Here is a 72,089-nt window from a genome sequence, read left to right on the forward strand (position 1 = left end):
AGGAAAAGAATAATAAAAAATATAGGCCTATGTCAACAGTCATGGGGCCCTATGGGCCAGCCTACATGATTGGAGGTAGATTTTGGTATCCCCCTCGTAGACCCGGACCAGAGTCAACTCCCACCTTGCCCCCTTGGTCCTGGACAGGAAAATATGATCCCAATATAGGGTTGATAGTAAATGTTAATAATAAATGGGTACGCTATAGAGATTTAAGTAACTGGGAACAAATCAGACATAGGGGGACCCCTTGATGCTTAAAAATTAGAGAGGAAAAGTTAATCATTAGATAACAAATAAGTAGATGGTATTGGATTCAGGTACCAGCTAGCAGGACTGAATGGTATGATTCTTTGCCATTAGAGTGATTAAAAATAGTAGCCAAACCTTTCAAGTTAACCACTTGCTATAACTGTGGCACCAGTCCAGGTTTGAAATACGATAAATCAGCTTGAGGGTAGAGTAAATGTCTGGGTCATGGTTAAATACTATTAAGCTAAGTGGAACAGCTTAAGACAAAACACGAAATGAAAGTTAAAAGTGCTTATTGCTGCTTAGGATTAATGATTATTTTTGTCTGATTAGGCTTACTCAAAAATGAAACTGTACTTCCTTGAATAACAATTTCTGTGCTTCCTGCCTTGTAACCACAAAGTATTGTAATCATTCCAAAAAGAATAGTATATATGATTCAAGACATAAGATTCAGATTCAGCACCTTCACTTTTGTGTCTGTGTTTTTCCGCTGTTCCTCGCCAACTCCTTGTTATCCAATCAAGGAAGTCCTCCGAGACACCATGCTGAGGCTGGCCCCCGGCAATGTATGACTATAGAGTTCTAATTTTAAAAAAGAAATATATGTAAGAAAATCATTGTAAAATCAAAAAAATGCAAAAAAAAATTCTATGGAAGTTTGGCTGTAAGTGGGAGACACATACTATCCTGGAGCCAGTTTTCCCCCCAATTTTATTTATAGTAGGACAGGTTTTATGATATTTTTATATTTCACATGCTCCAATTGGCAAATGGGGCATTGAGACATGAATAGACAAGCTGGGGTTTATAGGGACTAAAGACCAAATCAGGTGCTTTCTTCTTAGGTAGTCTTCCTTCTACCTCACTAGGCTGTCTCAGTATCACAAACCTTGCCACACTCTCTAGAGTGGCTTCCCTTTCCTTCACCTAGGGGGACCTCAGTGTGTGACAAAAGGAAACCAGGGCTGTGGGACAGTGCTAGGTGGCAGGCACATTCATTCCACATGGTAGACATCCACTTCTGCCCCAGTCTCTTGCCTGCCTCTTCAGATAAGCATGTTTACCAGACTTCTCTGGCTCTCTTCAGTATCCAGTCTCTATCTTGCTTTACTAGTTTTGATTTGAATGTTAACAGAGGCCCACTCCCCAACCTCTTGACACATCATTCCACTTCTATGTCTTCTTCTGTTTTGCTTTTGGCTGCACCAATCCAGTTACCCTCTCCATTCGCCTTTATGGACATATCCTTTATCACTTCTGCTCATGTTTCTTCTCTAAGTCTGAGCCTTCAAGGCTCAGAATTTCAAATTCTCATGCCATAAATTCTTGGGTCATGTTAATCCTTATTTTCTCTAGTTGTGCTAAATACTCATTTTTTTTTTTCAGATAATGACTTCAATTTTCAAATGAAATTGGACAATTTCAGGGACTTTTTATTGTGGCCTTTAAGTAAGAAGCATCTGTGAATTGCTAAGCACAGTACCCATCTGGCAGGAACTGCTAAGCATATATTAGATTGTTGCCTTCCCCTTTTGGAGCTGCCTTGGTGGGTGTGGTGTTGAGTCACATCTTTACTTCCCTCTAAAAAGGCTTCCCTGTCACTGTTTTCCCATGCACCAGCTAAGATGCAGCCCCATGGCTCAGTCTCTACTCTTTCTCTTGTCCCCAGCCCCCAGAGGCCTGAACTGGAACCTGGCTGTGACCCACTCTTCTCTTAGCAGGAACTCCTTTTTTGGGATGCTTTATATTTTGTAAACTTTTGTTTTACAAAATTGAATTGAACCCAAGCCTTCCTGCATGCTAAGCAAGCATTCTGCCACTGAACTGCACCCCAGCCCTTGATCAATATTTTAACATTTATATATATATATATATATATATATATATATATATATATATATAATATGCATGTGATTTTGTGCATATTTAGGTTTCACTACAGCATTGTACTAGACAGCACATAGGGAAAAAAAAGTTGGTTTTTAAAATTGTACCTAACAGGTTTTTAAACTAGAAGTTACATTCATTTGGAATACCTGTCCATCAAACTTTTTTCATTCTAAATAACATAAACATATCAATCTGTTGACTTTTGCTTTTCCATGGGGCATATGTATGCTGATGACATGACAGGGAAGTCCTGGTGCCTTAGATCTTGTGTGGTGAAGGCTAGACTGTGTGTGATTTGGGGTGCAGGGTGTTTGAGGTGTCCTGAACACTGGCTGTCTTTCCTCCCTAGATTCAGTTATTTCCTCTGCAGTTTGGGGTGTTGGTAAGAATTTTCTGCCTCTGGTCCTTCACAGCTCTGCTTTCTTTTCTCCTGGCTCAAATACTGTCATTGTCACTAGGACAAATGGCATAAACATGACATCTAAGAGGCTTGGACACAATGAAGGAAAATTATTAATGCAAATAACTGTCAGTCCTCTATAAGTGTTATGTGAATTTAGAAAATTTTCTGTGTGCAACAAAGCCTTCAGTCCTGTTCATTGACTCTTCTGTGGCTGCCTTTCTTCTCATTTTTCTTCTTGCCACAGTTGTCCTATTGCTCTTTTTGCATCATTGCCCTGTACACATTCTTTTTTTTTTCCTGTACACATTCTTAAATGTGCTGTCTGTGTCCAGCTGATTTGCTTGTCTGTGCCTTTTGTATCCAGAAAACTTTTCACGTTTATGCTATTCTTCCTGAATAGCCCACTTGTCAATGAAGACAAAATTTGTCTTCTGGCAAGTTTGTCATTATGCAATGATGTAAGAAAGTTTATAAAAATAAAGAAACCAAAAGGTCTCTATGGACTTGACCCACTCAGAATTTTTGAAGGCTGCCTTTCTTGATCCTGGGCTCTTTCACTGTCTCTTTGCATTGGTGGGAACTGAGGATATTATCATAAATAACAGGAGATCCTATATTATTGTGGTTTTCTTTTTCAGAGCTGGACTCAGATGATCCTCCAGGAATGAAGAGCTCTGCCAAGCTGGAGGGTGATACTACAGGTGGCTTCTTCACCAACAAGCATGGCTGCCATATCATAGACCACATCAATGACTATACTGCTCTCAGAGAGCAGATTGGGGAGAGCAAACAGCTGGTCCAAAAGATCCTGTCTCTCTTGAGGCCCACATGCAACTTCCTGGGCCTTGAAGCTCAGAGCTCAGAAGTAGTCACACCTGCAGCTCTTAGGTTCACCCTTTCTTTGTGCCCTTTGTTCTTAATTCTACTTCCTTCTCCATTATTTATTTTTGTGGCCTGTATCTTCACTTATTCTAGCCAGGACCTTGCTTTCCTGTCTCCTGATTCATTCTAAGTTCTACTCTGTTGTAGAGGAGGCCAACTAGATATTCTCCCTCAGAGTCACAGAGAAGCCTGTGCAGCATTGCCACCATCAATAAAGCATTTTTTAAGTGTTGATGTCCACATGATGTTGAAATCAGCACCCTAAGACTTTCAGGATTTACAAAGTTCAACATATCCCAGATCTCCTCATGCTGAAGTGAGAGGGAGTAGCACTAGTGATGATTTTCCATTGCTGTGGTAACAACTTTCCACAAACATCATGGCTGAGAACACATCCAATTATGTTAGAATTGTAGGTTAGGAGTCCCCCAGGGGTCCCACTGGTCTAAAATCACTGGGGGATACAATCATTGTATCACCCAGTGGAGGACCTCAGGCACATCCTGCTTCCTTGCTTTTTCTGGCTCTAGAAACCCCTCACTTCTTGGCTGGAGGCTGCTTCCTCCACCTTCAAAACCAGCAACAGCTGGCAGAGTGCCTGATCCATCACCAGACTTCTTTGTCTCTTCTTTCATTTTAAAGACCCATGGGATTACTTGGATTGTGTAGATGATCCTGTGCCATCCAGGATGGTCTCCCCTTCTCAGAATCTTTAACATAATACCATCTGCAAAGTCACTTGCAAGATAATGAGGCATGTTTATTATCATGGGAAAAGGATCTCCTGGGAATGACATTATTCTGCCTGCCACATACTCTTAATTCATGTGCAAAATGACATTGGAATTAAAAACAAAAATAAAAATAATCTTTAACTTAAGCCAAGTTAGTAAAATTAAGACACTACCTTAAAGCATAGTCTTCAAAAGCAACTCAATATTAACTTCAAATTTAGGCCCTAGAAATTCTCCAGTGATGACTTCAGGATTCCCAAGTATCAGATTTATTTTATATGTGGCCCTTATTTTCTGAAAGGCTGGCTTTGAATGCAGAAATCTCATCTGAGGCAAAGAGCACACAGTGAAAGGGGGAGGTAGAGGAAGATTTGGTGTACCTGGAAGCCTGCAGACTTTTGCTCAGTACACAGAGAAGTCTAATTGGAGTGCTTGGATAGCTTTCTTTGAGTCTGCCTTGGTCTGTCTTCTCTGCAGTCTATATCATTCTCATAACTGTCTTAATATCTCCACAAATACAAACAGAAAAATTATAACAATTTGATTTATGCAAATTATATTTCCCAAATAAGTTTGATTAATGTGTACAATAATTAAGAGATGTTACAGTACTATTTACCCAATAGTATGTCTTACTGTTACATAAATCCCTTAGTCAAGTGGAAAACTGTGATACCTTTGAGATAATGACATGATTCAATACATGACAGTGTTAACATATTAACATTCACTTATATTTATTAATATGTTGCATGCATAATATGAATATAGGTAAAAAGACACTGTAAACTGGGCAAGGTGGCCCATGCCTGTAATCCATGCAAATTGGCAAGCTGAGGAAAAACTTTCACAAGTTCAAAGTCAGCCTTAGCAACTTAGTGAGATTTTAGGCAACTTAGCAGACCTTGCCTCAAAATTTAAAAGAGTCGGGGAAGGGAGGGGTGTGTGTGTGTGTGTGACTGAGAATGTGGCTCAGTGGTTAAGCATCCTTAAATTTAACCCACAGTACAAGAAATGAAGTTTAAAAATTAAAATTTTTAAAAATATATTTCTTATAATTTTCTCCAACATTCAAAAGTGCAAATATTCAGTAATCGTTGATTTATAAGAAATGCATATCCTTTCAAAGATGAGCTATCTGCACTCTGGATGTATAATATCTACAATGATTTTGTTATCTCTCCATATCTCCTAATAATATTTAATAAATTTTAATAAAAAATTAAAGCCAGTTGCTCATTTTCTATATTTAAATTATTTTCTCTTTTACTGACCCTCAAGTACATCAAGTTATGAGGTATGGATAAGGACTTTAGTATACTTCCTTTATATTTGTCAAGGTTTTTATTGTAAATATTTCACTATTAAATATGACACATATTTTGGAAAATGCTGTTTAACCTTCACTACAGGAATAAGGTTTCAGATGTTTAATAAATTTGAAATTGAAATAAGGGATTGGAAACATTATTTAACTTTTTAAGGTTGCTGAGGATTATGAATTCTCCAAAGTTCAATAATGTTTGAGCAATGTCTATGAGTTTTGAAACAAATTTTTCCACTTGACCCTCTCCTACTAGTATGTTTTCTAGGTGTTGAGTAAGGGGTGACCTATTGTGGGAGACATTTTCACATTGTAACAGTTTTTTCATTTGAATAATTTTTCTTTGCTATAATAATTTGTAGAAGTTGTCTCCAATATGAATTCTCTGATGTCTAGTAAGGTTTGATGGATGATTAAAAGCTTAGCCATATTCTTTGCATTTCTAAGTCTTCTCTCCAGTATGAACTCTGCTGTGCTTAATAAGGCTTGATTTTTGACTATAAACTTTGTCACATCCTTCACATTTGTAGGGCTTCTCTCCAGTATGAATATTTCTGTGGCAACTAAGGGCTGATTTTTGAATATAACCTTTGCCACATTCTTCACATTCATAGGGCTTCTCTCCAGTATGAAGTCTGCTGTGGTAAATAAGGCTAGTTTTTCGATTAAAAGCTTTGCCACATACTTTGCATTGGTAGGGTTTCTCTCCAGTATGGATTCTCTGATGGCGAACAAGGCCTGATTTTTTGCTAAAACCTTTGTCACATTCTGTACATTTGTAGAGCTGCTCTCCAGTATGAAGTCTGCTGTGGCAAACAAGGCTTGATTTTTCATTAAAAGCTTTGTCACATTCTGTACATTTGTAGGGCTTCTCTCCAGTATGAATCCTCTGGTGGGGAATAAGGTATGCTTTTTTGATAAAAGCTTTGCCACATTCTTTACATTTGTAGGGATTCTCACCAGTATGAATTCTGCTATGGTAAGAAAGGTATGATTTTTCATTAAAAGCTTTGTCACATTCTTTACATTTGTAGGGCTTCTCTCCAGTATGAAGTCTGCTGTGGCGAATAAGGCTACTTTTTTGATTAAAAGCTTTGCCACATATTTTGCATTGGTAGGGCTTCTCTCTAGTATGGGTTCTCTGGTGGTTAATAAGTCTTGATTTTTTACGAAAAGCTTTGCCACATTCTTTACATTTGTAGGGCTTCTCTCCAGTATGAATTTTTCTGTGGTAATTAAGGGCTGATATTTTAGTATAAACTTTGCCACATTCTTCACATTTGTAGGGCTTCTCTCCAGTATGAACTCTGCTGTGGCAAATAAGGCTACTCTTATAATTAAAAGCTTTGCCACATACTTTGCATTGATGGGGCTTCTCTCTAGTATGGGTTCTCTCGTGGCTAAAACGTCTTGATTTTTTACTAAAAGCTTTGTCACATCCTGTACATTTGTAGGGCTTCTCACCAGTATGATTTCTGCTGTGATAAATAATGTGCTTTTTTTTAATGAAAGATTTGCCACATTCTGTACATTTGTACGGCTTCTCTCCTGTATGAATTCTCTGGTGGTGAATAAGCTGTGTTTTTTTAATGAAATCTTTGCCACATTCTTTACTTTGGTTGGGCTTCTCTCCAGTATAAATTCTCTGATGGCAAATAAGGTGAGATTTTTCATTAAAAGCTTTGTCACATTCTCTAAATTTGCAGGGATTCTCTCTAATACGAATTCTATGGTGGTGAATAAGGACTGACTTTTGATAATATAATTTATGATGTTCATTCTCACTTACAATTTTCCATATTTTTCTTTGTTGTGAATAGTCAAGTTCATAATTTCCATATTTTCCATTTATCACTTTTTGAAGTATATGTTTTATGCCCTGGTCTTGTGAAAATTCTTGGATATGATGAGAAGCCATGCCTGAAATAAACCAACATAAAAATTATTTTACTTACTAGGCTGAAATGAATATATTTTCATAGTAAGATATGAAATTATCACCATGTCAAGAAATCAGTGAGGTAGCAGATTAGTAAATCCAAGGTCATCATTATCCCAGAAATATATAAGTTAAAAATGTACAGACAAAATTACCTTGTGAAAATTACTGAAACTATTGTAGAGATCACAGTATCCAAGAGAAGTATATTACTAAGGATAATAATAGAGAGAAGAAAATATGTAACTTTTCCCCAATACAGCCATTGCTCCTCCACAATATAGCATTGTGGATTTAGAAAAAAACTTCACCAGCTACTTTCATTCTCAGTAGAATAGGGGAAATATAAAAGATACACACAAGCATTTAGGGCTTTCTTGAAGTATTTGAAAACTGCTTTCTGTCTACCATGACACAGAGACCTGGAATTAACAGACAGATTTTGGATGATAATACCACAGTTATTTAACAAGAGTAAAGAGACTCTGGACTCTTTTAATAAGAAAAATACACACATATGTCTAGAAAAATTCTTCATGAAAATGAGTTTGGAAGGGAATAAAAACCTTACAGAGCCTACATCCATATTATCTGGATAAAGCCAACATGACCTTCAAGACTAATAAATTGTTTTTTACATTTTTAAATTTGTATTATTTGATGATTTGTTTCATTGAAAAATTCAACTTTGTGTATTTACTAAGTATATCATGGTATTTTAAAGTATATATACAAAGTGAAATGACTAAATGAAGTGAACCAATACATGCATTATTTCATATATTTATCAGTTTTGTGCTTACAAAGTATTGCATTCATTCTATTAGTATTTACCAAGAACATAATATACTACACTCACCATGTGATACAAAAATACTCTTGACCTTCTTATGCCCATTCAAATAAAAATTTGTAAACTTTGACTAACAATATTGCTGAGAGCCACAGCCTAGTTGGAATGAGTTGGAAAGAAGCATGACATTTTTGCCAGAAGGGAGTGGTTGAGAGGTGATACCAGTGAGCCATTGAGATGATGATGGTTATGTTAAGCTGTGTATTCAATTGTATATTAGACCCTTGCTGTCCTCTTCAGGTGGAGTTCTCAAGGGGATTCCTGGGGATTCCTGGGGAGTTCGCATTGGTTGGGGAAGTTCCAGAGGAGGGATTTCCGGTTGGTGGTGTTCCTGGAAGGGCTGAGTGGGTGGCATTCGTGGGAGTTCAGGCAATAAAGGAGTTCCTGTTTGAACCTACAAGTGCCTCGAGGCGGCTCAGTTATTTTGTGCCCAGCCAGACTGCGGCATATGGTGGCCCATGCAGGGAACACCTGAGGGTAAGTGATAAGGTAAACTGCTCGATTCTGGGGGCAGTGCGAGAGGATGGATAACCATTTAAAGATTCTTCTTTTGTTTTGTTTCACTTTTGTTTTAAGTTGCCAGTCCCTGGAGATGGGAGGGATGGAAGAAAAACAGCTCATATCTGAGGAAAAACTATTTGCATCTGAAGAACAGATGGGGAGAAAGGACGGATGGACATTTCAGGAGGATAGAAAGGCTGATATAATGAATTTTTGTTCCATTTTTGTTTCATTTTGTCTCAGTTTTGTTTTAGATTATCTTAATGAGGGGTATCTTCGTCATGGAAATATGAAAGTAAAAATTAATAAGAACCAAACCGAAAGGGCGTTATAAAGTGCTAGAGGAAGGAGGCATCTCAGTAAAATCAAGAACAGTTAGGGCATATGTTAACATGATACAAAGGTGTAGCCCATGGTTCATTAAAGAGGGGTTGTTAAATATATCACAATGGAACCATCATGGTGAAGATTTTAAGATACAAAAGGAAAGCCCAGGAACTCTGCCAGTTGGCATATTACCATATGGACGTTGTTATAATCTTCTTTGCTTAGTCTAGGAGAAGACATTTTAAATCAAGTAAAAGAGGAAGACTCTCGAGTTAGTCAGAGGAAAAAAGTTTAGAGAAGAAGGGGCTATCAGGAGAGAAATTACAATGGGAGGTTGTTACTAACACCTTTCTATCACCAGAGGGTGTAAGTGTCTAACCAACAGCTCCGCCTATAGAGACAATGTATGCTGAGTGGCCATCAACCCGCGTAGTTGATAGATGGGATCCTGAGACACAACCTCAAAGATTAGCATGCCCTGTATTTGAGGTGGCAGGAGGGCAGTGAAATCACCATGTTTTAGATTCCAAAACAGTGAAGCAGCTAAAAGAGGCTGTAACAACCTATGGTCCTCAAGCACCCTTCACTGTAAGCATGGTCGAATCCATTAACAACTTGAACATGACGCCAGCAGATTGGACTAGTATGTGTAAAGCTGTGCTAAATGGAGGACAATACCTGTTATGGAAGGTTGCCAATGAGGAATTTTGCAAGGAGACGGCTAGGCGAAATGCAGCAGCTGGTTATCCTCAGAGAAATCTAGATATGTTGTTAGGAAAAGGACCTTATGAGGGTCAGCAGCAACAAACTGCATATGATCCTGCTATATACTCGCAAATTGCTACAGATGCGGTTAGAGCATGGAAGACTTTACAAGGACATGGAGATTTACAAGGTCAGTTATCTAAGGTAATACAAGGAGCTAATGAACCTTGTGCTGAATTTGTAGATAGGCTTATTCAAACAGCTACCAGAGTTTTTGGGGACACAGAACAAGCAATGCCATTAATTAAACAGCTAGCCTTTGAGCAAGCAAATTGATGGTGCAAGGAGGCCATTAGACCATGGAAAAATGAAGATTTAAACACATATATTAAATTATATAGAGACATTAATGAACAAGGGCAAGCCTTGGCAGCTGCAGTAAAACAGGCTTTAGATGCCAGGCCAAAAACATGCTACAATTGTGAACAAACAGGACATTTTAAAAGGAATTGTCACATAGGAGGAGAGTTTAACAAAACTAGGTATCAAAGGGATAGAATACCGGGTATTTGCCCACGATGTTGTAGAGGGAGATATTGGGCTAATGAATGCTGTTCCCAAACCACCATAGAGGGTACTCAATTATCAAAAAACAGGGGTTTACCCACAATACCATGGAGAAAAGCATCGGGCTCCATTACCAAAAAACGGACAGGGGGGCCCAATGCTCCGGGGCCCACAACCACAAATATACGGGGCAATGGAGGAACTCAGCAACACCATCAGCGTAGTGCCCAGGACACATTATCCATTAGATCCCTCATCAGACAAACCAGAGGGAGCGCAGGGTTGGACACCTGCACCTCTGCCAGAGCAGTACTAACTCCAGAGATGGGAGTTCAAATCATTCCCACAGAGGTAAAAGGACCTCTTCCCCAAGGAACAGTAGGCTTATTATTGGGACACAGTTCTTCTACTCTAAAAGGACTTATGATAAAAATTATAGCCAGTTCTCCAAGGGGTATATCAGTAATTTCACCAGGAGATAGAATACCACAGTTACTAATAATACCCAGACTACATGATAAATTTTCCAGCCATACTATAGGAAAGAGGTTCCAGGTGATTAGGCTCCACAGGTGTAGATTGGGCTATGCTTTCTTTAAATTTAGATTCTCACCCCATGCTAAAACTAAATATTCAAGGATATGAATTTAATGGGCTGCTGGATACAGGTGTAGACCTTAGCATCATCTCTCGTCAAGAATGGCCAAAATTTGGCCACAACCGGCCACTTAAATGCTTCGAGGCCTCAGAGTGGCAAATAATCCCCATAGAAGTACAATGGTATTAGATTGGAAGGATCCTGAAGGATGTGAAGGAACTATACAGCCATATGTACTGGATCATCTTCCTATAAATTTATGGGGACGAGATGTCCTAGATCAATTAGGTTTGACATTAACAAATAACATCAATCCAAATGCGCCCACTATTATGGCTAGACAAGGTTTTAGGAAAGGAAAAAGATTAGGAGAACAAGAACAAGGTATAGCAGCACCAATACAAATAAATCAAGGAACAGACAGACATGGATTGGGTTTTCAGGAGCGGTCATTGAGACAATAAAAATTACTTGGAAATCAGAAAGGCCAGTATGGGTTCCTCAATGGCCCCTGTCTAAAGAAAAGACACAAGCAGCCCATGACCTGGTCAAACAACAATTAGCGGAGGGACATATACAACCTTCTGTATCTCCCCATAATACTCCCATTTTTGTCATCAAAAAGAAATCTGGTAAATGGAGATTATTGCAAGATTTAAGAGCCACTAATAATGAGATGTTTATGGGACCTGCTCAATCAGGGATTCCCCAATTGTCTGCTTTGCCAAAAACCTGGTATGTTTTAGTTATAGATATTAAAGATTGTTTTTTTTTTTCAATTCCAATTCATCCTGAGGATAGTCCACATTTTGCATTTACTATCCCTGCACTGAATCATGAAGGTCCTGATCAGAGATATGAATGGAAAGTACTCCCTCAAGGGATGGCTAACAGCCCAACTATGTGTCAAATTTATGTTAACAAAGCAATCCAGCCACTTAGAAATCAAAATCCTGAACTACAAATATTTCACTATATGGATGATGTATTATTAGCACACAAAGATAAGAACACATTGCTATAATGTTATGCCACACTTACAAACTTATTAAAAAATTATAATCTAGAGATAGCAATAGATAAAGTACAATTAAATTTTCCAATTAATTATTTAGGAGTTCTATTATCCTCAACCATGGTCCGTCCACCAAAAATTCAAATACGAGTAGATCAACTCAAATCACTTAACGACTTTCAAAAGTTATTAGGAGACATAAATTGGATAAGGCCTTATCTAGGTATACCAACAGGAGAGTTGGGACCTTTATTTGATATCCTAAAAGGTCTATCAGATCCAAATTCACCCTGAATGTTAACGCCTGAAGCAAGAAAGGCATTAAAAATCATTGAAACATATATGGAAAATATGCATTTGGATAGAATTGATATAACTTTGCCTTTATTATTTATTGCTACCAACAAAAAATATTCTTACAGGAGTATTTTGGCAAGAGGGTCCATTATTATGGATACATTTATCTTATTCTCCTAACACTATTCTTACTCGGTATCCTGAGTCTGTAGGACAATTGATACTCAAAGGAATAAAAACAGTAAAGGGAGTGTTTGGAATTTCTCCTAATAAAATTATTACTCCATATACTATGGATCAAATTGATGAGTTAGCTAATGAGTTAAATACTTGGGCAATAATCATGTGCAAATCTAATGTTTCATTTGATAACCACTTACCATCTAATCCTTTGTTCTCTTTTTGGTCTTCGCATCCTGTAGTTTTTCCAAAAATGACGAGAAAAACACCTATCATGAATGCTCCAAATATATTCACTAATGGGTCAAATAATGGTACAGCAGCAGTAGTTAACCCTGATCAAACTTTTACGTTTTTATTACCCAAACATTCAGCTCAAAAGGTAGAGCTTAATGCAGTATTACAAGCTTTTGTGATGTTTAAAGATTCTGTATTTAATTTATTTTCTGATAGTCAGTATATAGTTAATGCTATAGTATCCCTTGAAGATGCTGGTAGGATTTCTCCTTCCTCTACTGTTTTCTCTTTGTTTTCCACTATACAAAGTCTAATCTGGGACAGAAAAGATCCATTCTTTATAGGACATATAAGGGCACATACAGGATTGCCTGGAGCCCTTAGTTTGGGCAATGATTTAGCAGATATAACTACACATGACATACATATTTTCTCTACACTAGAAGAAGCTACAAATTTTCATAAAAGGTTCCATGTCAATGCTAATACTTTAAAAAAAAAGTGTTTTAAAATAACTATTGGAACAAGCTAGACAAATAATAAAACAATGTCAAAATTGTGTGACCTTTTTACCACAAGTTACTCTTGGAGTCAATCCTAGAGGACTGATACCTAACCATATTTGGCAGATGGATGTCACACACTTGCCAGAATTTGGAAAATTAAAATATTTGCATGTTACAGTTGATACTTCTTCCAGATTTTTGATGGGCTCCCTTCATGCTGGAGAAAAAAACTAAAGATATTATAGCTCATTGCTTACAAAATTTTGCCACTGTGGGCGTTCCAAAACAGTTAAAAACAGATAATGCCCCTGGTTATACTTCTACCTCTTTTAAACAATTTTGCTCATCATTTGGCATTATTCATATAACAGGAATCCTATACAATCCACAGGGACAAGGCATAGTTGAAAGAGCTCATTAAACTATTAAAATGTACTTATTAAAGCAAAAAGAGGGAATTGGGAAGGGGTATATATCCCCCAAAGATAAACTTAAAATAACCCTTTTTACTCTAAACTTTTAAAATTTGGATTCATCATTCTGCTTAGTGCTGCGGAAAGGCATATGTGTCCAAAAAAATGTACATAAGCCCAAGGTACTTTGGAAGGATATTCTAACAGGACAATGGAAAGGTCCTGACCCAGTGATTGTCTGGAGTTGGGGGTCTGTTTGTGTGTTTCCACAGGGAGAACAGCAGCCAATTTGGATTCCAGAGAGATTAACTAAAGCGATTTCTACAGACCAAAAAGATGATTTGGCTCAAATCCATAACAGCTGATATCCAGAACTCCAGTTTGTCTATCCTTACATCTGTGACAGTGGTTCTCCCACACCTGGAGGCTAATGAAACCAGGATGCTTTTTTCTTTTTTTCTAATATTTATTTTTTAGTTATTGGCGGACACAACATCTTTGTTTTGTATGTGGTGCTGAGGATTGAACCAGGGCCGCACGCATGCCAGATGAGCGCGCTACCGCTTGAGCCACATCCCCAGCCCCCAGGATGCTTTTTTCAATATCTATTTTATTATTGCCCTTTCCCACATCATGAAGTTCTATTTTATTTTTTGAGTCATACAGACCTAGGTTAATGTTTTTCTTTTTCCTTTTTTTTTTTTGGTTAAATTTTTTCTCATCAGTTCTATTTTTTGACTGTGGAGTTTTTAAACATTGCAATGGAGATTTCACCTGTGAAAAGCTACAAGGCCTTTACTATTATGTTATGTGTTGTATGTATTGTATTATGTGTGCACACTTCTGTTTTGTGTTGTATGTCTGTATGTGCGTATGTCCATATATCATGTATGAGGAGCGCTCATGAAAAAAGGGATCCAATTTTTTTTTATTCACGTGATTTAAATGGTTTATTAATTGGGTAAACACCTGTTGAGGATTGTTTTAAAATGTGAACAAAAAAGGAGGTTAACAGATATGTTTGTTTACTTTCACCTTTCCTTTTCGTTACATCTAATTCTATTCAGGATATTAATTTGTTTAGAAAATTGCTTTCTTTTAGTGCCTGCTGGAATGTTACATAATTTTTTTTAGCCATCATTGCCAGAATTCCTATCTTCATCCCAGTGCCGGTGAAGACAAAGATAAAATCAAACTACAGCTTCTGCAATAGCTATCACAACAAACTGTATAAACTGATGCATCAATGAATAATGTAACTCAACAAGTGGTGCTCAATCAAGGAGTCGATTTACTTTAGGAGGAAATGAACATATTAACAGATTCCTTTGCTTTGAACTGCTTGCAGAACTTGCCTGGACTATGTATCACTTGTATGCATTGTGAACTATCTGTTGGTGCAGCGAATTGTGGTAGTGCTGGGGTATCTTTGCTGATGGTGTCATCGGTGGTCAATTCTTCCAAAAGGAACCGTCATTTGGCTTGGTGTTGTGGCATTTTGCATCCTCCTCCCTTCTGCTTGTGATGGTCTAAAATTTGGGGGCCAACAGAGGTGAGGCAAAGAACCTCACCCCCCACTGGTGCAAAGGCCTATCCACAAGTAGGCTGGACCGGTAGTCAATGACGGGCAAGATCCAATTGCAATGGTACCAACCTAAGACAGGAGGCTGACGCCTTGAGATCAGCTCATCCGATGAGGGGTAAGCACCATATGTAGTATTGGATAACCTAAGACACGCACGTTCCCTAAGCCACATGCTTGTTGTTTAATTAAACAGAAGTGGGGAGATTCTGAGAGTCACAGCTGAGTCGGAATGATGCATGGCATTTTTGCCAGAAGGGAGTGGTTGAGAGGTGAAGCCATGGAGCCATAGAGATGATGATGGTTATGTTAAGGTGTGTATTCAATTGTATATTAGATCCCTGCTGTCTGCTTTGGGCAGCCAGCCACTACTTTGGAGTTCTCACAGGGATTCCTGGGGAGTTCGCATTGGTTGGGGGAGTTCCGGAGGAGGGATTTCTGGTTGGTGGTGTTCCTGGAAGGGCCGAGTGGGTGGTGTTTGCGGGAGTTCAGGCAATAAAGGAGTTCCTGTTTGAACCTATAAGTGCCTTGTGGCGGCTCAGTTATTTTGTGCACAGCCAGACTGCGGCACAATATGCCAACACGCCACAAAACACAGTACCTGGTCACCACAATTTTACTCTCTGAATTTCTGACTTCCACATGTGAAAAAAATTCTCCTGCAGCTGACTTTCTGTATCTGCCTTATTTCACTTAATGCAAAGTCCTGCATATTCATCCTATGTTACTTTAAATGACAAGATATTTTTATGTCTAAACAGCAATGGCATATAAATACCACACTTTTACTAATTTGATCATTGATGGGCACATAGGTTGAGTCCATATCTTGAATATTGAGATCAATGTTTTCACTGAATAAAATAGTGGAGCTATCTCTTCAACATGCTGATTTCATCTCTTATGGATACATATTTACTATTGGCATTTCTGTATCATGAGGTCATTCTACTATTTTTTTTAAAGAGAGAGAGAGGAGGGCGGGAGAGAGAGAGAGAGAGAGAGGGGGGGGGGAGAGGGGGAGAGAGGGAGAATTTCTTTTTAATATTTATTTTTCAGTTTTCGGTGGACACAACATCATTATTTTTTATTTTATGTGGTGCTCAGGATCGAACGCAGTGCCCAGCGCATGCCAGGTGAGCGCGTTACCACTTGAGCCATATCCCCAGCCATCATTCTACTTTTAATTATTCTTGTGTGGTGCTTGGGATTAAGCCCAGGGATGCTATACCACTAAACTACAACACAGCTATTTTAAAATTGTTTGAGACATGATGTTCCTAAATTTCTGTGACTTGCCTCAAAATTAAATTCTTTTGTTGGCTTCCCAGTTAGCTAGGATTACAAGCTTGTAGCACTATACTTGCCTTTTATAATTTATTTTAAAATTTCCATACTGTTTCTACAAGAACTATATAATCTACTGTTTTCTGTTTTTTTAATGGACAAATCAATTAACAATAGTACAGCACATAAAGATAAAGAAAACCATGGTTTAATCAAAGTAACAACGACAAAAACAAAAAATATTAGGAATTGAGCATTAGGATAGTGAGAGTTATGAATTACCCAGAACACTAAGTAAGCATTTGAAGACATTTGGTTAACTAAACTCAGACAAAGATTGTTAATATAAATAAGCATAAATTGTGAATGTGAATAATTCCTCAAGAAAAAATGTCTGAAAGAGGCATTCATGGTGTGTAAAACTATAATCTTAGCCATCTGGGAGAGGCTGAGCAGGAAGACTATAAGCTGAAGTCTAGTCTTAGCAACATAGTGAGACCCTGTGAAAACTTAAAAACCTATAGAATATATAAAGGGAAGTGGAATATATATATATATATATATATATATATATATATATATATATATATATAAATAATATAAGGGAAGTGGGAGAGAAATTCAAGCATGCCACTATGAAAAGTGATAAACCACAAGTTAAACCATTAAGCAAAGTAGAAAAAACAATTATAAGAATTATAGAATACAACTTTCAAAGTAACAGTAGCAATTTCTTTACTTTTAAAAAATTTATTTTATTATTAATGCATTATGACAAACCACAAATCAAAAGGAAAAGCTTTACTAACAAAATTAATCTAAAAAGGAAAAAGAAATTGCTGAATCAATTCCACAGAGTGTGGTGAAAAATGGAGCATGGCCTGCTCCCCAAGGTGCTCTGGGGTGCTCCAGCTCTAGGCTAGTGAGGAGCTGGGGAGCTCGTGAAAGCCTATAGTTTCTGCCCTGCAGACCCCTGGAGCTCCTAATGCTGCTGCCCACTGGTTGGCCAAGGCTGTGAAGAACCTGAGAGCTCTTCCCCTGCCTGGATGACCTGATGGTGGCATTGATCTGTAGGACCTCAGACCTAGGATCTCTGGGTTGCCAAATCTCCTGGCCCAATCCTGTCCATCCTAGCCAAAGCCAGCACTGAGGAAATGGCAACTTTGTGTGGTGGGGGCATAGCATGTCAAGAGGAATGGTGGCCAATCCAATGCCTGGAGGCCAGCAGGGGCTTTGAGGGCCCAAGAAGGTGAGTGGATGATGGATTCCACAGCCCATCAGCACAGACTAGGGCTCTCTGTGACCATTCCAGGAGGGCTCCACGAGAATACAACTTGTCCTGGCAGGGTAAACAAAGGCCTTATCCATCCTGGAAGGTGAATGAAGCCCTGGAGCATGATGGGTGGAAGGGTGAACACCCTTGGGTATTTGGTGTTTATTCTACCAAAGACAGAAACTGTAGGGTAACATATCATATTTGATCAGTTGAAAATGTCTACCACATTTCAGGTAGATTTACTGGCCTGTTGTACAAGGCCTGTGTATATAATATGAAAAAGCTGCTCTGAAATTTTCAAAACTTTTGCCACATCTGGACATTCTAAATGTAAACGTTTGATAACATATAATAGAGTTACAAAATAATGTCTTGTAAATGGCCATTTGTTTTAAAAAATCAGAAATACCTTCTGTAAGTGACCTTGAAATGGAGTTGTTAGACCATTTCTAGGAGTGGCACTTGTCCACATCTTTTGAGTGGATTAGAAGACATGAAGAAGCCTTGGACCACAAGAAGAAATTGTCCTGTGCCAGACTGGCTATATGTAAAAGAAATTCTTCATATTGTAACCATTGTTTTGTATGCGTATTTTACTCCTCATCACTATATATACAGTTGACAATGCTAAATACCTTTTTAGAAATATCTAAGCTTTCTAGATGTTCTAAAGTTCTTAATATATGTCAAAAGTAGAAGTGGTAATATATAACACATGTGTAATTTTTTAAAAATTTCATATAAAATTTTTTTGTGGGGGAGTGGGGAAATAGCCAAAACCTCTGTTGAGTAATACATATTGTGTGCTGATTCTCTGGAGCACCATGCCAGTGTGCTTACAATGAGGCAAGAGTAACCACTGTTCCTATGTCTGTGGGTTTTGTTTTACTGTGCTGTGTACTTAGTGTATATAAAGGATCAACAAGTCCTAATCTACATCTAGCTTTTCTAGATGTCAAAGAGGTTGCCAGTGTATGACAAAAGTATAATTAGTAAACCACTTTTGTATATTTTATGTTAAAATTATTGGGAAGGATTGTCTTCTGAAAATGTTAGCATTATAGTGCACAAGGTTGGTGAGGGCCAAAATGCTTATATTTTGAAGACATTTTCAAATTAGGACTATTGGTACATGGGTGTAGTTTATTCAAGACTGTTATGTATGTAGTAGACAAATTGAGTCCGTAATTGAAAAATTTAGTCTGCATAGAAGTGACTATTTAGAAGTGACTATTGTATGCTAAATGTAGAGGTAGTAAAATATTACTTCATAAGGCTGATGTTCTCTCTGATATGCAGGTGCTTACACACAATAAGGTAGGCAAAAATAGAAGTTCATTTTGGATTAGATAAAAGGGAATGAAGGGAAGAGAGTGGGATGGGAATAAGAAAGTAGAGTGAATCAGAAATAACTTTTCTATATTCATATATTAATATACAACCAGTGTAACTCCACATTTTATACAACCACAAGAATGGAAAGTTATATTCCATGTATGTAAAATATGTCAAAATACATATATCTACTATGGTATATCTAAAAAGAACAAATAAAAATTTTAAAAAATAAAAATAATAAATCTGAAAGAAATTCAACTGAATGTAATCTATAGGGAACTCTAAATCTAAGGAAAGAAGTAGATGAAAGCAAAAGAATATGACTGTTACATACAAAAGTGACCAAAAAAAAAAAAAAAAAAAAGCTGGGGTTGCCAAATTATGATACAGAAACCATTTAAAACAAGAAGTTATATGGCATAGAATATACTTTAAATTAAAAAAAATTAAAAAGAGGCACAGTAGATTATACAAAGATAAAAAAGACTTTTCCCTAGAATACTGTCATGAGAATAGACATGTTTTCAACTCATATCATACTTTCCAGACATAAAAAGGTAAGATTGGAAAAAGTAAATACAGAAATAGAAAGTAACACTATAATACTAGGAGATACCAATCTCCATTTACTGTAAAAAAAAAAAAAAAAAAAAAAAAAAAAAAAGTCAAACAAAATGGTAATCACAAAACAAAAACTTTGAAAAATACTTTAAATGAATTTGACTTATATACTAAATGTTCTCAATAGCAAATGGAATATTAAACTGGATTGACCCTGATAAGGAATAAAACAAAGGTTAATAGGTATAAAAATAGTAAAATTATTTTGTAAATATCATAGCATAAAGTTAGAAATCAAAAGTGGAAGGGATGTTCAAAAATCCAGAAATAAGGGCTGGGATTATGGCTCAGTGGTAGAACGCTCGCCTAGCATGGGCGTGACCCGGGTCAATCCTCAGCACCACATAAAAATAAAGGCATTGTGTTGTGTCCATCTACACCAAAAAAATAAATATTAAAAAAATCCAGAAATACGTGGCAATTGGTTGAACAATCTTGAACATGGTCTTGTTCCAGAATTGAAAGATAAAATTAAGAACCCTTTGTACGCCTCAGTTAGCTGGAGACTCCATCTAAATTTCTATCAAACTCCCACTTCTTTTTTTGCAAACAGAAAAACATATTCCAGAAATTTTATGGAATCTCAAAATTGTATGAAAGCCCCCAGAATTTCAAAATATAAACAAAATTGGGAGAATGTTGTGTCATGATTTAAAAACATTAAAAGCTACAATATTCAATGGGTAGTACTGACATCAAGTTAAACAGATAGGCATATTAAATTGGGAGTGTAATAATCTCTTGCATATGTAGCAAATTAAGACATTTGCATGCCATTGTTTGTTACAGTATTATCTAAAAGAGCTACCATGAGAAAGCAAACCAAATATTCCTTGAAATAAGTGGATGAGGCAATTTGTAATATAGAAACTACAGAATATTTTTCATGTTAAAAAAAATCCATAAATTTCTGTAAAATCTATAATCAGGATAAATCTTCAGTATATTAGGTTAACTGAAATAGGTCCCTACCAAAAAGAAAAATATGGCAGAATTCTACTTATATAAGATGCCTAAAACAAAACACAAACAAACAGACAAACAAAAACTTTCTGAACAGAAATGAGAATGGCATTACTGAGGGGAGAAGACAGAAATGAGCCTTTGTTTACATAAGAATTTATTTATTGATTTTTGAGATGTAAACTTTTTATAGATATATTACATAACAATTTGAATTAACATTACTGAACAATATATTTGATATGGTGAACAGTAAGTTTTGTTTTGTGGATTTAATTACAATTAAAATTTCAAATAACACATAAAATATAAAAATAATTGCAAAATATTTTAAAGCTACCGTTGAAATCTCTTTACCCAATACATAAGAAAAAACTCATAAATATATAAATAAAGTGCATGCATGTAATCCGGGTACTAGGAATTCTGAGGCAGAAAGATTGCAATTTCAAAGCCATCCTCAGTAACTTAATGAGAACCTTCCTCCAAACATAAATAGAAAGCGGCTGGGGCATATAGCTCATTATTAGAGCGTGCCTGGTTTTATCCCCAGTACATTAACATAAAGAAAATTTACACTACTCTGTTCATAGGCAGGATAAAAAACTAATCCAGATAAAATATAAATGTCATTAAAAGGGTATAATATTTGTGCAAGCAAGTAAAAGCACATGTAATTTTATTGGCAACAGAAACAAGGATCATGCATATCTTAATTTAAACTTACATTGTCCTAATTTGTGAAATAACGGAAATTGCCATCTAATCATAAAATATGGATAAAAATAAAACAGTACTAAATTATGTGAGAAAACCTACTCCACAACATAAGACCTATTCAATAAAATGGAAGAAAAAGAAAATTTAACAAACAAAATTGTATATATCCACAGATTTACTATTTTACAAACCTTTTTATGTAACTACAATTTGCAACTGTGACTATAGATCCCAAAAGAGCATTCATTATAAACCTTGATCTTCACTTTACAGAAAATCCATTACAAGTATTTATAAAGAGCTCTGATAAGGAAATTTTAATGAATAAATATATAAATAATATTGGAGAGATTGCTTTATAATATTAATTTGCCGTAGTCTGTCTGGGCACAAATCACGAGCCACTGAAGCAGGAACAAACTTTATTTCTGAACTCCACCAGCACACTCCACACAGGTTCCCTGGGAACTCTCCCGAATGCCACATGGCTCCTCCAGGAACCACCAACCGGAAATCCCTCCTCTCAAAATCCCTCCTCCCGCACTTCCCCAACCAATGGGAACTCTCCGGGAATCCCCACGAGAAGTCCAAAGTAGCTCAAGTCCAAAGTAGCTCGAGAACTCCAAAGTAGCAGGCCGAGGCGGACAGTAAAGGTCTAATATACAACCGAATCAATCCAGCATCGTCTTAGTGGCTTGCCTCTCAACCAATACTATTGGCAAAATGCCAGGGGCCATTCCGACTGAGCTGTGGCTCTCAGCATTAATTTATTACAATGGTTTGACCTACAGTTCTCCAAAAATATGCATCAATTTCCTAAAGGCCCACAAATAATATCATGCTGACCCTCATAAGCTAAGGCGGGTTTTGGTGGTTAATTTGAATATACTGGTACATCACTGGAGAAAAAAGGAGACTTTAAAGAATTTGAAAGCATGATAAACATAGGGCATATGTGTTCAATGACAACAAGAGAAATAAACCTAAGCTTCTAAAAAATATTTTCTGGTGGATAACTTCTCCATCAACACTTTGAAGTTTGACGTCCTCCTTGACATTTGGGGCTCTCAATGTGTCCAATGCTATATGTAGGCCACAATATTTTACATCACTGAATTCCTCTAAGTACCACTTATGTAAAGTGAAGAATATATAACTAACCAAGAAAGGAAGAGATTAAAGACTCAAAGGAATATCATTAACATTTATCTGTACCAAACAATGCCTTTTTCTTGAAAGCACAAATCTAAAACTCATTCTTGCAGAGAACTTCCCAGAAATATCTTCAAGGGAAGAAAATTAAATAACAATAATTAAAAATTAGTTATACTTACCCAAGAACACCATGTTTCTGTAGTTCTCTAACATTACATCACTATATAATTTTTGCTGAGCAGGCTGCAGGCATTCCCACTCCTCTTCAGTGAAATCAATGGCCACATCCCTGAATGTCAACAGTTCCTGAAGTAAGAATAGGTAAATAAATAGCAACTTGACCATATGATAATTCAGAGTTTGTAATCTAACTAAAGTTGAGCTGAGGGCTGGGGATGTGGCTCAAGCGTAGTGCGCTCGCCTGACATGCGTGCGGCCAGGGTTCAATCCTCACCACCACATAAAAAAGAACCAAAGATGTTGTGTCTGCAGAAAACTAAAAAATAAATATTAAAATTCTCTCCCTCTCTCATCTCACTCTCTCTTAAAAAACAAAATAAAGTTGAGCTGAGAGTTTGTAAAAGGATTCTCATGTAAGTGATGACTTTACTTATTTATAAAGATAGTTTTAAACACAGTGTTACCATTATCTACCTCTGAAGAAAAAGTGACATAAGTCCAAAAAGAGTGTATATACTCCACATTTATGAAATAAAATATAAAATTCAGGCATCAACACAAGACTATACATTTGTTATTTTTATATCATAATCTAAATTTTATATATATATATATATATCTCATATGAGAAAGTTATGATGACTAAGAAGGGGAATTCTCAAATTTTAATTGCACAACCATGAATCAGAGATTTACTAAAATGCAGAATGTGATTCAATAAATAGTTCTGGGATGGAGCTGGGTTTTCTGAGTATGTAGCAAGTTCTCTAGTGAATCCAATACTGGTGGTATGAGAGAAACTTTTGAAATGAAATGAGGTAGACAACTAAAGGAAATATTTACTAGTAAATTTGAGTTCAAATGTTTTATGGTATTTATGTATATTATTAAAATAACAAATAGCAACAACAATCCTGCTTGAATATTTTTGTTTTTTAAATTTAAACTTATTTTTAATAATTAAAATAAAAATTGTACATACTTATGCAATAAAGATTTTGATACATGTATATATTATATAATGTTTATAACAGGATAAACTTATCTTGCTCTTCAAACAATTTCATATTTTATTTAATTTTATTGGTTCTTCTTAGTTCTTTTTTTTTTTTTTTAAATTTTTTATTGTTGGCTGTTCAAAACATTACATAGTTCTTGATATATCATATTTCACAATTTGATTCAAGTGGGTTATGAGCTCCCATTTTTACCCCATATACAGATTGCAGAATCACATCAGTTACACATCCATTGATTTACATATTGCCATACTAGTGTCTGTTGTATTCTGCTGCCTTTCCTATCCTCTACTATCCCCCCTCCCCTCCCCTCCCCTCCCCTCTTCTCTCTCTGCTCCCTCTACTGACATTCGTTTGTCCCCCTTATATTATTTTTCCCCTTCCCCTCACTTCCTCTTGTATGTACTTTTGTATAACTCTGAGGGTCTCCTTCCATTTCCATGCATTTTCCCTTCTCTCTCCCTTTCCCTCCCACCTCTCATCCCTGTTTAATGTTAATCTTCTTCTCATGCTCTTCCACCCTACTCTGTTCTTAGTTACTCTCCTTATATCAAAGAAGACATTTGGCATTTGTTTTTTAGGGATTGGCTAGCTTCACTTAGCATAATCTGCTCTAATGCCATCCATTTCCCTGTAAATTCTATGATTTTGTCATTTTTTAATGCAGAGTAATACTCCATTGTGTATAAATGCCACATTTTTTTTATCCATTCATCCATTGAAGGGCATCTAGGTTGGTTCCACAGTCTAGCTATTGTGAATTGTGCTGCTTTGAACATCGATGTAGCAGTGTCCCTGTAGCATGCTCTGGTTCTTCTTAGTTCTATATGACAGTAGAATCCATTGTGATGAAATTATACAAGCATGGCATATATTGTATTCTAATTAGGATCCTATTCTTGTGGGTGGGCATGATGAGGGGATTCACTTAGTTATTTTTATATGTGTACATAGGAAAATTATGTTAGATTCATTCTACTGTCTTTCCTATTCCTATTCGCATCCCTTCTTTTTGATCACCATTATCTAATATACTAAACTTCTCTTCTTATCCTCCAACACTTTACATGGTTTAGCTTTCACTTATTAGCAAAAAAATTAGAATTTTTGTTTTGGGGAAATTTGTTTATTTGACTTAGCATAATTTTTTCCAGATCCATCCATTTACAGGCAAAAGTCATAAAGTCATTCTTATTTATGGCTAAATAACATTCCATTGTGTTCCCCTAAGCAACAATTTCTTTATCCATTCATCTGCTGAAGGATGCCTAAGTTAGTTTCATAGCTTAGCTACTGTAAATTGAGCTGCTATAAACATTAATGTAGCTGTGTCACTGTGGTATGCTGATTTTAAGTCCTTTGGATAAATACTGAGGAGTGGGATAACTGGGTTAAATGGTGGCTCCATTCCTTCAGGAATCTCCATACTGCTTTCCAGAGAGGTTACAACAATCTACAATCCCACCAACAGTATATAAGCATTCCACATCCTCTTTAGCATTTGTTACTTGTATTCTTGACACTTGACACTCTGACTGGAGTGAGATGGAATCTCAGTGTCATTTTAATTTGTATTTCTCTAATATCTGGAAATGTTAAACATTTTTTCACATATTTATTGATTATTCATATTTATTCTTTTGATAAGGGTGTATTCAGTTCCTTTGCCCCTTTACTGATTGTTTTTTTTTCATGTGTGTGTGTGTGTGTGTGTGTATTAAGCTTTTTGAGTTCTTTGTATATCCTAGAAATTAACAACATATACAGGTGGCAAAGATTTTCTCCCATTCTATAGGTTCTATCTTCACACTATTTTTCTTTTGCTGTGAAGAAGATATTTAGTTTGATGCCATCTTATTTATTTATTTATTTATTTGTTTGTTTGTTTATTCATTCATTCATTCATTCAATCATTCATTCATTTATTTTAGAGTCTTATTCAGGAAGTCAGTTCCTGTGCCAATGGGTTGGAGTGCTGGGCCTATGTTTTCTTCTAGTACATTCTGGTATGATTTCTAGGTTTTTGGTCCACTTAGAGTTGATTTTTGTGCAGGGTGAGAAATACAAATTAACTTTCATTCTACTACATATGGACTTAAGTTTGCCCAGCACCATTTGTTGAAGAGGCAATCTTTTCTCCAGTGTGCATTTTTAGCATCTTTGTCTAATATGAGGTAACTGTATTTATGTGGGGTTGTCTTGGTTTCTTCTATTCTGTTCCATTGGCTTTCTTGTGTACTTTTGTGCAATATCATGATTTTTTTTTTGTTACTGTAGGTCTGAATTATAATTTATGGCCTGATATTATAATGTTTCAGGCTTTGTACTCCTCACTAAGGATTGCTTTAGCTATTCTGGGCCTCTTATTTTTCCAAATAAATTTCATGGCTGCTTTTTTTCTCTGTCTATGAAGAGATCATAGGAATTTTAATGGGGATTTCCTTGAATCTGCATAGCTCTTTTGGTAGTATGGCCATTATGACAATATTGATTCTCACCATCCAAGAACATGGGAGGTGGTTTAATCTAAATATTATACTGTGTACTGTAAACAAAAAAGTATTAAAATATACAAAACCTAAAACTGAACAAACAAAAAATATCAAGGCTATGAAAAATTGAATATTCCATACATCTTTGAGAGAATGCAAAATGGTGCAAGTATTGTGGAAAGCACCTTCATGTATTCTAAATGATAAATATGTAAATAATAATAAAAAATAACTAACACAGAATTACATAATGAACAGAATTGATCCCAGACATGTACAAAAATAACTAAAAATGTACTTAGAAAACAATTTGTATATGAATATTTATAGTTGAATTATTCAAAATAACCAAAGTTGCAAACAACCCATATGTCTAATAGAAGATTAACTGATAACTGCCAGGCATAGTGGTGCAACCTAGAATCCCAGGAACTCTAGAGGATAGGTAGGGAAACCTCAAGTTTGAGCAAGTTTATGGAATCCCTGCTTCAAAAAGAAAAAAGTCTGTGAGTGTTGCTCAGTGGTAGAGTATACCTGGATTTATCCACAGTACTGCAGATGTCATAATAATAACCATGACAGCTAACTAAAATTTGGTATGTCCACACAGTAGAATTGTATTCATCAAGAGTTTAATTAGAATACTAAAATATGCAACATAGATGGCCTTGAAAGCATTATGTTAAGGGAAAGAAATTAGAAGAACTTGCCATACACTGCATATGTCAAATTATGTAAAATTTTTTAAGACAAAGCAAATGCATTGAAAAAAATGCATTTTAGTCATTCCAGGGCCTTAGGGAAGAAATTGGGAATGGGTGTTGGAAGGCACTGGTTCTTTTTTATATATAAACTGTCAGAAACTTTATAGATGTAATTGTTTTACAACACTGTGAATATACTATCTAGTACTAAATTGTATTCTTAAAGATGATTGTAATGGTCAATTTAATTTTATGTATATTTTACCAGAATAAAAAAGAAATAAGTTTTTACGGTAGGCACAGAAGAATCAAGTCCACTGCCAGTAAAAAAGGGCAAACACAAACATAAGTGATATTTTTAAAATAAATAATCTTCTGGGATGGGGTTGTGGCTTAGCAGTAGAGCACTCGCCTAGCATGTGTGAAGCACTGGGTTCAATCCTCAGCACCACATATAAATAAGTAAATAAAATAAAAGTATTTTGTCCAAATACAACTCAAAAAAAATTAAAAAAATAAATAATCTTCTTTTCCATAATAAGAAATATTTACATTAACATGCCATGGAGATAGATATATATGTGTGTGTATATATATATACACACACACACACACACACACACACACATATACATATTTGATCCTTAGTGAAGTGTTATTATTTTCTACTTATGATTTATTTATATTTGTATTGAAAAACATGTCTGAATAGCGCTGAATACTGGGTATCTGTCAAGTGTTTCTTATATATACATAACTCAATGTGATTAAAACTATATTTTGAGGAGAAGGGAGGGGCATAGGGTAGAAAAGATGATGGAATGAGATAGACATCATTACCCTAAGTACATGTATGAAGACACAAATGGTGTGACTATATTTTGTGTACAACCAGAGATATTCTATGTGTGTAATATGAAATATAATGTATTCTGATGTCATAAATAACAAATTAGAATAAAATATAAATTTACAAAACCTATATGTTGATACACTCACTTTTATATATATAGTAGCACAATTCACCATAGCCATTTTATGAAAACAGTTCAGATGCCCATCAATAGATGGATTAAGAAAATGTCACACACACACACACACACATATACATATACACATGATATTTATTCAGCCATAAAGAAGATTTAGATCATGAAATTCTGACATCTGCCAGTAAATGGATGGAAATGGAGAATGTAATGCTAAGTGAAATAAATCAAACTCAGAAAAATCAAGTATCAAATGTTTTCTCTCATATGTGGCAGCTAGAACAAAATAAGGGGAAAGTGGAGGCTTAGATATTATAAAGATATGGGAAGATTAGAAAGAGAGTGAGAGGGAGAAGGGACAGGAAAGGAGAAGAATTTTAACAAAACAATATTATGTGCATATATAAAGTTAACACCATAAATTACACCTTTATGTATATGTAGAGAGCACCAATTGATAATAAATAAATATATGAAAGGATGATTAGTAGAGGAAGGAGAATATTGGGAGGGAGGATGGAGATAAAAGAAGGTAATGAGAATTGAAAGGGAGCAAATCAAGTTGAACCATGTATTATTTTTTCAAAATAAACCTAATTAATACATATAACTATAATGCTGTAATGAAAAAAATTCTTTAAAAATTTTTTTTTTGTAGTGGTGGGAATTAAACCTGGATTCTTGCACAAGCAAGGCAACTTCTGTACCACTGAGACACATCTCCAGCACAAATGTGTATTTCTAATCTTGATTATTTCTTTCTGTTAAATCATCTATTGTCACTCTTTCTCATATTCATTGTTTTACTGTTTTATATCATTATTATTGTTAAAATGACATTTTCTCATATATTAAGTAATATTCTATTAGTATAATCATCATCATTATTATTCTTATTATGAGTTATTTTCAATACACATGCTAAGAATCCCATGTGGTCAACCACAATCTTGTACTATTTTACACATATGTCTTTTATAATTGCCTGTGTATCTAACCCAAAATCAAACCTTGTTTCCCTGATGATCAGTGTCATCCATCTCACCATGTATTCAGTGCTATGGACTTTACAGTCTCCTCAGTCTTGAATTGGCTCCAGCACAAGATTGATAATATCTCTAATCTACACTAGTACATAAGCCCTACATTTGCACCTACCACACCTAGACACAAGATTGTGCTGGGAAAAACAAACAAAAACCTACATCTGATATTCCTGTACTAATACAGAAGCTGTACAAAAGGGCCAGTCACCTGCATGAGAAATGAGCCACATTGACAATAAATAACAGAAAAATGAAAGTGACTAATAAGTAGAACATGAAGAAGATATCTAACATGTTGTTTTTAGATTGTCCTTATGAATATTATAGATATATGCTCATGACAAAATCCAATTTAGACAGTCATCTGATCATTTTATTACCAACTTCACTATTTCAAAATCCAACTCCCACAGGTTTTCCACAGTTTTGTTCCAAGTTCACTATGATCATATGTAGGGATTCTGACCATGGAAATATACAGAAAAGCATTCCTCTGGTGAGCAAACTCCTGGGGGATAACAAGCACCTTGTTTCCAACCCTTAGAACGCTCTGCAGTTACTCCCTGGAACTAGTCAGATAACTAATACATGTGCAATGCCTAGCTGCTATGGTAATGTCCTTTATGAGGAGGTTCTGTGCTAGAGTCTATCAGCCTTGACCTTGATCTCAGGCACACAGCCCCAGGAAATAAAGGATCTCACCACAATGTTTCACTGAGCCTAAACCTGTCAACATAACAGTAACTTTATACAATGTTTTCTTGAGAGCTACACAAAGCTCCTAACATTGCACATTGCAACTTATTATGTAACTGAAAAATGAGCTGCATATAATGTTGCTAAGTCTGTAACCTGACTAGTAACACAATGAACAATATTTACTAATGAAGCCAATGACCTAAAGTAATCTATTGATATAAATAAAGCTGGCAGCTAAGGTGAGCAGTTTTTGCTTTTGGCTCTTTACTTCACTTCTGTATCCATTTGCCTTCCTTACAATCATATGAAACTGATTTAACACGAGCATATCTACCTTTCAATTACAAAATCAGTCCTAATTTTAAAGAAAACAAATGGCTTGCATTCAATCATACTATAGATAAAATGGAAATAATAAGGATCTATAAGATATTTTGAGTATCATACTTTATTTTCACCTGCTCATGGAACTCTCTCCAAAATAGACCATATTTATGACCATAAATAAAGTCCTAACAAATAGAAAAATGTGGAACCAATGCCTTATAGCTTATCAGATAATTATAGCCTAAAATCCACAGCAAGAAAAATTGAAGCTAGTACACAATCATGGAGATTGAATCACCCACTTTTAAGTGTATGTCATAAAAATCAGGAGAGAAATTTTAAAAATCTCAGAATCAAACAACAGAAATACAATGTACCAGAATTTCTGGGATACTCTAAAGGCAGTTCTAAAAGGAAAATGCAGTTGTGTGTTCCTAAATAAAATACTAGAAAGATTCAAATCAAATAATCTAGAAGTCAATCTCCCAGTCTTATAAAAACAACAACAAATTATTCTCCAGATGAGCACAAGAAAAGAATGAGAATCAGAGATATAATTAATAAAGAATAAAAGAATACAAAGGATTAATGAAAAAAAAAAACTAGTTGGTTCTTTGAAACAATAAACAAAATGAATAAACTCTTAGATAAACAAAGAAAAGGGAAAACTCAAATTCATAAAATTAGAGATGAAAGAGATCACATTATCACATAAACCAATGCAATTTAGAGGATTGTCAGGGAACTATTTTGAAAACTCATATTCTAATAATTGGAAAATCTAAAAGAAATGGTTAAATTTCTAGATACCTATGACCTACCCAAAATGAATAAAGTGGATAATGAAAACCTAAAATAACAATAAAAAACAATATACCAGAAGCACTAATACCAAGCCTTCCAACACAAACATTCCTGGACAAGCAAATTCAATACTGAATTCTATCAGATAATCAGGAGAAATTAACACAATGCTTCTCAAGTTCTTCCTTGATATAGAACAATAAAAACTGTCCCAAATTTATTCTATGAAGCCAGTATCACCATGATATTAAAAACCAGTCAAAGCCCAGCTGTGTTGCACACACCTACATGATCCAAAATTTGGGGAGGTTGAGCCAGGAGGATCACAAGTTCAAGACCAGCCTCAGTAACTTAGCAAGACCTTCTCTCAAATAAAATAAAAAGAACTGGGATTCTAGCTTAGTGTTAGAATTGTTCTGGGTTCAATCCCCAGTATTACTTAAAAAAAATAAAATAAAAATCCCGACAAGAACTCTTCTCTGATGAAAGAAAATGACACACCAATATAACTGATGAACTTACATGAAAACCCCCTCAATATAATAGCAATTCAAATGAAATTTAAAAACATGATAAAGTTGTTTTCATTACAGGAATGCAATAAACACAAATCAATAGAAAGTCTATATATGACAAACCTAAAGCCAACATCCTACTGAATAGGGAAGAGCTGAATGCATTTCTTCTAAATGAGGAACAATAGAAGGATGTCCACTGCCACTATTCCTATGCAATAAATACTCCAATTTTAGTTGAAGCATTTGGCAAGAGGCAGAAATGAAAGGGTTACAAATAGAAAAGGAAGGAGTCAAATTATCGCTGTTTGTAGATGATGTAATTCTAAACTTAAAAAATACTAAAAGTTCCACCAGAAGATTTCTAGTGATGATAAACAAATTCAGCAAAGTTGCATAATAAATAAATCAAGATATAAAAACCAATAGCTTTTGCCCACAATAATGAGTTCATTGGGAAAGAAATCAGAAAACTCATTTTATTCCAAATAACACAAAAATTCTTAGTAAGCCAGTCATGTTGCCACACGGAGGCTGAGCGAGGATCAGGAGTTGAAAGCCAACCTTAGCAACAGTAAGCAACTCAGGGAGACTCTATCTCTAAATAAAAAAATATAAAATAGGGTTAGGGATGTGGCTCAATGGTTGAGTGTCCTTGAGTTCAGTCCCCAGTACAAAAAAAAAAAAAAAAAAAAAAAGAATGCTCAGTAACAAGTCTAATAAGTCTAACCAAAGAAAGGAAAGATCTCTACAAGAAAAATTACTTAAAAATTACTAAAAAACTTAAAGTCATCTACATATAAACTAAAGCCACCTACATTAACTATATTAAATAAACTAAAGCCATCTGGAGATTAGATCAAGACATCAGATTAACTAAATCCACCTACAGAATCAATACAATCTTCATCAAAATACCCATATTATTCAATAACTAGAAAAAAATCCTAAAAATTACATGGAATAATAAAAGACCCAGAAAAGTAAGGAATTCTGTAAACTGAAGGCCTCACAATACCTGACTTCAATTTATACTACAGAGGTATAATAACAAAACCAGTGTGGTTCTGGAACAAAACAGACACAGAGAAAAATGAAACAGAATAGGAGCTACACAAACATATGAACCTTGTTTCATCTAATTAGTGATAAAGGTTCCCAAGTATACATTGATGAGAAGAAATCCTCTTTACCCAATTATATGGGAAAATGGGATATCCATTTGTAAATGTCAACCCAAAATGTATCAAAGGCCTGAGGCTAATCCCAGAAACTTAAAAATTGCTAGAATAAAACCTAAGGGTAACACCACAACATTAAGGAGTAGGCAGCCTTTACCTCAAAAATACTCATATATCTCAGCAAATAATATCAAGAACAAATAGCATGGGAGCAAAATAAAAATGCTTCTGCAAGGCAAAGGGGGAAAAAATGAACAGCATGAAGAGACAACATACTGAATGAGAATGTTTTGGCATTTATTACTCTGACAAATGATTAATATATAAATATATGGTGAATTTTTAAAATCTCGACATGAAAATAAAAACAAATTATCCATTCATTAATTTGGCAAATAAACAGAAACTTCTCAAAGAAGTCCAAATGGCCAACAGTTATGTAAAATATTTCAACATCTTTAGCCACCAGGAAAATGCAAATCAAAACTCTACTGTGATTTCATCTTCCTCTAGTCAGAATGGGCATCATCTAGAGAAATGGCAAGCATCTGGGGAAAAGGCTGTTAGCAAAATCATAGTAGATTATGTGTACTGCAGAGGATGTGCAGAACAGCAGACTCCTGGATTCACTTGTCAGGAATATAAACTGACAGTATCAGGGAAAACAATATGGGTATTTTTCAAAAAATAAAAACAAGATATACTATATGACTCAGATATTCTGCTGAGCATATGCATATCAGGGTCTTTCAGAAAAATAAAATTAATAAAATATATAAATGTATAAGTGTACATAGAAGGGGATTATTAGATTGATTCACATCATTATTTGATAAAATTCCCCAAACTTCTGCCTGCAGGCTGGGAAAACTGGGGAACTTGTAACAGTTCAGTCCAAGCAACTGGAAGCCTCGAAATCTAAGGAGGTCAATAAAGCAGCTATAGTCCAAGAGACTATAAGGGCTAGAGAGACACTTGAGGGGCCAAAGGTTCAAGCCCACAGTCAAAAGTTAAAAAATCTGAAGTCAGATGCTCACAGGTGAAAGGACATGGAAAATAAGTCCAAGCACATTTTCCCTAAGCTTTTGTCATTTAAAATCCCAGTATTCAGCCAGAGGGAAGGAACAGAAAATGAACTCCACCTGACTGGCATCTGATCCCCCACCTAATGGGTCACCTGAAACCAATATAATAAGCCCCAGCAAATTTCCTATTCACATTCCTGTCTCACCTAATGGTTCAGCAAGACCCCAATAAAATGGACAGCAGGAATTGCCCTCCATTCCCATCCTAATGGATCAACAGGACCCCAATACAATAAACCCCAGGTACTGCCCTCCTGTCCCATCCTAAACAAAGCCTATATAACCCAGATTCTTGCTTCAGTGAACCACCTTTTTTGTCCCCAAAATTAGTCACACCAGGGTTCCACCAATTGATTCTGAATAAAGAAATGTTTTCTGATCTGAGGTTTGCTTCCTGTCTCTAGCCTTCATATTGTGTGTGTTGTTTGTCCTAACACAGTTGACACATCAGAAAAAAGGACCCTTTCAAGAAGCTTGGATCACAAGCCAGTGATAGGATCCCCTTCTGCCTTTTTTTCAACATAAACCTGTTGGTTGGTACTACACATTCATGACAGGTCTTCCCCACTAATTTCCAACCCAATCTTCTGGAAACACAGTAATAGACACATTTACAGGTGTTCTACTGATAGACTCAACCTGATTTTCTCTTAAAATTGGGAGCCATCTTGCCACAAAGCCATGAAAAGATAATTTTGGCTTTACTATAAATTACTGCAAATTCTGAACCTGCTTGGAATGCCTGCTCGTGCCTTGAACTCACCCATGCCTGGCTCTCTGACCAGACAGCAGCCCTCTCTGAAACTTAAGTGATGCCTTCCCTGGCCAGATAATGACCCCTTCTGAGGCTCTAATGACCTTCATAAATTCTGATGTCAGGGCCAGCAAAAAAGTAAACTACCATTAGTGTTCTGCTTGTCAAGGGTTTTGTTATCTGTAACCCCTCTTTGTGTAACTTTCTGGGCTATAAAGCTGGGCTGCAGAAAAGCTGTGGCTGCTGTCTTGTTCCCATGGTTTTGGGTGGGAGAGGCAGCCTGGATGGTCGAAATAATAGCTTGCTTTGATTTTAATTGGAGTCAGTGGTCTTTTCTTGCATCCTGGTCTAACACTACACCAATTTTCTAGACATACCTCAATCTACTCAAGTTGTACTAATCATTACAGTAATTAAAGAAGATGAAATACACCTTTAGAAATATATACTCTACCAAGTTCATTGTGTAATGCCAGATTCATGGGACCTCAGTAGACCTCCAGGAGCCGAATCTGATGCAATCACACAAGAGTCTTTATTGCAAGCTGGAGCCTGGACTCACAACCGTCCCAAGGAGTGAGTGCTGGCCCTTACTTCAGTGAGGTTTTATAGGTTTTGAGGGGATACTCTATGCGTCACAACATCACACAGCAAATAATTTCACACGGTAGGGAAAAGCAAACAACTCTTAACATTGATTAGCACATTCACTGGCAGGAACAAGTTGGGTAAAGGTGATTGGTTAGTTCAAGTGATGGATACATTGGAACTGATTGGTTTAGGCCCCAGGGGTTGCAAGAGTGTATAAGCTAACCTGCAGGGTTGCCTAATCAATCACCAAAACTACTGGGAAGGCCGCTTGGTATTTCAGGTATTTTCCCTGTCTCACGCTGATTGGTGGTTGCTATGGTCCGAATTAGGCCTCAAGCATTCTTTTGGTCTTTTCAGGAACTTGCATTTGCTGAGTCAAGGACATCTGATATGGACAAATGACTCAGAAGGGTAGCTGTGTGTCTAGGAATGGGTTTTCTAAGGACTAGGGTCATCCCTCCCCCACCCCCTTTGGACAGGCCCTGCTCTGAGGTAGAGGCTGTTTTTTCAAAAATGGAGTCACATCAGTTTCTCAATTACAACAATATCCAGAATAGCCATTCCATAAAAGTGACCTAAATGTTCACAGCAGAATAAAAATATGTATACACACATATATTTAACTGTGGATATTCTCACAAATATATAAACATACATATATAATAATTTTTTTTTTTTAGTTTTTAAAAATTATTTGGAGACAGAGTTTTTAAGATGTACAGGGTCTCACTAGGATGCTGAGGTTGGCATTGAAGCCAGATTTAAAGTTAGGTAGTCAGTGTAGTTAGGTAAATCAGGTCTAATATCAAGTAAGATCCAAAATGGAGGCCATGTTGAGAATGAATTCTGGGAAAAGTTGAACAACTCTTGGAATGAAGTCTGGGAAAAGCCCAAGGCCCAGAGCCCATCCCAAAGAAGTGTTAATGAACAGCCCCCAGCAAACTTGAAGATGCTGACTCAGAAGTCCTTCCTGCCCAGATTATTTCTTTGGCCCACCTGTGTCCCACCCTTCGGGCCTTCCCACCTACATTCCATCACTGAAGGAACTATAAAAATGGGAGACAACCGCACTTCCACGGATTCCACCTCTTGGGACCCCTTCTTCCTCTGGGAGAAGTCTTTTCTGCTGTCCTTTAATAAACTTCTAATTTCCACTCTGACCTTGCCTCGGCGTGCTTCTCTGGTGTTATACTTCTGAAAGACCCCAGCCCAATAACTTTAGGCCCAGTAATAAATCACCAGGGCTTGCTTCCGCACCTGCACAGACGTCAGATGTATTTTTCAGAAAATCAGTTAAGTGTAACCAATTAAGAAAGGACAGGATGGTTGGGAAAGGAGCCGGCACGGTTGGGCAAATGGGATCATACAATGAAAAACCATACAATGAATAACAAATGGTTTTTATGTGGTTTTTCCAGGAACCTATAGTGAAAAACAAGTTTACCCTTTAAGTGACCTATATGCTGGATTCAAAAGAGCCAATGAGATACCTGTTACTGTGCTAGGAGGGAAACTGACCACTGTACCCTATAAAAGATCTGTACCCCAAAGCCCGGTGTGCCAGTTCACCGAAGCTCCGGCTGAGGTTTCGCTGAGCACCCGCAGGCGCCTGTGTATCAATAAATCGCCTCTTGCTTTTGCAGCCAGTGCCTCGTGCATCTTTCTTGGACAGGGAATCGGCGGGTCTTTCACTTCAATATTGGGGAAGCAAGGACTCGTCACCGGTCAACAGCAGTAACAGCAGAAAACTTATGGACCTCTTTTCTCAACCTCCCAAATCCCTGGGATTACAAAAAGCATGTACCACCACACCTGGTTTATCATTCAGCTTTTTAAAAAAGGATGTTGTTGGTGGGAGTGGTAGCAAAAGTTGAAGGGACACCTTAGTAATTTAGGAAGTTTTGCTGGTCTAGATTTCATCCTAAACCAATCTGTAATAATATAAAAGGCAAATATAATCTGCCTGGCAATCCATGCCTGTAATCCCCATGGTTTAAGAGGCAGAGGCAGGAGAATTGCAAATTCAAAGGTAGCCTGCCTCAAAATAAAAAGGGCTGGTAATGCGAATCAGTGTTTAAGCACCCTGGGTGCAATCCCTGTTTTTTGTTTTGTTTTGTGTGTTTTTAAAAGAAAAGAATGCAATCCCTGCCAGAAGGGGTGACATACACATGTAATCAGAGCTACTTTGAAGGCTGAGTGCAGAGGATTACAACTTTAAGTCCAGTCTCAGTAATTTAGCAAGACCCTGTTCCAAAATAAAATAAAAAGGGATAATGATATACATTGGGATGGGCAAAGATGTGACTTATGCAGTTGAGGGGGAGAGATAAAGAATGTACATGCAGATCCCAGGCGCATGACAGGCCTGGTCCACCCCTGCCCCAGCAGACATCCACCAGAGGACTGCCCCTTCCGACCAGAAGACCACCAAGGGAGGTCAAGCCTGGTGGGAGGTCAAGCCTGGTGGGAGGTCAAGCCCAGTGGTCCAGATCCATCCACACCGGCCTGTGCAGGTCCAGGCGCACACCACCCTTCCCCCAGCTGAGGGGCAGACACCCACCAGAACCTAGCCTCGGGCGCAGGACTGCCCCTTCTGACCAGCAGACCACCAAGGGAGGTCAAGCCCAGCAGCCCAGATCCACCCACACCAACTGGTGTAGGACCCAGATCCAGGATGCAATAGCATTCATTGAGGGACACCAGTAGTGTCTGGAAGCCCAACATCAAGGTGAGGTACAGATAATCTACATGGGTACTACAAGAATATAGGGAAGAAACTATAATATCTCAGATCTACACTACAAGAAAGAAAGACACATAGACAACATGAAAAAACAAGAGAGGAAAGTGCCCCAAACAAACTAGGACACTACTGAAGCCAGATTTAAAGATAGGTAGTTAGTGTAGTTAGGTAAATCTGGTCTAATATTGAGAAAAATCAAGAATGAAGGCATATTGAGAATGGAGTCCAGGAAAAGGAGAATTGAAAAAGTCCCCAAGGCCCGGAGCCCATCCCAAGGAAATGTTAATGAAGCAGCTCCCAGCAAACAAAGAGATGCTAATCCAAAAGCTGGTCCTGCCCAGATTACTCCTAGGCCCCTCTGTCCCTCACCTTTCAGGTCTCCCCACTACATTTCATCACTGCAAGATAACAGAACAAAGGACAGGAATGCGGGAAATCTGAAAGTAAACCATAGCTATAAAAAAGGAAAGACCTCCCCCTTCCATGGATTCCACCTCTTGGGTCCCCTAGTTCCTCTGGGGAGAAGTTTTTTCTGCTGTCCTTTAATAAAGCTTCAACTTTCCACTCTAAACTTGCCTCGGCATGTTTCTCTGGTGTTATACTTCAGCATCCGGGAAGTAAGGACTCCTCACCAGTGAACAGCAGTAACACTATAATAACATAACCCACAGACAGATAAGTTGATGAAATCTCAGAAAAGGAGTTCAGAAGGTTCATAATTAAAATGATCTATGCATTAAAGAATGACCTAAATGAACAAAAATTGATAACTCCAACAATGAGATAAGAGAGCAAATACAGGTAGCAAAACATTACTTCAAGAGACAGAGACTCTGGAAAAAAAAAAGTCAGAAACCCTTGAAATGACAGATACAATAAATCAAATAAAAAACTCAATAGAAAGCATAACCAACAGACTAGATCACTTGGAAGACAGAATGTCAGATAATAAAGACAAAGTATACAATCTGGAAAATAATAAAGTTGATCACACAGTAAGATAGTAAGAAACTATGAACAGAACATCCAAGAATTATGGGACAGCATCAAAAGACTAAATCTAAGAGTTATTGGGATAGAGGAAGGCACAGAGTTTCCAACCAAAAGAATGCACAATCTCTTAAATGAGCTAATATCAGAAAATTTCCCAAGCATAAAGAATGAATTGGGGGCTGGGGATGTGGCTCAAGCGGTAGCGCCCTCGTCTGGCATGCGTGCGGCCCGGGTTCGATCCTCAGCACCACATACCAACAAAGATGTTGTGTCTGCCGATAACTAACTAACTAAATAAATATTAAAAAAAAAAAAAAAAAGAATGAATTGGAAAACCAAATACAAGAGGCTTACAGGACACCAAATGTACAAAATTACAACAGATCAACACCAAGGCACATTATAATGAAAATGCCTAGCATACAGAATAAGGATAGAATCTTAAAAGCTGCGAGAGAGGAATCAGATCACACAGAGGGGGAGACCAATTCATATCTAGCAGATTTTTCAACCCAGACCCTCAAAACCAGGAGATCATGGAACAAAATATATCAAGCTCTGAAAGAAAATGAATGCCAACCAAGAAGCTTATATCAAGTAAAAGAAAGCTTTAGATTTGATGATGAAGTAAAAACTTTCCATGATAAACACAAGATAAAAGAATTTACAACTAGAAAGCCTACACTACAGAACATCCTCATCAAAATATTCCAAAAAGAGGAAATAAAAAAACAAATGATGAAAATTAGCAGAGGGAGGGATTACACTAAAGAAAAATCTAATCAGAGGAGAAACCAAGTCACATTAAACACCAAAAATAAACAAAAATGGCTGGGAATATAAATAATGTCTCAATAATAACTCTGAATGTTAATGGCCTGAACTCACCAATCAAAAGACATAGACTAACAGATTGGATTAAAAAAAAAAAAAGACCCAACAATATACTACTTCCAAGAGACTTATCTCATAGAAAAAGATATTCACAGACTGAAGGTGAAGGGTTGGGAAAAATCATACCACTCACTTGGACTGTGGAAGCAAGCAGAGGGTTTCTATCCTCATATCAAATAAAGCAGACTTCAAGGAAAAATCACACCACTCACTTGGACTGTAGAAGCAAGCAGGGGTTTCTATCCTTATTAGCAAATAAAGCAGACTTCAAACTAAAGTAAAAAAAAAAAAAAAAGGATAAAGAAGGACACTACATACTGCTCAAGGGAACCATACACCAACAAAGACTTAACAATTATAAATATATATGCCCCAAACAATGGAGCATCTATGTTCATCAAACAAATTCTTCTCAAGTTCAAGAGTCAAACAGATCATAAAACAATAATTTGGGTGACTTTAACACACCTATTTCATCACTAGATAGATCCTCCAAACAAAATCTGAACAAAGAAACTATAAAACTCAATAATACAATCCATAACTTAGACTTACTGACATATATAGAAAATTTCATCCTTCAACAAGAGAATACACTTTCTTCTCAGCAGCACATGGATCTTTCTTTAAAACGGATCATATAATATGCCACAAAGCAACTATTAGCAAACATAAAAAAGTAGAGATACTACCCTTCATTCTTATTTATTTATTTTTATTTCTTACATACATGACAATAGTGGAATGCATTACAATCATAATTATCCATTCACAGCACAATTTTTCATAACTCTGTATATATAAAGTATGTTCACACCAAATTATGCCATTATACGTGAGCTCTCTCTCTCTTTTTTTTTGCATTACAATTCTTAATACACCTTTATACCACAATTTATCATATCTCTGTTTGTATATAAGGTATGTTGATGCCAAATTCACTTCTTTTTTTTTTTTTTTTTTTTTTTTTTTTTTAAATATTTATTTATTTATTTATTTAGTTTTCGGCGGACACAACATCTTTGTTTGTATGTGGTGCTGAGGATCGAACCCGGGCCGCATGCATGCCAGGCGAGCGTGCTACCACTTGAGCCACATCCCCAGCCCCGAAATTCACTTCTTCATACATGTATTTTGTATAATGATGACGGTCTCCTTCCACAATCCATGCTCTTCCCCTTCTCCCCCTCTTTCCCTCCTACCCCTATTCCCTATCTAGAGGTAATCTTCCTCCTTTGCTCTCCCTCCCAACCCCATTTTGAGTCACCCTCTTATATCAGAGAAGACATTCAGCATTTTTTTTTGGAATTGGCCAATTTCATTTAGCATTATCTTCTCTAATGCCATCCATTTCCCTGCAAATGCCATGATCTTATTCTTTTCTAGTGCTGAGTAATATTCTATTGTGTATAAATGTCACTTTTTTTTTTTATCCATTCACCCACTGAAGGACATCTAGGTTGGCTCCACAGTTTAGCTATTGTGAATTGTGCTGCTATAAACATTCATGTGGCTGTGTCCCTGCTACCCTGCATTCTATCAGATCATAATGGAATAAAATTAGAAATCAATAATAAAATAAGAAATAAAATCTACTCCAACACCTGGAGACTAAATAATATGCTACTGAATGAACAAAGACATCAAGGAGGAGATTAAAAAATTTTTAGAGGTAAATGAGAACACAGATACAATATATTGAAATCTCTGGGACACTATGAAAGCAGTTCTAAGAGGAAAGTTCATTGCATGAAGTTCATTTCTTAAAAGAAGAAAAATAAATGACTCAACATTACATCTCAGAGTCCTAGAAAAAGAAGAACAAATCAGTACCAAAAGCAGCAGAAGACAGGAAATAATTAAAAATCAGAGCTGAAATCAATGAAATTGAAACTAAAAAAAAAAAAAAAAAAATTGACAGAACAAAAACTTGGTTTTTGGAAAAAATAAATAAAACAGGCAGACCCTTAGCCATGCCAATGAAGAGAAGGAGAGAGAAAACTCAAATCACTAACATACATGATGAAAAAGGAAATATCACAACAGACACTATAGAAATACAGAAGATAATTAGAAATTATTTTGAAAACCTGTACTCCAATAAAATAGAAAATATTGAAGGAATCAACAAATTTCTAGAGTCATATAATTTACCCAAATTAAATCAGGATGATATACACAATTTAAAAAGATCAATTTCAAGTGATGAAATAGCAGATGCCATCAAAAGTCTACCAACCAAGAAAAGCCCAGGACTGGAAAGATATACAGCCAAATTCTACAAGACCTTTAAAGAAGAACTAATACCAATACTCTTCAATTTACTTCAGGAAATAGAAAAAGAGGGAGCACTTCCAAATTCATTCTATGAGGCCAACATAACTCTGATTCTAAAACCAGGCAAAGATACATCAAAAAAAAAAAAACTTCAGACCAATATCTCTAATGAACGTAGATGCAAAAAATTCCAATAAAACTCTGGAAAATCAAATACAAAAACATATCAAAAAGATAGTGCACCATGATCAACTGGGATTCATCCCAGGGATGCAAGGTTGGTTCAACATACTGTTATGCTTGAATTCGGGACCCCCAAAATACCAGAGACCAAGATCGATGTAAGCAGCAAAGAAGCGTTTATTGCAAGCTAGCTCAGTCCTCCGTGCACGCACAGCAACTGGTGACACTGAGAGGCCCCTGAGCCCAGGGTTTGCAGCAGTTTTATATACTCTTTGGGGAAGGCAGGGACTTCATATACATCATAGCATCTCTTAGCAAATCATCACACACTGCAGGAAAATCATAAAACAACTCTAAAACATGATTAGCACATTCACTGGCGGGAACAAATAGGGTAAGAGTGATTGGTTAATATAAGAGGGGGATTCATTTGAACTGATTGGTTTAGGCCACAAGGGATTATGTGCTGAATTACGTGGTTTCCCAACATGTTATCAACCACCATAAACTACTGGGAGGGTCATTTGACATCCCAGGTATTTTCCCTGTCTCATGCTGATTGGTGGTTGCTAGGGGGTTGCTATGGGTCCTCATCTAGCCTGACTGAGTCAGGGCCACCTGGCTCCACAGATCTCTCCTGTTATTTGTAGATAAACAACTCAGCAGGGTGGGTATGTGCCTAGGAGTGCTTTGTGGATCTTTCCAAGGACAAGGGGTCACGACGCCCCCTTCCTTGGACAGGCTTTGCTCTGAGGTAAAGGCTGTTTTCTCAATACAGAAATCAATAAATGTAATTCATCACATCAATAGACTTAAATATAAGAATCATATGATCATCTCAATAGATGCAGAAAAAGCATTTGACAAAATACAGCACTCCTCTTTGTTCAAAACATTAGAAAAACTAGGGATATAACAGGAACATATCTCAACATCATAAAGGCTATCTATGCTAAGCCCCAGGCCAGCATCATTCTAAATGAAGAAAAATTGAAGGCATTAACCTCTAAAAATTGGCAAAAGACAGGGATGCCCTCTTTTACCACTTCTATTTAACATAGTTCTTGAAACACTGGCCAGGGCAATTAGACAGACAAAAGAAATTAAAGGGATACACATAGAAAAAGAAAAACTCAAATTGGCACTATTTGCTGATGATATAATTCTATACCTAGAAGACCCAAAAAACTTCTAGAACTAGTAAATGAATTCAGCAAAGTAGCAGGATATAAAAATCAACACCCATAAATCAAAGGCATTTCTATATATCAGTGACAAATCCTCAGAAAGGGAAATGAGAAAAACTACCCCATTTTCAATAGCATTAAAAAAAAAAAAAAAAAAAAAAAACCTTGGGAATCAACTTAATGAAAGAGATGAAGAATCTATATAATAAAAATTACAGAACCCCAAAGAACACCTTAGAAGATGAAAAAATCTATCTTGCTCTTGGGTAGGCAGAATTAATATTATCAAAATGAACATACTTCCAAAAGCATTATACAGATTTAATGCAATTCTGATCAAAATTCCAATGACATTTCTCATAGAAATAGAAAAAGCAGTCATGAAATTCATCTGGAAAAATAAGAGACCCAAAATAGCTAAAGCAATCCTTAGCAGGAAGAGTGAAGCAGGGGGCATCACTATACCAGACTTTAAACTATACTATAGAGCAATAGTATCAAAAGCAGCACGGCATTGGCACCAAAACAGACTGGTAGACCAATGGTACAAAATAGAGGACACAGAGACTAACCCACAAAATTACAATTTCCTTATATTAGACAAAGTTGCCAAAAACATGCATTGGAGAAAAGATAGCCTCTTGAACAAATGGTACTGGGAAAACTGGAAATCCATATGCAACAAAATAAAATTAAACACCTCTCACCATGCACAAAACTCAACTCAAAAGGGATTAAGAGTTTAGAAATAAAACCAGAGACCCTGCGTCTTATAGAAGACAAATTCGGCCCTAATTTGTGGGATTAGGCCCCAACTTCCTTAATAAGACTCCTATAGTGCAAAAATTAAAATCAAAAGTCAATAAATGGAATAGACTCAAACTAAAAAGTTTCTTCTCAGCAAAAGAAACAATTTGTGAAGTGAATAGAGAGCCTACATCTTGGGAGCAAATCTTTATCCCTCACACATCAGATAGAGCACTAATTTCTAGGTATATAAAAAACTCAAAAAGCTAAACACCAAAAAAAAAAAACCTCAATAAATGGGCCAAGGACCTGAACATACACTTCTCAGAAGATGATATACAATCAATCAACAAATAATGAAAAAATGTTCATCATCGCTAGCAACTAGAGAAATGCAAATCAAAATCACTCTAAGATTTCATCTCACTCCTGTCAGAATGGCAGATATTATGAAGACAAACAACAACAAGTGTTGGCAAGGATATGGGAAAAAAAGGTACACTCATACACTACTGGTGGAACTCCAAATTGGTGCAGCCAATATAGAAAGCAGTATGGAGATTTCTTGGAAAATTAGGAATGGAACCACCATTTGACCCAGCTATTCCTCTCCTTGGTCTACATCAAAAGGACTTAAAAATAGCATACTATAGGGATATAGCCACATCAATGTTTATAGCAGCACAATTCATAATAGCTAAACTGTGGAACCAACTTAGATGCCCTGCAATAGATGAATAAATTTTAAAAATGTGGCATATATACACAATGGATTATTATTCAACAATAAAGAGAATAAAATCATGGCATCTGCAGGTAAATGGATGGAGTTAGAAAAGATAATGCTAAGTTAGCCAATCCCCTCCAAAAAAACCAAAAACACTGAATATTTTCTGTGATATAAGGAGGCTGACTCATAGTGGGATAAGGAGGGGGAGCATGGGAGGAATAGACGAACTCTAGGTAGAGCAGAAGACTTAGGGGGAAGGGAGGGGGCATGGTGTTATTAATGATGGTGGAATGTGATGATCATTATTATCCAAAGTACAAGTATCCAAAGTACAGGAATAGGGGCTGGGGATGTGGCTCAAGAGGTAGCGCGCTCACCTGGCATGCGTGCGGCCCGGGTTCGATCCTCAGCACCACATACAAAGACGTTGTGTCCGCCGAAAACTGAAAAATAAATATTGAAATTCTCTCTCTCTCTCTCTCTCTCTCTCTCTAAAAAAAATAATCTGATGATTAATATCAGATTATAAAAAAAAAACAAAGTACAGGAATAAAGACACAAATTGATGTGAATATACTTTGAATATATGAGATATGAAAAATTGATATGAAAAATTGTGCTCTCTATGTGTAATAAGAATTGTAATGCACTCCGCTGACATTCATATATAAAATGTCCACATGCTTCTTTCAATGCTTTAATCACTCATATCACTCAATACAATCTCACTCTATAGGTTCTTAATCAATAAAATGACAATCCTTAGTGCTAGGCACTGCAATAGATATAATCAAGCCACAGCAAATAATTCTAGAATAATTCTAATCACTGTAAACATTCTTAATCATGACAGACATTCCCTCTGCATGCTAAGCTCAAGTGCCAGTTCTACAGTCTCAAGCCTTAGGCTCTAAGTCCAGCAGATGCCCACTCACTCAGACTGTGGTGATCTGGTCAGGAACCAAGGCAGGCTTCTCCTGAGGTGGAGCTGACAGCTGGTTGAAGAGGGGGTCACAGGGAGAAGCTGCACTTCTCACCAGGGTCAAGATGTGGCTGTACAGTTTGAGAGCAGTGAAGAAGATGCAGAGGATCAGGAAAAGATGAGAAGAGTTAGGATGTCAGTCCAGGTCCTCATCAGGCTCTCCAGCATGAGGGCACCATTGTCAGCTGGCTGAATGTCTGTTCATTTGCTCCTTCATTTATACTAAATTTTGGGGCTTCTGACCACCCTTCCAATCCCTATCAGCTGCCACTGGATTTCTCAGTGATGTCATTTGCCCAGAGGTTAAAGCAACTGGTCTGGTGGTCCCCACCCAGATATTCTTGCCTCTCCCCTTTATGGTGGGGTGGGGCAACATGACGAGACTTCACTCTGAGCTTGTCAGGGTGGGAAGAAGTGACTTGTTCATGATGATCATATTGGAGGGCTACAAAGGCATGCCTGGAGAGACTTCAGGTTTCAAAGTGGAGTTTTAAAATGGAGTTGCTCAGGCCAAGGCCTAAGGTCATCTTTACAATACAGCACACTGGTCAAACACCTAGGCCCTATTTCATTACCACAGAGATAAAACAAGGAGGGGGCTGAGGGATGATGCTAGATCTTCTATAAACAAGCCAGGTGTTCTAGTTCTCAATGTTCAATGTTTCACATCTTTCTAAATATTGTCTCTAAATATTTGCTTTTGATATTATTTTCACTAGAATTATCTTAATTTCACATTTTAATATTCATTTTCTTATGTAGATAGACAACTGATTGATCTTGTATCTTCTTTTATAAGCTCACTTATAGCTTCTGATAGTAAATTCCTATCTTTGAAAATATCCACTTTAAAATAAACTGAGATACCAAGAGATATAAGCAAGTTGCAACACTTTCAGTTTGACAAAGTCAAAGATACTGGCGAGAATCTCAGCAAAAGTCTAGTTCATATAAGTCATAAATCAAGAGAATTAAACTACAAACTTCCATAAATATGTTATCAGACACAAAAGATAATAGAAAAACTGGCCATCAAACTCCCCTTATCTCAATCTAGTAAAATATAGAATTAGAAATAAAATCCACCCACCTCCAAAACTAAAAACAAATGTTATCAGGAAATTTATGTCAGCATTGAACCTCCACTTATGTAGATCATTGCAAATAAAAAAGTCACATTTAACTTTAGAATGTTTATTATACATAAATGATGAGACATAATTAAACCAAAGAAGGAAATGTTCCCCAGAGCACAACACATAGTTAACATTTCAAAGAAGCTGAAACTAAGGAAAGAAGGACAGGATATTAATTCTCCAGATTGAAGAAGTTCTCTGACCAAAGTACTGTTGTTTTTGACAATGGGATAATCATCTTTGGGCTGGGGTTGCAGTTCAGTGCTAGGGCACTTGCCTCACATGAGTGAGGCACTGGGTTCAATCCTCAGCACCACATATAAATAAATAAATAAAGATATTGTGTCCATCTACAACAACAACAAAAGATAGTAATCTTCAATCATAATTTGCTAAAGATTGGCACAGCTTTGACAAATACTACTTAGCTTTAACATTTATCACATTAGCCATTGGTCACATGGTTAATTAAAATTACAGAAAATAAATTTTCCTATTGCTGCTGAAAGGAATGATCACAAATGTAATTGCTTAAATAGTCCTCAAAAGTAAGATAGACAAATCCACCCTACATAGAACATGATGGCACATCAGCAGCTATCCTCACAGCACAGAAGATGACAGATTACCTATAAGCTTATCCTTGCAAACAATATTTGCCAGTGTTTCAGAAAATGCAGCTCCAAGCACAGGAAAAAGAAGAAAAAACAGGGGACCCTAGATCTGAAAACTGAAGCAAGACAGGAGAAAGATCCACAATATATAGTGAGATGGGGACAGAGCTCCGTAGAAAACTGCCTCCAAAATATTTAAGAGAAAATTTAGAGAAATCCACATCCACAAAATCTCCTGGAACAGAGTCAAACCAAAGAAGTAGAGCTGAGGACACAACCCTTTTAGACAGCAGGTATGACCAATACTTTTGATTAGACCCCTGGAAAATCACCCAGTTGCATGTAGCCTTGGATCACCCTTTGTGCATGTTTCCGGTCATCTCACCATAGTGTTTATGGGCCCTAGTATTTACCTAGAAACTCTGGGAGTTTATATCCACTTCAGTTATCTTGATTGTGTTACTTCCTCCTTTCCAAGATGCTACCCTGTAATTTCTAGGACTTCACCTCTGTGAATTTTACTTCTGTCATTTTAAGTAAGTATCTCCAATGTTCAAAGGTAAGATCTAAAGTGGGAGATGTTTTTAGTGACCATTTCTAATAAAGTGTTTATAGTGCAAAATATATGAATATACATTTTGTTGGAGCCAAAATACATCTCAACAGAGTAGAGCACAGATGAGAAACTTCAAAAGATTTCACAAAGAAGAAAACATTCCAATGACAAACATAAAATATAAGTATAAAGCAATACTACTTAAAGATGCTAAAGAAACAAACAAACAAACAGCAAACACACAAAAAAAACTAATATTCACAGAGATGTTAAGTGATTGGACTTGTCAAGCCTGATGTTGCAAGGTAAAAGATATTGTGTCCTCCTAAAACTAAAAAATAAATATTAAAAAGCAGATAGTAAGAGAGATAATTTTAAAAATACACCATAATATGAGCCTCCTGACTCTCCCTCCATTCATGGATACACCAAATAAATTATCTACTCATGTTTTGATTCCCTCTTAAAGTTATAGGCACATACATTGGACAACTGAAAAAAAAAAAATATTTACCATCAGATGAGTAGAAAAAGTTGGAGTATACTTGGGCATTAGCCTGCCTTGAGCAATGTGCCACTTAACTAGACAGAATTCCCGAATCTCAGGGGAGGAGTTAAATCTCAAGGGTCCTGGTTTATCCCTAAAAGGGATTTGCCAGCATACTCTGCAAACTCTGTTGCTAACAGCTGAGCTTTTATCTAGCCAGCACCAAAGGGTTTACAGGGGAAATTTATTCGACCACTGGCAGCCCAGGTGGTAGTTCAGCACTTCCTGAGCCCTTCCCCCTTGCTCACCTCACTAATAACTCCAAGCCTAACAATTCTTTAAGGAACTTGTCACAATTTCAACTTTTTCCATTCAATGTATTATATCCTAAACCTTCAAGCTTTGGGAGCAATGGCAACTGTGTGTGTGCATGTCTGCCTAGATCACAAAGGAGTGGCTTCACATTGGTGTACAAGCATCCACCAGGAGTGAGAAAAGAAAAAGATTAAAAGTACAGATCCCCATTTATTTCTAAAATAGGTTTACATCACCTTTCTTTCAGTGAGTATACGACAGCCTGGATTCTAACAAACTTGCATCAGGAATTTAGTGCAGCAATCAACTATAAAACCTTCTGTAGCAGATTCAATGCGATTCCAATCAAAATCCCAATGGCATTCCTCACAGAAATAGAAAGAGCAATTATGAAATTCATCTGGAAAAATAAAAGACCCAGAATAGCTAAAGAAATCCTTAGCAGGAAGAGTGAAGCAGGGGGCATCACTATACCAGATCTTAAACTATACTACAGAGCAATAGTAACAAAAACAGCATGGTATTGGCACCAAAACAGACTGATAGACCAATGGTACAGAATAGAGGGCACAGAGACTAACCCACAAAACTACAACTACCTTATATTAGACAAAGGTGCTAAAAGCATGCACTGGAGAAAGGATAGCATCTTCTACAAATGGTGCTGGGAAAACTGGAAATCCATATGCAACAAAATGAAATTGAATCCCTATCTCTCACCATGCACAAAACTCAACTCAAAATGGATCAAAGGATCTAGAAATCAAACCAGAGACTCTGCATCTAATAGAAGAAAAAGTTGGCCCTAATCTCCATCACGTGGGATTAGGCCCCAATATCCTTAATAAGACACCTATAGCACAAGAATTAAAACCAAGAATCAACAAATGGGATGAATTCATACAAAAAAGTTTTTTCTCAGCAAGAGAAATAATATGTGAGGTGAATAGGGAGCCTACATCCTGGGAACAAATTTTTATCCCTCACACATCAGATAGAGCTCTAATCTCTAGGGTATACAAAGAACTCAAAAAGCTAAACACCAAAAAAAATAAATAACCCAATCAACAAATGGACCAAGGATCTGAACCGAAACTTCTCAGAAGAGGATATACAATCAGTCAACAAATATATGTAAAAATGCTCACCATCTCTACAGTCAGAGAAATGCAAATTAAAGCTATTCTAAGATACCATCTCACTCCAGTAAGAATGGCAGCCATTATGAACAACAACAAGTGCTGGTGAGGATGCAGGGAAAAAGGTACACTCACACATTGCCGGTGGGACTGTAAATTGGTGCAGCCAATTTGGAAAGCAGTATGGAGATTCCTTGGAAAGCTGGGAATGGAACCACCATTTGACCAGCTGTTCCTCTTCTCACACTATACCCAAAGGACCTAAAAGCAGCATACTACATGGACACAGCCACATCATTGTTTATAGCAGCACAATTCACAATAGCTAGTCAGAGGAGCCAACCTAGATGCCCTTCAATGGATGAATAGATTTTTAAAAATGTGGCATTTATACACAATGGAATATGACTCAGCACTAAAAAATAACAAGATCATGGCATTTGCAGGGAAATGGATGGCATTAGAGCAGATTATGCTAAGTGAAGTTAGCCAATCCCAAAAAACAAATGCTGAATGTCTTCTCTGATATAAGGGGGGTGACTCAAAATGGGGTAGGGAGGAAGAGCATGTGAAGAAGATTACCTCTAGATAAGGAAGAGGTGGGAGGGAAAGGGAGGGAGAAGGGGAATTGCATGGGAGAGGGAAGGAGACCCCCTTCGTTATACAGAATACATGTATGAAGATGTGAGGGAAAAAAAAATAGTGTTACCTTAGATTAGGTAAAGAGAAGTGATGGGAGGGGAGGGGAGGAGATGGGAGGATAGGAAGGACAGTAGGATGAAATAGACATTATTATTACTGTGTGTATGTATGTGAATGCATGACCAATGTGATTCTGCAACCCGTACACTCAGAAAAATGAGATATTATATCCCATCTGATTCAAATGTATGATATGTCAAGGTCATTGTACTCTCAAATGTAACTAATTTAAACAAATAATAATAATAAAAAAACCTTCTGCAGCCTGAGCACAGCTACAGAAAATGGCTAATATGAAAAAGTTGAAGAATAACTAGTACTCCAATTATATGAATTTGGAAGAAAGCAACACTTGTAAGGCACAGATCACTGGTAAGGCTTGTGTGCCAGAATATGAATTTAGTGGAGCCATTTAAAAAAAAAAAAAAAGCATGGGAAGTTGAAAGTTCTTTAAAATCTAACACAATAATAATAATTCTGGGTGCATTTCCACAGTAGTTGAAGTCAGTATGTTAGATAAATGTTAGATAGCTATTCTAAGATACCATCTCACTCCAGTAAGAATGGCAGCCATTATGAACAACAACAAGTGCTGGTGAGGATGCAGGGGAAAAGGTACACTCACACATTGCTGGTGGGACTGTAAATTGGTTGCATTCTCATCTTCACTGGAGCAGTATTCACAGTAGCCAAGAGAAGGAAACAACTAAAGTGCCTTCTGGATGCAGGGTACACCGGGGGATTTCTCCCAGTTTTAGAGCACTCAGCTACTTCCCCGAGAAAGTATGTTCCCTAAATTTAGACTGCTCGCTCACAAGATGAGACCCAGGTACTCATATTCACTGGACTCTCAGGAGACATTAGAGGTGTTAGCTGAGGGATCCTCATATCAGACAGTTCCAGGAAAATACCAGAAGGGGAAATTAGAACCCTCTGGCATAAATTCCTCAAAGGGGACACTCAGCACAAAGACATTCTGACAGGCTGTCTGGCCTTGAGAGACAAAGGGAGAATACAAACATATTATTGCAAAGGTCAAGTGATTCTTCTCTACTTTTCTATCATGGGAAATGCTCATAAACAACAACAACAAAAACCTTTGCTTTTGATTCTTTCTATAGTACTGGGATTTGACACAGGGGCATGTTAAATATGAGCTACATACACAGCCCTTGTTTTAGAATTTAAAGACACGTCTTTCTAAATTGCCCATGGTCTCCCTAAATTCCTGATGTTGACCTTAAAATCGCAATCTTCCTGCCTTAGCCACCTGAGTCTCTGGAATTACAGGCAAGTGCCATTAAACCCAGCCAAAAACAAAACAAAACAGAAATCCTTTAAGAAAATTCCATCCATGGGCTGGGGAGGTAGCTCAAGCGGTAGCACGCTCGCCTGGCATGTGCGCAGCACTGGGTTCAATCCTCAGCACCACATACAAATAAAGACGTTGTGTCCGCTGAGAACTAAAAAAAAAAAAAAAAAAATGAATATTAGGAAAACTCTCTCTCTCTCTCTCTCTCTTTAAAAAAAAAGAAAGAAAATTCCATCCAGTTCTTGGTAAAACAATTAAAAAATACTGTGCTCATTTGAAATGTAATATGGGAAAAATAATTGATAATATTGAGGAGAGGGGAAGTTATCATTGGGAATGTGGAGAGGTAGCTGAAATTTTAAGATTTTGTCGACATCTACATAAAGGTTTAGGCTGGGAGACAGGGTTCTGGATTTGACATTTTGTTTCCATACATTGAGATCATTCAGGAGGACACAGGCAGAATGGAACTCAACTGTAATCCCAGCAACTCAGGAGACTGGGAAACAAGTTCAAGACCATACTCAGCAACTGACTCAAAATAAAAAAAGAAAAATAAAAAAGTACCAGGGATGTAGCTCAATGATAAAGAACCTCTGGGTTCAATCCACAGTAATACCATCCTCCCAAAAAAGAAAGAAAAGCAAGCTCATCAGGAAAGAAAAACTGAGACCCCCTACAGAAAACACTCCCCTCGTGCAGGAAAACAATACATGGAGTTGAGATTTGGATGATCATTCCACTCCACAATCCCCCACCATCTGGGAAGGTGCTGGAATGCTGGTACATATGTGCTCAGATAGGACTTCAGGTATGTAGAACTTATGAGAAAACAAAAGTCATCAGAACCACATCAGAGACTCAATTGCACATCCATGTGTACATGATAAAACTCATCATTATAAAGATGACAATTTTTCAATTATAAGAGTAAAATAAGTACTTATCATTACCTGACATTCATGTATATTATAAAACTATACTATATTACCATAATACCAAGGAATCACAATGAAAGCAAAATCAATATATGAATCCATATAATGTAAAAATTTATACTTAATTACAATAGAAAAAGTCTAGATAAATCAAACCATAAAAAGGCCAATCTCAGCAACTTAGCTAGACCTGTCCCAATAAATCAATCAATCAATAAATAGTATCAGGGATATAGCTCACTAGTATAATATCCCCAACTTTCGGTAACTTAAAAAAAAAAAAAAATGAAAACGAGCTAGCTCAGGAAGAAAAGCGAGGTCCCTGTGGACCGGCGCTTCTCTGCTGCAGGAAAACGTGGAGATGTGGTTATGACAACCCTCCCACCGTCAATCACCAGCGTCGCCAAGAGTCTGGGTGGCAGGCGCACACCAGCCAGAGAGTACTAAGGCAGGGGCTGCGGACGCCCAGAGAGGATGAGAAGGTGCCACTGACATGTCCCCACCTAGGAGGCCCGTGGGACACCTCCCCACCTAGGAGGCCAGTGGGACACGTCCCCACCTAGGAGGCCAGTGGGACACCTCCCCACCTAGGAGGCCGGGGGGACACGTCCCCACCTAGGAGGCCAGTGGGACACCTCCCCACCTAGGAGGCCGGGGGGACACCTCCCCACCTAGGAGGCCAGTGGGACACGTCCCCACCTAGGAGGCCAGTGGGACACCTCCCCACCTAGGAGGCCAGTGGGACACGTCCCCACCTAGGAGGCCAGGGGGACTGGGGGCTCGGGCCTGCCGGCTCCAGAGACTGCCGGTGCCGTCTGCCAGCTCCTGTCCCGCCCCAGCCTCCCTCCCCAGCCTCCCGGCCCAGCCTCCCGGCCCAGCTCCAGGCGCCCCTGCCCACTCACCATTCCCTGGAGCTCAGGAGCCAGGCTGCTCCCTAAGGGTCTTCAGACCTGCACAGCAGACAACCCGGACTCCGAAGCTGGAGAGCGAAGCCTGGAGACAACGGCAGAGATGGCGGACTCCGGGACGCGGCCCCTCCGTCAGGGGAACGAGGACGGCCGATCCAGGGCGCCTCCTCCGGTCCCACAGCGGAGCAGGTTTCGCGACCTCCAGGAGCCACTCACTCGGAGGAAGCCGGCGGGAGGCAGTCTGGAAGGATCTCCGTCCCCAGGGGAAGGATCCTGCCCTGAAGCCCTGGCCTCGGGGTTTCCTGCAACGCTGACCTCAGTCAGGGGGCCTGCGGTTTCTCAAGCCGCTTGCTAGGGCAGAGCGCCCCTCCTGCAGGTGCTCCTGTGGGGTGTCTGAGCGGCTCCCAGCTGCTAGCTGCAAACCGGAAGTGACTCGGACACCGGGCAGAGGACCCCATTGCGAAAGCCCGCCCCCTCCTCCCTGGCTGCACACAGGATTGGACCGTTCTCACTCAGTGCTCCTGGACGGACAGGGCTTCAGGCCTGAGGGTCCCTTGAGTCTGAGCCCAATAACCTTCTTTTTGAGTAAAGGAAATAATACCCAATCCAGTCACGAATAAGGCCAAAATGACAGATTCTTGGTTGCAGTTTTTTTTTTTTCTTTTTCCTTTTGAAGTCTGGTAATTAGACCTCAGAGCCTCAGGCTGCTGCTATTTTATGGCAAAATTTCCTTCAAAAGTAGAATCTCGACCAACCAGCAGAACATTTGCATCTAACCTTGCAAGTAAAGTCATTTCAGTTTCTGGATTATATATGCCTGTATATTATTCATGAATGAAAATAATGCAATGACAATTACTATAAAATGTCTTTTAACTTTTCTGCCCTTTGTTCTTGTTAGGAGACAGATTGAACTTTGAACTGGGAAGAAACCCCCTAAAATAACAATGTCCAATGAAAACAACATGTAAGGCACAAGGGTAATTTAAATATTTCTAGTATTCACATTAATAATGTTAAAAATGACAGTTGAAATTGATATAATAACATAATTCAGAATATCCAGAATATTATCTTTCTGTGACTAACCTAATAGAATACTACTAATGAAGTATGTGTGCTTTTGGAACTACATCCTCAAGTTTGACTCTTTCCATAATATCTCAGTTCACAGGAACCACATTCCAGATTTGAGAGCTATGGGTCCCCTAATTCCCCTAATATCAGGGACTTTATGGGCATGGTCTATCTCTTTATATGCTAGAGTTGAGCGGTACAGTTTCCCACTAATGTTTCTCCTCAAGCCCCAAAATTAGAAGAAACAATGCCCTGAGTGGGAGCAGGAAGCTCCAACCAGGAAGTGTCCAAAAGTAGATCATTCTTTCCCACTTCATACTGGTCTCAGGTTCTTCCCATTGCAGGTATTGGACAGCAAGAAAAGGAAGATGGGGTCACAGGAGGTTAGGAACCCATAGCCTGTAATCTGCAGCAGTCTTGACTCTATTGTTTAAATAAATCAAATTCAAACATATTTAGCAGTTTGAGTTTATACCTAGTGACCAGGCTACAGCTAATATATGTTTCCTCCTATGGACAGACTCTCATAACTAATAAGCAAGTGGGCCGGGAGTCAGGATGAGCTGTGTCTGATTCCAAAGTCGAAACACCTCCAACAGATCACAAGACTCTTGCAACATTCCTTATTCTCATCAGACTTGGAAAGTGACAATTATTCAAAAGAGCAGGCTTTGTGATATATGTATATAAAATGCAGTCCTGCATATTACATAGTGCCACACAAACAGAACATTCTCATAGATCTCTGCTATCTTGGGGTTCCCATTCCAGGCTCCATGGAATCATGTTTCAGTTTACCTCAAAGGCAAACACCAGCTAGAATTTAATTCAACACCCTTTACAAATGAAAATATAGGTTGATATGGAACATATGATATGTTTAATCAGGGTTTTTAAATTATAGAATAGTCTGATCTAGAGGGATGTAAAGGACCACTAAGCTCTATGTTTTCTTTTTTTTTTTTTTAAAGATAGAGTGAGGGAGAGAGAGAGAGAGAGAATTTTTTAATATTTATTTTTTAGTTTTCGGCGGACACAACATCTTTGTTTGTATGTGGTGCTGAGGATTGAACCCGGGCCGCATGCGTGCCAGGCGAGCGCGCTACCGCTTGAGCCACATCCCCAGCCCCAGCTCTATGTTTTCAAAGCAAAGAGGGACTGCAGCACATTTCTTTTGTTGATGGCATAGTGCAAAAGGAGACCAAGGACGACATATAATTATTGGCAGTACACGAAAGATCAGAGAATTGGAATCTGGAGGTCAGACCAGGAAGATTTGAAATATTGTATTGGGGCACGTGAAGGACATGAGTGCCCATGATGAATAGGTTATAAACTTCTGAAAGATGATTGATATGGTGTCAGAGATGGTTTAGCAGTATCTACACAACAACTTCAAGGTGTTTTGCCAACTGTGGAAGCACAGCACCTACTTATATCAAGAGCCCCCATGAAGCCATTATCCACCTGAGACCTCTAAAACATTCCAATTGTAGAGATGAGAGAACACAGGCTTCTAGGTATCAAATGGCTTCTCAGCAAGCAGCTTGTGTCAGAACTGAGAGCTGGCCAGGGAAGAACTGCATGAAATTCTTTCTAAGCTTCTCAGTCTGGTTTGCTACTGATATATAGAGAAATATTATTGCTTCTCCATTTTAAACAGTGAGCCTAGTGAGGATGTCCTAAGAGTTCCCTCTGACTTGAGAGACTATGGTTTATCCTGTTTTCATGTTAAGGGAAGTCTTTAGTATCAGAGCTATGTCAACCCAGGTTCCTCATTGGGAAAATTGCAAGAGAGCACAACACAGGCCTCCAAATCTGAATTGACTCAGGGAAGAAAAAAATCTAAATGGTTGATAAATCATTTAGTTGAGTTACCAACTTGAGGTACCTCAAGTCAAGTTACCAACTTGAGGTAACTCAAATTTACAGTTGGGAAATTGGAAAAAAAATATAACAGTGTGATTTATTTGCCACAGAGAAAAGAGACTAACCAAGAAAAATAATTGTTTAAATGCCAACACCCAGGGAAGCCTGGCTGCAGAGAAGCAGCTACAACCAGAGATTTCCTGTGGCAATGTAACTTCAGCAGCTCTTCTGTGCTGTAATCTGGTTGTAGCTATTAAAATGTTACATGTGCAAATACCTTCACTCAGTATTCCCTTTCCAGGAAGTCTGCCTTCAGCAGGAGACTAGTTTATGTTTTTAGCTGAATTGTGTCCCCTCCCCAAGTCTCATATAGTGTGGTTCCAAATACCTAGTGCCTCAGACTGTGAATCTATTTAAATATATAATTTTTAAAGACATGATTAATGTGAAAAACCAGCCTCTACCTCAGAGCAAAGCCTGTCCAAGGAAGGGGGCATGACCCTTGTCCTTGAAAAGACCCACAGAGCACTCCTAGGCACATACCCACCCTGCTGAGTTGTTTATCTGCAAATAACAGGAGAGATCTGCAGCACCAGGTGTCCCTGACTCAGTCAGGCTAGGTGAGGGCCCATAGCAACCCCCTAGCAACCACCAATCAGCATGGGACAGGGAAATACCTGGGATTCCAGTAGTTTATGGTGGTTGATAACATGTTGGGAAACCTGTAGTTCAGCACGTCCTCCCCTCGTGGCCTAAAACAATCAGTTAAAAGGAATCCCCCTCTTTTACTAACCAATCACCCTCACCCAACTTGTTCCCACCAGTGAATGTGCTAATCATGTTTTAGAGTTGTTTTATGACTTTCCCCGCGGTGTGTGATGATTTGCTAAGAGATGCTATGATGTATGTGAAGTCCCTGCCTTCCCCAGAGAGTGTATAAAACTGCTGCAAACCCTGGGCTCAGGGCCTCAGCGTCATCAGTTGCTGTGTGTGCGGAGGACCTAGCTAGCTCGCAATAAACACCTCTTTGCTGCTTACATCGATCTTGGGTCTCTGGTGGTCTTTTGAATTCGAGCATAACAATGTTAATCCAGTTAATTGGTGTAAAGTCTAATCCAATTAAATTTTTCTACTTATAAAAAGCAACACTAAGGACACAGAGAAGCACAGAAAAATGTCATGCAAACATAGAGACAGAAGATAGCAATAGACATGTCACAGAGCGGAGCTCAAAGGAAATCATTCCAGCAAGCACCTTGATATGGACACTATGGAATTAGCTCAAATAAATTTCTGTTTCACCTCATCTGTTGCATTGCCATGACAGACTAATGGTACTGATACAATCCACTAGGACATGTATACTCTGTCCCTGCAGCGTGGCTGAATGAAGCTACAATTGAATCACATCACATTCCACCAGCAATGGAAAGGCTAAACTGCTGCAAGAAATGACAGTTTTTACTGGAGTATTATGAAGGCATCTGAGAACATATTCCTTATCTGATGGTGCTATAGAGTGCCGCAGTCTGGCTGGGCACAAATAACCGAGCCGCCACAAAGCCTTGTAGGTTCAAACAGCAACTCTTTATTCCCCAACTCTCACCTGCACTCTACACACACATCCCAGGAACACACTCCCTCCACCGGGCTCCGCCCGCCAATTCTCCCGGAACCCCGCGAGAACTCAACGGGAACTCCAAAGTAGCTGGGCGCCTGAGGCAGCAGGATCTGCCCTAATCCCAGCAGGATCTGAGCCACCCTATTCCCCCACCCCAGGATCCGCCCTCATCCTGGAGCCGCCCTAATCCCAGAGCAGGGTCACCTTTTAACCATTCCCTCTAGCAAAATGCCAGGCGTCATTCCACTAAACTGTGGCTCTCAACGATAGAAAATTGTTTTGTGGTTTAGTAAAATTATGAAAAACATGTAGACTCCTTTTACCTCATTTGTTTGTGAAATCCTCTCTCTTCTTTGTGTCAATACCTCCCTGGTAAAGTAGTTAGTTTTTAAGCCTTGTAAAGGAAGTAGAAGTATGGTGATGACTGGTACATGGGCTACCTGGGGCAGGTACCTAAAACAAAAACAGTAGCATCAGAAAAGAAATATTTAGTGCACAGTAAACATTGAAAATGATGTGGAAATAGTTTATCTGTTATTTCCACAAGTATGTAATCTGGAGAGTTACACCTATTAAGTTGCCAGGGGAAGTAATACAGTTAAGATTTCTTTGGAAATTGGAATGGAGGTCATTCAAGTGGTAAATTCCTGGTACAGGGTTTAGGGGAGTCTCTATACTTGAGTATTTGTCCTGGACCTATCTTGACTATCTCCAATTCCTGGCTGTGGAGATCCTTCTCCAGAAATCTAATCTAACCTTAGACCAGAGATATTATCGGTTGTGTAGTGCACTGTTCTTTCCCTAGGAGACAAAATGAATAAGTAGCTCCACGATGATCTGCATAGAAGTCTGCAAAGAGATTGTTTTACATGTAGGAAAATAATTAACTCTGGTCATCCTGGCTGCCTCCACAGAGAGCACTCCCATTGAAAGTTTTTATACCTAGATTAGCTATATATGAATATAGGCCTCCATACATTGGTGACACTGGGTTATAGTGTTACTTGATTTCCATTACAATGCTAGAGGAGAAGCCAGAAGTAAAGTATTCACTTGTGAATATTCACTTTGGATTGTAAACTCATTGAGATCAGGGTCAGTGCTCAATGCCTAAGCAACATTGGCACATTCAGTCCCATAGGAATGTCAATTTCCTAAATATTTAGGGGAAAAACAATCAAGATGATTTGGATTCTGCAAAATTCAGTGTCATTCATCTTGAATGTCACCTCCCATGAGGCAGGGAAGGCTAGGTTCACCTGGATGAGCTTCTAGGCCTGAGTTCCAATGACATCTGGGTAGGACATGCAGGGCAGAGTTGGGTGTCCCAGGCAGCTCTGAGGCTCTGAGTGGGACAGGAACTGTAATTGGGTTATATCTTTCGATGTTTCTACATTGCCCCACATGCTCATTAATACCACCACAGATGTATAGGCTTCAGGCATTTTGCTCAAGAAATACAGCATCAAATAACACAATAGTAATCTCATCATACATGCAATTTACTATTTTTTACATTTAGCATTACCTGAGTCACTCAAACCATCCCTATTTTTGAACCATTGTTCATAAGTCTGCAAATGAAGTTGTAGAACAGCTGTACCATGGTTGATTCAGCCATCTTGTTCCTTTTTCAATATTTGGGTTCCTCCTAGTTTTTAGCTATCATAAAAATCTATAAAATATGAAGAGCTTACCCAAAATAGTAAAACCAAAGAGTGAGGGTGGAGGAAGTATTTTTGGTTGAGGGAGGATTTCTGTTCTCTCCCATCATTATCCCACAAGACCAGCCTTCCCTGGAATTCTGTTTCTTTGGTACAACTTCTGCCCTTAAATTGTTCGCACCCCTGTCCCCTTAGACTCCTTCTGTCTCTCGTGCCTACTCAGCTCTCCTCCTGTCTAGTTGTGCTGAATCTGGGCAGGTGGGAAGCAGTACCCCCTCATGCCATCCTCCACCTGCAGTGGGAGAGGAGCCAGAGGTGGCCAGACTGAAGCTCAGTTGAGGAAAAGGGCTGAGCAGCAGGGAGCAGAGTGGCCACCTGTGAGAGAAGGACCCACACCACAGCCTAAGTCCTCTAAGTTATGATGACTCCATCTTTCTTCTAAGAAAAATGAAATTTAATCTATATGCTGGTTTGAGCTTCTCCATCCACAGAATGGGAAGTCTTGGAGTCTTCAGGATGAGAGTGGGTGGGGTAGCGCTCTTTAGATCTTTTTAGGTGACCCAAGCCTCTGATTTCTTTTTCTATATGATCATTAGAGTCTGTGAAGTCATGTGGTTCATCTCCCAGGTGAGAAAATGTCTTTGTGACTACATGGGCCTACCACAGAGACTAGGTTATTCTAGAGTGAGGGGTTTGCACTCTCTTTCCTTGAAACCATGTGTTTAATGTAATTTGAGTTGGACATTTTGTCATTTTAATAAGTGATAAACTTATGCCAGCAGTCTGGGGACATTGATCCAATACAGATCTGTCTCAGATGATTGTGCAAGATTGGGAGACAGGGGCCATCAGGACTTGGCTTCCTTCTCTGTACTGGCTCTCTCCCATGCTCTCAAAAGCTCTTCTTGTCTTTGAAGTTGGTGGGTCCTCTATCTTCCCATGGAGATTGATCTCTGGCAGACATTTTAACAGCAGCTGGACAGAAGGACAGTGGGCAAAGATATGACTGTGCTCAGCCTAGTACTGCCTGGCTTCCTGGGGGCACTGTGCAAACCCTTCCCAGAACACTTAACAAGTAATAATGACAAAAGATGTAATTTGGGAGTTACATGACTAAATTTTCATGCAAAAAAGTGCCAGAAGGTGCCAAAGCTCCTGAATATCATAGGTTGGCAAGGGTATGTGGTCAGAAACTAAGAATGCAGTGACCAGAACCAGGAGCCTGGTGATGAGGCCACATTTGGGGTAGAACATCCTGGCCTCCTCAATGAGACAAGCTGGGACTTCCTTCATCTTGCTCTGAGAGTGCAGGGAGACTGCAGGCATGCCTGAAGATGGCTTGTGGCAGAGGAGCACAGAGGTCACTTATGTTCTGGTGTGACCTGCTAGCTCTAATTTTCCAAAATGAGCCTGAAGACCCTGCAACAGGTGCAGGGTGATTTTGAATGGTGCACAAATGGGACCACTTTATAGAATTATTCTCTTAACTTCATGTACTCACAACTCACATCTCTCTGTCCCCTATCATTTAACAGGAAGCAGTCTTGCTTTAGTCACACTATGGTTGAAAATAGGTTTCTAAGAGTGGGTTCCAGATCAACATGGTTTTCACCAGAAAACTTGATAGCAATGCATATTCTCAGGCCACACACAGACCTACAGTTATCAGATGAAGGGATTCTAATTTTCATGACCCCTCCAGGTGCACACTTGGGGATTACCTCCTGTTTTGGTCTTTCCTCCAAGAACAGGATCTTTTTTTTTTTTTTTTAAAGAGAGACAGAGAACTTTTAATATTTATTTTTTAGTTTTCGGCGGACACAACATCTTTGTTTGTATGTGGTGCTGAGGATCGAACCCGAGCCGCACGCATGCCAGGCGAGCACGCCTACCGCTTGAGCCACATCCCCAGCCCAAGAACAGGATCTTTTTCACCACTTTGAAAAAATCCTTTTTGTGATGGCCTAACACCCCAGCCAGACTGTCTTCCAGAGTTGGTCAGTTCCAGCCAAGATAGACAGACCCTGAGACTCAAGGGCCTTCACATAGTTCCCATGTGCCCAGGAGTCCAGAGAATCCTGTGGCAGTATCCCCTTTAAACCACACCCAAGCCCAATAGTCAAAACCCTGTAAACATTTTGACCTTTACTTCTCTTCCAGAGGTGGAAGCAGTACCTAATCTGTTGTTTAGGGCCTGAAATCCATGTCACTCTTTGTCCATGATTGGGAGGACCACGTTTTACTTATATGGAAGATCCTGGGTCATGGTGTGGAGGTCCCCGCAGCTGCCCCTCGAGACCACTACAGGGAGAGAGTGCACTTTTCTTCTGGTAACAAGGAGCACTTCACAGCCAGCTACTGGCTCCCCTGAGTCCCATCAGAGTCCCTAAAGTGTCAGTGTGCTGAGGGCAATTTTACTGCAGTGTCCAGGAGGTGATATGCAGCTAGTGGCATTGAGCAGAGGCAGCAATGGCCATGGTACTGTAGCAGGAAAATCCATTAGAATTTTACTGGTTGTAGTCCCTGTGCAAGGCAGGCTGACCATTTCCCACAGTGCTGAGTCCTGAGACTGGCAGAGCTCTGGTCACAGGCCCTGATAATACCAGTCAGGAGGAGGAGGTCATAAAATCAAAACAAGCTATTTCCTTCTCATGGGAAGTCTAATCTGATTGTAAGGACACCCAGAAAAGAAAATAACCTGCTTTTTTAATGCTTTAAAGTGTTCATTGGAAAGGTATTGAGAAGGTGGGAAGAAAACTAGCATTTAAATCTTGGATCCAAGTCTAGCTCTACTTCAGATTATTGTGGGCTTTTGTCTGCTCCTGTGCCTCTTCTGTGACCTATGTTTGTAGCCATGGCAGAAGAGAGTGTGTACAACGGAAATAGTACTTGCACAATTCCCACATTCCAGGTGCAGCAGCCTTCCTCCCCTCCCACCTCCGACAGCCCTTTCTGTTTCTCAGCTCTCTAATGGGGAGGGCCCAACAGAAATCAGGGGACTGGGTGCACCCCCATGACCCAGGCCCAGGGGCTCAGGGTATGAATGCAATTGACCTGACCCTTTGAGAAGCTTGGCAAGTTTGGCCTGGTTGTAAGGGTACCTTGGGTGTGTTTCAATCTAGTAGGGTAAGACTCACAGAAAGAGATTGGACTCTCACAGACTTCTACAGTTCCCTCAAACAGTTGTAACACACCATATGGGAAGCACCAGGGTTGGTCAGGAGGCAGAGAGTGTGGAAGGTGAGGGAAAACATGGGAAAGAGACTTTCTTTAATTCATGCAGGAGGAAAAGATGAGATGGTATAAGCAGGTTTAGGATTAGTATGTTTCAATAATTTCAGTGGACTCTAGAGGACAAGGCCCATCTCTGGTTCTCTGGCATCTGGACCTGGTGTGATTAGGGCACTAGGATAGTGGTCCCAGAGGGTGGGAGCCCAAAAGGGAGGAAACTGGTGGTGTGAGAACTGAATCAGTTTGGGTAGGAGGTACATGCTGGAGAGAGGGCAGGCTCTCTAGGAATTAGCTATCTTCAGGAAGGAATACCCTGGATGCACAGGTAAATGTCTGTCATCCAAGGGACTCAAAGGCTGAGGCAGGAGGATCACAAGTTTGAGGCCACCTGAGCCATTTAGTGAGACCCTGCCTCAAAATAAAATTTAAGGGGCTGAGGCTATAGCTCAGTGGTAAAGTGCTTTCCTCACATGGGTGAGGTACTGGGTTCAATCCTCAGCACCACATAAAAATAAATAAAAGATACTGTGTGTTCATCTACAACTAAATAAATGTTGTTTTAAAAAAAATAAAATAAAATAAAATAAAATTTAAAAGGGGGCCAGGCATCTAGTTCTATTGTGGATGAGTTGTAGAATGCTCCTGGCTTTGAAACCACCCCCAATGTGCTGAGTACCCACCCCCAATGTGTGTGCGTGCGCGCACACACACACACACACACACAAAAAAAAACAGCCTAGGAGAGCAGACCCTTCAGGGTCAAAAAGCCCCAAAATCAAATAAACAGAGTACCAATGGTAAATGACATGGTTAAGAGTAAGCACTTTCCATCTCCTGAAAGAAAGTGAAACCTGCAGGTGCTCCTAGCAAGCCTGCTCTCTGGTCTTTCCAGGCCAGGGCCTGTGTTTAAGGTCTTTCAGATCACATGCTTCACAGACACCAAACAGACTTCTGGGTGACTGCAGAGCAGAAGGACTCTTTGTTTTAATGGAGAAACTTCCAGTTTGAAATAAAGCTTGGCCAGCAGAGCAGAGAATGAAGATGCCTATCAAGAATCTGTCCTTTGATCTTCAATCTGTCACCAAGAGATGCCTGTCTGGAGAGAGCTCAGCATGCTTGGGACAAGGACAGCTTCTCAGAGAGCAGAGGGCAGTGACTGGCTTAGCAAGGTACTGTTTCTCACTGGAGCTTATATTTTCTCTGATGGCAACTTGTAAGTGGAAGTGGAGCACTGCACGGACCACTCTGGAATGTTTGTGATCAACAGTCAACAGGTTTTCCTTCCAGCTGGGATGAGATCTTCCCAGGTCACCAGCTCCAGCAGGGAGCAGCGAATTCCAGTGACCCTGCTTGTTAATTTTTAGGTTTGTGTGTGTGTGTGTGTGTGTGTGTACATGCAGGTGAAGTGCTCAATGTCTCATTCATTGTACATGCTTGGGATAGAGAAGGAGGAAAGACGACTTTCTCAACTAGAGGAAGGTCACTGCTGAGGAGGAATCGTGCCGAGTATTAAAGGAGGGACGTCTGGCTTGACATCAACAACTAAACTTGGACTGGAAAACTTTAGAAGTATGGTCAAACTGTTTGACAGAGAGACTGTAGCACAAGAATCAGGCTCAAATTAGTAGTTCCCCTGCCCCAGGCTTTAAGTTTCTCCTGAGAATATGCGGTGTGTCTCCCTCTCCCTCCCCCCCTTTTTTCCTTCCTCACCTACCATGAGAAAATCACTGTGCTTGAAGCACTGGGGATAAAACAATGAACTGGAGAAGGCCTGGTGTCTTTCTGTGTAGCATTTATGATCTAGACCAGGGTGCTGGCAGCTGGAAGGGTTTCTGAGCCTCAGCATGTTAACATGAGAGACCCGATCCTTCCCTTGTTGAGGGGCTTCCCTGTTCATGATGATGTGTTTGGTAGCATCCTTGGTTCCTGTCTAATAGGTACCCTAGCATGGTACCCTACAATTTTTAACAACCCAAAATGCCCATAGACAGGCCCAATGTTCCCTGGGTGTGACCCCTGCCCTGATTGACAATTGCTGACCACTGAGGCAGACAGCTAAGTTCATGCCTGCAGTGAAGTTTGCACAGATGTCTCTGGGTCTATGTGGAGTCTGCTCAGGAATCTGCTCACAGAGTCTGGGTGAGTGGGACTTGCTTTGGTGTCAGTACATGCCTGTTTTGAGACAGTAATTGATTAGAGGTTAACAAATAAAACCCTGGTGAAGAGAGGTTAACATGGTGGGTTGTCATGAAGACATTTCAATTACAGCAAAAATCAGTAAAGTTCAGTGAAGATATCTGCAGGTAAATTAATTTTATTTATTAATAATAATAATAATAATAATTATTATTATTATTATTAATAAAAATTATTCCCTCTCAGACTTTCCTTCACCTTGAAATAACTGCAGGGTGGGAGAACGATCCTGTCTAGTGGCAGACCTGCATCCTAAGTTTTTCTTTTCACATAAAACTCCAAGTCCTTCTGTGTCTCTGTGTCCTCTTAAATAGGAGGCAAACAGTGTAAATGTCTTTCTCTGCGCCTGATATAGGGGTGATCCTCAGAGTTACCAAATGTTTGACCCTATATGACACTTGTTGAAGGCTTATGTATCTGTTTCCAATGACATCTCACAGAAGGTACCATTTGGTTCTGGATTCCAATACAAAAGTTGCTGTCAATACCCCTGCTGTTCCTCTTCCTGTTGAGCTAAGGTTCTTTCTCTCTGTTCTTTCTGTTCCACTCTACAGTGTTGATAGGTAAGTTAATAAAACTTACCTATCAGCTATGAGGTGTCTCCCAAAAGCTCATATGTGAGACAATGCAAGAAAGTTTAGAGGTGAAATGATTGGGATTTGAGAAACTTAACCTAATCAACGGATTAACCCACTAGAAAGAAATAATTGGTTGTGTTTATGAACAATTCTTTCCTATTCTCTTATAATGTAGGGAGCATTCATAAAAGTAGGATAGAGAGTTCTACCAGCAATCTCCCTGTGCATGAGTATGGACATTGCATTATTTGTTATCTGACTGAGGTTTGTGACCCCCTTTCCTTCATAGCAATTCTCAAGGAAATAACTGCTTCTCTGGTGTTCTCTTGCTGCTTTCTGCAGATAAATTTTATAGCACTATTTATACTTTCTGTAGGTGTCCTTCTCAGTTTGCTTATATATTCTGGAAGGCTGTGGTTTCCTAAAGAGGACAGAATAAGTCATTCCTCTTTGTGAGTTCATTGCTAAGTGAAATATATAAAGGCTGATTGTTGAATTAAATACTTCCCAAGAATAAGATTAAAAATGTTAGATTGAGGCTATAGTGTTTAACAGTGAAATATTGTGTTTCAGATGTTATCGGATTCAGATGTACCAAAAGTGTAAAATTTTTGTGAATTCCATGTAAATAAATAATGACAGAAATAGCAAGACCAGATTTAAAACTAGTCAACATGAAAAAAACTTTGATAGCTGCCATTACTTTATTTTTCCATAAATGCTTTTATTTTAGTCACACAAGAAAAGCTATTTCAGGATCTACTAATTTAAAGCAAGCAACTGTATACAGATAACAAAAGTATCAACTTGCTACAGCTCAGCACAGCATCCAATGGAAATAGGCATGAGACAATGCATATTTATGCAGCATTAAAACAGATGAACAAGATATTGCAGGGCAGGGGGAGGAATGGAGGAAATAAATGGAAATAAAACATCAGAGTTTCCCAGTGCTTCAAATGTAGTGCATTACAGCAAGAATGGTAAGAATGGAAATAATTGATCTATATACATGCCTAATACAAAGTTTGCTGGTAGGTCTTCTTTCAGTGGTAAATCATTTTGAGTATATTCTGGAGTTACCATGTAATGACAACTTATGGGACTCAGTCTTAAAACTCTGTAGGTAGAAACAGTAAATAATTTTATTTTATAATGAAATTATGCTTTCATAATAAATTATGTTACAAGTTTCATTAAAAGCATGTATAGTAGTGATCAATATTAAAAATTTTTGTATTCAGGAACTTAAAACTATAGATAATAAAGCACTAAATATGTAAATGAAGACTTAACATATTAGAAAACCATTAACTAGAAAAATATACACATTTAGGGGATGCACTTTGGGATATCCTTTCTTGGGGCTGATCACTCCTGCATGCTCTGTGTTCCACTGAGTGCTGGTAGGTCAGGACAGTATGCCTGTGTGCCTCATTGTCCCCTGACATAGCCAGGACAGGGCTTGGGCTGCTGGCACCATGAAGCTCTGGACCTTGGAGTGCATCTTCAACCTGCGAGAAACTATTACAACTACAATGCAGAAATGCCCAAACCCTGTGAACCTGAATGTGGTTGGAATTAATGTGTTGGACAGCCATAGAGATCCCTCTGGAAAGCTGCACACCACAGACTTCTCAGCACAAAGTGGAGACAACCTTCCACCCTGAAGTCTTTTATTGGTGCAGCAAAAATCAAAACATATCTCCAAGAACATTCTGTGGTTGATCCTCTAGAGAAAACAATGGAACTTAAATCTACTAATATTTCCTTTACAAATATGGTTTCAGTGGATGACAGACTTATATACAAACCATATCCTCAAGACCCGGAAAAGACTTTGGCCTCAGGAAGCCATCATCTCTGTGCAGGGAGTCAGCCTTAGCAGTTACCTGGAAGGGTTAATGGCAAGCATGGTATCTTCCAATGCTAGAAAAATCTGAGAAGCAATGGAATGGGTAATACATAAACTAACTGCTGAGATCAAATTGTTGATAGCCTCAGCAAGTGGAAGCATAAGGACACCGATGGCAATGGCAGCATTTGTAGAGAAATAATAAAGTCAGTAAATGATATCAGGTCCCTGGTCTCTTCAATCAGACATGTATTTACTTGTTATTTAAAAACTACAACTATATTTTAGGTAGAATTAAAAAAAAATAACTCAGAGTAAGGCTATGCGAGTTTTGATCAAAACAAAAAGATACAGTGCTTCTAAAATCCAAGCAATCATCTGAGGGTATTGTGGTTTGAACTGACTGATTTTTATGATTCTGATATTTATGTAAAAATGTAACAATTTTTTTAAGAGTACTTGGGAGGAACTGGTATTGACATTGAGTCTCCTCAAACCACAATTTTTTTTAAAGAGAGAGAGAGAGAGAGAGAGAATTTTTAATATTTATTTTTTTAGTTTTTGGCGGACACAACATCTTTGTTTGTATGTGGTGCTGAGGCTCGAACCCGGGCCGCACGCATGCCAGGAGAGCGCGCTACCGCTTGAGCCACATCCCCAGCCCCCTCAAACCACAATTTTAACACTTTTCCGACATTGCAACTCTACCTGATTTTGAACCAACCTCAGAACCAAGCATGAAGAGCCTCCCCTTATATACATACACTCACCTTGCTAATTCAGACTAGAGCAGCATACATGAAGAGTCTCACTCTAAAAAGAGAAATTGTGTAGTTTTAAAAGACATTAAATTCTATAAAATAACTTGATGTGCTAACAACCAGTGTTTTGATTTGGTACTTAAAGATAATTTTGGAGTGAAAACCATCACTAAATCTAATATATGACTCCCAACATATATAATAGTTTATTGTATTAGAGAGTACTTTATTGATTTGCCAAAGTTTTGTAACTTAATAAAATAATTACTTTCCCTGGATTTGAACTTTATAATTTAGCAAGCTATACTGTGGTTAACTAAAAAAAATAGTCATTACCTGAGTTTTGCAACACTCTTAAAAAGAATACTCTCTTAAACAGAACAGTTATTCACATCTTTTATCATTTCACATTTACCTAACTTATAAATTGCCATATGTCAAAACTATGGTTTTGTAATTGCTAAGGCATGATATGTCAGATTATTTGAATATAATTACTTTTGGTGGTAATTGTCACCCCAAAACATCTTTTTTCCATGATGTGAACCATAATGTTTTTAATTATATGGTTCAATTTTGAGGATATGGGAGCATTTGGGGATAAAAAAATGAATAATAGAAGGGGTGGGGTGGACCAAACTAACCACTGAGTAAATTGTACTGCAAGTTTTATTTACCGGATATTCTTATTTATTATGCCAGAGTGGCCACAAAGTGAAAAACAATCCAATAAATGTAATTTGTTTAAGAATATATAAACATTTAAGTATTGAAATAGTATTTTTTAATATTCATTTTTTAGTTTTAGGTGGACACAATATATTTTTATGTGGTGTTGAGGATCAAACCCAGTGCCCTGCGCATGCCAGGCAAGTGCGCTACTGCTTGAGCCACGTTCCCAGCCCTTGAAACAGTATTTTTGAACAATACAAATAATCTCAGTACTGATATGTGGAAATGGATATGACTAAGCAATATATAGTGCAGAAGAGACATTTCTGACACAGCTGATAGTTCTTAAAGATATTGATCAATATCACTATATAGCACAAATGTGATTCAATTAATGTGGCACTATAAAATTTCTTTACTGAATGTTTTAACTTTAAATATTGTACACTGGTACAGATTGATGTTACTTTCTTGTATTATTTCCAAATACCCTTTTATGTGATACATTAGAACATTCTAACTCATAGTCTGCAAGACAATCACACTATAGTTTGGTTTTTGCTTTTTATTTCCCTTCAGCAATTTAAGATTGAACACACTAAATATATGGCACTGCTTATTTTGACAGAGTACTTCAGCCAAAGTCTCTGTGGTGAAAAGTAATAATTGCTATATTTTCTCTTATAAAAGAATCACAGATTCTTCATTAATTGTAACATGGATATGAAGATAGTTCTACACATGTAGACATTCACGTCATACCTTGTCAGAAGAATTTAAATCAGTTGTAAACAGTTATATGAAGATCTTATATAGAATGAAATAATACAGGAAAGAGGAATGCAAACAACAAAAAATACATTTCTGTTGCTCAAACCATCAGGTTTATGTAATGTTTTTATAGCATTCCTAGAAAATGAATACAAGCCTGCAATTTCCATTAATGAACGAAGAATAACAGCTTACACTGGCAGTAAGCTCCCTGATCAGAAAGTTGCCTCTGCTTATGAACCAAGTGTGCACGTGGAGGGCTTGGCCTCCTCACCTGGAAGCTACGCAGGCATAGGACATTGCTCAGTCTGCAGAGCCTGGCACTTGGACATAGCCCCACCAGGGGCATCCAAGATGATCTCATCTTAAGATCCTTAAATTCATTGTCTCTACAAAGACCCTTTTCCAAATTAAGCCATATTCAAATGCTTCTGGTACAAAACACGCACACACACACACACACACACACACATGGCCATACCCAACCCACTACATTATCCAGGACTCAAGGTCATCTTTCATTGTCTTCTACCAGTGGAAAATAAAAAGGCTCCTCCTGTCCCCTGAGTGGCCACAGAAGTGACTGGAAGAAGAGCTGATGCAGCAGCAGAGGGCACTTTGGTCATCTGTGCCCTCAAGCAGCCTACATGTGTCCTGTTCCCATTTTATGCCCATCTGCCAGCGGACCACTTGCGATTTACAAAAGGCTGCTCATGGGTTCATCCCCCTTGTGAACCAGAATGTTCCACAAACCTGCAGCCTATCATGGACATTTCTGGCTGCATTTCTGTAGTCAGAGGTAACCTCTCTACCATGGCCTAGTAGACTGCCCAAGCGGCTTCTAAAATGATGTCTCTTCTTTGTACCAACAGCTTGTGCCTAAACCCTAAGGGCCTATGCTGTTGGAGATGATATGAACCACACATACAGCATGTTTTCCTACCATAGACACCTCCAGCCCAGAGTCTGTCAAATTGGGATGGGTGGACTGCAGCCTGGACTTGCTGCAGAGCTGTGTCTACTCAGGGCTGCCCATAAAGCTGGACTTCCACATTCTTGGTGTGTAAGCATCTTTCTCAAGAATGCCATGCTCTACCTCCAGGAAGTGGGAGGCTGCTGGGTAGAACCTGGCTTGAGTTAGGACACCATATATTTGACTTCTGCAGGGAGCAGGCTGGAGAGTCACATGTGGACAAAAGGCAGCCTCTGCCTTGGAGTGATGGTCATCTTTGCCATCCCTCCAGGAGCACAGCATGGAGTGGTGAGGAGTGGTGGTCAGAGAGAGGTGCAGGGCCCATGCATGATCTTCCCTCACTTGCCAGTTTTGCCCTTACCCCACTGACTAAGGATCAAGTGTGGGCATTGCACCACAAATATGTCCTCTCAACCATACATCTACTCACCAAAGAAGCCACTACCAGCCATTGACAGGCCTGAAGGACTGTCTATGACAGACTCCACATGACCCACTCCACTGGAAGTGTGGGAGCGAGCCACATGAGGCCCGAGCGTCACTTCAGTCCATTTTCTGTTCTCAGACACCTTGGTCTCTTGTGCAGCTACTCCAGGAAGTGATCAAAAGCCCTCGGCAGAAAGTCTGGGAGTCACTATCATGCACTTTGCCACCCTCGCAAGGGGCTTATTCAGGCAGAGCTGGCCTCTCCAAAGTCCATGGGCTCCAAGTTTAAAAACAGGTTTGGAGACTGGTAGGGGATGGGAGCAAGTGTCCTTGGCCTCTGAAAACACTTTTTTAATTTGTCCAAATATCTCATTCTGGGAGTGCTGAATCTGGTCAGTCTACCTGTCTGTTTTTGCTGGGGATAACAATAAATGGGATGATCTTGCTTCTCGCAATGTAGTGCTGCCGTCTGGACTCTGACTTCAGGGCCCTGCCGATCACTTTGCTATCAGTCAGCCCACTCTGCAGCAGCATCTCCTGTGTCTGCCCAGCCTAATGGGAGGATCCATCCCCAAACTTCTCAGAGAAGTCAGTGCCT

General features: G+C 38.5%; 1 protein-coding gene and 1 pseudogene across 1 annotated transcript; one reads left to right on the forward strand and one right to left on the reverse strand.

The window, feature by feature from the left end:
- Positions 1–2,640: 2,640 nt before the first annotated feature.
- LOC124079936 (zinc finger protein OZF-like) lies at positions 2,641–54,209 on the reverse strand. The gene is made up of 4 exons (XM_046425789.1): positions 53,792–54,209; positions 45,086–45,151; positions 22,748–22,874; positions 2,641–7,408 (listed from the first exon to the last, which is right to left on the reverse strand). The coding sequence occupies exons 1-4, from the start codon at positions 53,792–53,794 to the stop codon at positions 5,931–5,933; spliced, it is 1,674 nt and encodes a 557-aa protein (XP_046281745.1). The 5' UTR covers positions 53,795–54,209; the 3' UTR covers positions 2,641–5,930.
- Positions 54,210–67,227: 13,018 nt separating this feature from the next.
- LOC124079911 (PRELI domain containing protein 3B-like) lies at positions 67,228–68,090 on the forward strand (annotated as a pseudogene).
- The last annotated feature ends 3,999 nt before the right edge of the window (positions 68,091–72,089 follow it).

This window comes from Marmota monax, unplaced genomic scaffold (genome assembly GCF_021218885.2).
Source record: "Marmota monax isolate L192 unplaced genomic scaffold, Marmota_monax_Labrador192_F-V1.1 WCK01_AAM20220418_F8-fsc00320, whole genome shotgun sequence".
NCBI classification, from domain to species: Eukaryota; Metazoa; Chordata; class Mammalia; order Rodentia; family Sciuridae; genus Marmota; species Marmota monax.

Coding starts and splice junctions, on each gene's coding strand:
- LOC124079936 (XM_046425789.1), bottom strand. Junction 22,875..45,085: donor CCGGGCCGCACGCATGCCAG/GTGAGCGCGCTA, acceptor TTCTTACTTCAG/GAACTGTTGACATTCAGGGA. Junction 7,409..22,747: donor CAGAAACATGGTGTTCTTGG/GTAAGTATAACT, acceptor GGTTTATTTCAG/GCATGGCTTCTCATCATATC.